Source organism: Cyclospora cayetanensis, unplaced genomic scaffold (genome assembly GCF_002999335.1).
Source record: "Cyclospora cayetanensis isolate NF1_C8 unplaced genomic scaffold, CcayRef3 CcayRef3_contig_133, whole genome shotgun sequence".
NCBI classification, from domain to species: Eukaryota; Apicomplexa; class Conoidasida; order Eucoccidiorida; family Eimeriidae; genus Cyclospora; species Cyclospora cayetanensis.
In genome coordinates, this window is record NW_020312074.1 from 1 (window position 1) to 67,357 (window position 67,357).

Sequence of the window (67,357 nt, forward strand, 5' to 3'; positions counted from 1 at the left end):
CTCTCTCTCTCTCTCTCTCTCTCTCTCTCTCTCTCTCTCTCTCTCTCTCTCTCTCTCTCTCTCTCTCTCTCTCTCTCTCTCTCTCTCTCTCTCTCTCTCTCTCTCTCTCTCTCTCTCTCTCTCTCTCACTTTGTCTCTCTCTTTATCTCTCTCCCCTTTCAATGTGATGTACCTGCCGTCCGTGATATGTATTCGCGAATTCTATGGCCTTACTGCTGCCTTGCAATTGTTTGGCGCGAATCTGCCAGGCTTGTCTCGACTGGCCTACGGGTGCTGCCTTTGGTGCTGCTGTTTGCTTGGCTTCCTTGAGTCTCAAGGTGTGGATGTTTTTATGTCCAGCTGCTTCTGCTGCCGCTAATAAGTGTCTGTATCTTGCGCCGCTTGCGGGGGCTGTAGGTACACTGGAGGCCTGCTGGCTGCGTCTGCAGCTGACGGGGTCGTGCGTCTTCTTTTTGACGCGAATTTTTCCGCGCGTTCAGAAGAAGAAGAGCAGTAGCAGTAGGAGGCTGCCTGCCTTGGGTATTTCGGCAGATCGCAGCCGCAGAGGGCAGCTGAGAGCTACCAGGCTGCCACTTACCTTTGCGTTTCTGCCAAACTCGCTGCACCGATTTGCTGGACAGTGGATAGCGCCGTGCGTCGGTAGCCTGCCAGAAATTCTCGGCTCGCCGAGTTCGCTTTTTTTTCTTGCATGCCTAAACCCCTAGACGCTTCCTTTCTGCCTCGCGAAGATTATCGTGTAAGGGCCCTTGTTTCGTGCGCTGGCGACTCGCTGCGGGCTCTGTCTTTCCCCGCTAGTTTCAAGGCTTTGATCCTTTGCGCTGACTGTAGCCTGTCACGTAGAGCCAGATGCTTCCGGTGGCAGCTTTCTTTTGGCAGTTGCGTGTTTGCGCGGCTGCCGCTCATTGGTCGGCAAGCTCTTACTTTAGGCTCCCTCCCCGCCTATCCATCGCCCTTGTGGAAACAAATGGGCTGTACCGGCACCTCTGCCTTGGGCAGTGTAGAAGCCTGCAGTTGCCCTGTCTATTGAGACTCCCTCCCTCCTTGTCACTGGCTGCAGCAACATGAAGGAAACACCATTCGGCTTTAGTGCCTGCTTCTTTAAAGGCTTCAATCCACCGCGTGTGTATTCTCCGCGGGAGCCGCAGGAGGTGGAAATTTGGAGGCATGGTCCTTCGAAGGCCACTGCACGCTCCCGCTGTGCAGCGAAAATGCAACACACGATGGCGCCTTGCTGCCTGAAGCCTTCGCCGCGGCTCCGCATCGGGGGGTTGCACAAAACGCTTACGGGGCAGACAGACACAGCTACTGCCCCTCCTGTCGCGAATGCCTCCTTCGCTCAGTTCAAGTGCGACGCCTCTAGCAGCTTTTGTAAGTAGCCCTCGGATGCCAAAGTGCCGGTCAGCATGTGTCCATATATATATATATATATATAAATACCTTCATGTATATATTAATAATTAATATTGGAGGTGCAACTGCGCAAGACACTCCTTGGTACCTTCGTATTTGGCGTGGATCAGCCTGTCACTAGCAGCTCGCATGAAGACCTATAGATGTATCTTGATCTGTGTCTCGATGTGGAAAATTCAAGTAGGCTAGGCCCCCCTTTTCACACACAGGAGGAGCAGCACGAAACGCATCCAACAGGGGCATGTACAGGGAGGCGGGATGGGGGGAGCGTGCCTCCAAAGCGATAGCTTTTACGCGCCTGGGTATATACATATATATATTATGTGCATTCATATTTACATATACACATAAGATCACTACAGTCTGCTGCATCCGTTTTGTCTGAAGCGGGCTAGCGGTGTTGGTCCGGGTAACGACTGTTTTGCCCGCGTAGTGGGGAAGACAGCACTTGCTAGCGGAGTGGATGTGCTCGGGCTGCAAGGCTTGAATCAGGCATTAAAGGAGCAGCTTTAGCAGGATTAAAAAAGAGGGCAAGCCGGCAGGCGCCCTCGCGAGAGCAGCCATTATCAGAACGCCGCCTCGAAGTCCTCGTCTGACTCTGCCGTGATGTCGGAAGTTTCCTCATCTCTTGCCCAATCAGAATCTCTGGGATCCTCTCCCTTTCGAATTCCGAACCTCCTGCGCTTCCGCCGACGACACGTCGGAGCAGAGGATTCTGCCTGGTGCAGCTGACGCCGTTTCTGCCAGCGTGGGCCCTTTCCTGCACCGCCCCCCCGCTGCTGCTGCACGTGCAGAGGTGCGGAGGCGAGGCGCTGCGCGTTGTCTTCCCAGAGACGCAACTCGCTCTCGAAGCAGACAGCTGCGTCCACCAGCTCCCGAATAAGGCGATCTCGCGTATCCTCCTGCGTGGGGGCAGCAGCCGCAGCAGCAGCTGCCGCGTCTGGAGCAGTTGAACTCGCCATGACAGCAGGATCGGTATCCAGAGCGACAATCGCAGCCCACAGGCTTCCGATCTTGGCGACAGCACGGCGCTGAGCTGCAGCTGCACTGTTGAAAAGGCTTTCCGCATTCGTCGCGTCATCGCCAAGTGCTCCGAGGAAACCAGCTGCACTGCTCTGCCAGGTTCGGCGCCGTGTAGCTGCTGCCATCCGCTTGCCTGAGGGTATTGCAGCAGCACATGCTGCTGCTGCTGCTGCTCGTGCTGCTGCTGCTGCACATCGGGAAGCCGCAACGGCCGTGCGCTTTGCGGATTCAGGAGCTGTCAGAATTTCTCCTCGCATCGGCGCTTCTTTGCAGCTCCTTTTTCCCCGGTTACTGCCGCTTCGAGGACTGGGCTGCTGCCGCTGCAATCCGCGAACGTGCTCCTGCTGCTCAGGGAATGCGCGACTTCCACTTCCTGCTAAATCGCCCGTGTCACTGGCACTGCTATCCAGCTCTTCGCGCGCAGCAGCAGCTGCCGATCCTGCGGAGTCGCTCTCCCCACCAGGCCTGTCGCTCACGCGGAAGCCTCGCAAAAGGGCAGCCCTCAACTGCGACGCAAAATATCCGCAGAAAGCAGCAGTCAGCGCAGCAACTTGCTGCTGGTGCTGCTGCTGGGCTGCATGCAGCAGCGCGTCGACTGCAGAGCCGCAGTCCACTGCAACCCCTCGCAGCGCTGCGGCTGCCGCTGCTGCTTCGGTAGGCCTCTTGATCGAGGCGAGCAGCACGTCTGCAGCAAGCCGCAGATGCAGCAGCGCTGCAAAGGCTGCTGGCAGCAGAGGCAGCAAGTGTGGCGAGGTTCGAGATAGCCACGGCGTCACAGCCGCGTCTGTGGCAATGCCAGCAAGCGAAGGGGGGAGGCCATCGATCCAGGCAGAAATGCATGCAGCCGTCGCCGCTGCGTCTGCTCCACTAGCTGCCGCATGCACTGCCCCCGAGCAAGAAGGCGGAAGACGCGCAGCCAGGCACGACAGGCCGTCTACGCTGATCAAGCGCCGCAGCGTTGCCACTATCCCGAGGTGCAACTCAGCGAAGGGAGACTGCGTAGCACACATCCAGGCAAAACAAAGTACAGAAAAAACGGATCTGCCCCTTGCCACGCACCGCCGCAGGTGTCCCTTGCAACAAAGAGCCAATAAAAAACCTCATCAATGTCGCTGGCAATACTGCAACAGCAGCACTGGCAGCAGCAAGAGCAGCATTGGCAGCAGCAACAGCAGCATTGGCAGCAGCAACAGCAGCATTGGCAGCAGCAACAGCAGCATTGGCAGCAGCAACATTGGCAGCAGCATATATATATATATATATTTATTTATTTATATACCCGTCGGGATGCCTTAGAGACACGCGTAAAAAGAGAAACGAAGGCTGTCACGGCTGCCGAGTCTGACTGCTCGAATGGCGCAAGCCTCAACGCGGCAAGTGGAGCTGTGCCCTCTTCTTGGAGCTGCAGGAGGTTGGGACTGCCGCTGCCGCATGTCGCATGCGCATGCGCCTCTCCTGCGTATGTGCTAGCTGCAACTCCGCGGTGTAAACACATCAGCGCTGCGCTGTCAAGGCATTCTTGCAGCCGGCCTGCAGCGGAGGGGGCAGCAGCGCTGCCGCTGAGAGTTTCTTTCAGCAGCAGAGAAGCAGCACGCGCCACCGTTTTGCTGCTGGAAAACAGGAGAGCAGCTGTCTGCGGCAGCATTTCGCTGTGATACACGAGACCCAGCCTGCAGAGCCAATAGCAGTCAGACGCAGAGACGCATGCGTGTGGCGGCTGCTGCAGCTGCTGCTAACGGGTGCATGCATGCGTTCCGTGATGCCTACGACTTGCTGCTGCCGCGGCAGTGTGCAAAAGCAGCGCCAGGAAGCGGCCTTACTGCTGCAACGTCCTCGTGAGAAGGAGGATGAGGGTAGCCGTGGTGCAGCTAACAGACGCCCACGCTGCCTGACGCCTCTGCCCCTGCAGCTGCTGCCTGGGAATGAGCACTTCCAGCAACGGTCCAACTTGTAATGCCAGTCCATGCAAGGCATCACACACACTAGACTGCGCCCCTGTTGCACTTGCAGTTGTGGCTGCACTTGCGTTCGCATTCGCAGTTGTAGCTGCTCCCGTTCCTGCCGCTTCGGTTGGTGCAGCCCAGGGAGTTCTTTCTTCGGAGGCTTTGCGGCGGCTTGGAGGCGTCTTATCTCGCGACAGCTGCTGATCCTCGTGTGCCTTCCGGTGGGGAAAAGGCCGCTGTAGGGAAGCGCTGGCGCTCGCGAAGCTGCGACGTCGACCAACGGTAGCCGCTTCCGCAGGGGCAGTAACGGCCGCTGCATGTCTTGCATCTGCAGATGATGCGTCCTCTCTTTGCAGCGCCTTGACGAGTCCATACAGCGCTTGAAGGGCAGCAGGCAAGTCTGTCGTGTCTACTCGCCCCACAGTCTTGTACGCCCTTCGCGGCTCGACTCTGGGCAGCTGGCTCGGACCTGCGGCAGTCGCGGCTGCTATTGCGGCAGTCAGACGCGCCGCTAGTCGGGGACTGCCAAGGAAGGAAGGAGCTGCCTGCAAGAAACAGCAAATGGACTGCCATGCCACAGCCGTCATTGCCCCTTTCTCTTGCAGCAGCGCCAACACGTCGCACAGCAAATGGAAGACACAGTGCTCGATGTCGAAGGTCTCCTTTGCGGCTGCGGCGGCTGCGGCAGCCGCAGCCGCGGATCTGCTATCCGTTGCATGCGCAGCCACACGCTGCATCAGCGAGGCGACGCAGGCCGTTGGCAGCAGTGCATCTCCGTCTACAGCAGCCGACCCTACACGTGCAAGCAAACACCAGCAGAGGCGGAAACAACGCAGTGAAAAAAGGCCACCCCACACAGGACAGACGTAAACAGGAGCAACAAAGAGCACCCTTCATCGATCCGCACACACAGACACATGTAGCACAGCACAGACACACATGGCACGACTAAAATCACCGGTGCAGCTCCAGTGGAAGGACGCTCCGTGAGAGGCACAAAGCTTCGCCTCACCCCTGGACGAAGTCAGCGTCGTTGGCGAAAGCTTCGGCTGCAGCGCGACTGCAGGAAAGGCAGACGCATGCTGCGGCTCTGCAGCCGCTGCTGCACCCCCCTGAGGCACCCTGTGCATGCGCAGGCCCGCAGCAAGACACGCAACTGCCCACGAAGCGAACTGAAGCGCTTGCAGCATCGAGACAAGGGGGGTCTTCTCAGCCTCGTGTTGCAGTTCACCGCGCTGCGAGGGATGATGGCGGTGCTGCTCCTGGTGCTGCAACTCGTGAATGCGATCCTTCATGGAATAGATGAGGGCCAGACTGACGGCGAACAAATCGAGAAGGCTATCACGCACGTCTTCCTGCTGCAGCTGTACAGACACTTGGCACAGCAGGCGGGTGCCTGCCTGCAGCAGCAGTGGGTCTGTCTCGAGGAGGACAAGCACAGCAGGCACGCACTGCAGCATCTCCTGCTGCATGGATTCGGAAGCGTTTCGGATGTGGTTGGCAGCAGCAGCGAGCAGTTCGATCTCCCCCAGGAGGCACGGACTGCTACTGCTGCTGCTGCTACTGCTGCTGCTGCTGGCGCTACTGCTGCTGCTGCTGCCGCTGTAGCAGCCGCCTTGCTGCAGCAGACTGGCGTGATTCCGGAGCATAACAGCGACATGGGGGACGAACTGCATGAGCCCACGTGGGCAGAAAGCCCCTAACTCCTCGGCTAGCTGCAACAAGGCGCTTCCTGGAGCGGCAGGCTTTAGCAGTGCATCGCCTTCCTGCTGCTGCCCCTTCCGTTGATCCTCTGTTTCCCCGAAGCAGCACTTCAGATACTCGTTGAGACACGCTTCCAGCAGCGTGGCTGCGAGGTCTTGTAGCGTCCGCTGCTGCAGCGCCTGCTGCTGCGACTGCAGCAAGTAGTGCACTCGCGGCAGCAGCAGCGGCACGAGTGAAGTCTCGAGGTGCTCCCTTGCCACTGCACATAATCCTGCAAGCAGTCGGACTGCCCTTCGCAAATTCAATGCGCTGAACGCACTGCATGCGCCTCGCGCTCGGGCAGCAGCAGAAGCAGCAAGAGGGGAGTTGCTGCAGTTCTCTGAGGACCTCCTGCCGGGGTGAGGAGGAGGTGTCTGCACGCGTGCAGCTACGCCTTCGTCGACGTCAGTATTAGGGGGCGCTTCTGCGTCGTGAGACTTGTTCACGAGGCAGGAGACAACGTCTGCAGCCAGAGCACCCGTTACAAAGGTCTTAGTTGCAGCGTGATCTGGTGTCGCACCAAGCGCCTCTATGAGAAGACTGCGGCAGCAGCGAGCTGTTTCCCCCAGAGGAGCAGCCGCTGCACAGCTGCGCGCAACCCGCAGCGCCTGTTGTCGCACCAAGGGAGCTGCATCCGACAGCACTGCATGTCGCAAGAAACGCAGCAAGCCGCCGACGCCTTCCAGCCAAGAAGCAAGCGCTGCTGCTGCTTCCGGCTGCTGCTGCACAGGCGCCTCGTGCTGATTGCCCTCTCTCCCCTGCAAGCCGCTGCAGGAGTCTCCAGCTGCTCCTTCCACTGCCGCTACTGTTGCTCTTGTTGCTGCTTTCTGCTGCTGCTGCAGCGCCGTGTCTAGCAATGCCAAAGCACGTTCGCGAACGCAGGGGGCAGAGTCTACAAGAGCCTGCGGCAGGAGGATCGAGATGCCATTGCCGCTGCTCAGTTGCAGCAATGAAGCTCTGCGCGTTGCGCATGCATGCAACACCCCAAGGGCTGCCCGCCTGCACCGCAGAAACAAATCACGAGCTGTTCGTCGAGCTGCAGCAAATGCGCTATCAGCGCGAGAAGCAAGGAGTTCAGACCAGCGCTGTGAGATGTCACCGTGCAGACTTTCGCCGCGCATGCAGCTGCACAGAAAGCCCCAAGAAATTACCTCACGGAAGCCCGCAAATCTCCCGACGCCACCTGCACGGCATGCAACAGCAACTCGCCAATCTGCTGCAACGCCGAGAGAGCAAAGGACCGCCATACAGTCATCACCAGCTTGTGCTGCTGCTGCTGCTGCTGCAGGAGGGAAGGGAGAAGCTCCTCTTGCCATGGTACGCTCAGATCGCTACCCATAACACCTGCAGCCGCACTGGCAATGCTCAGAGGGGTAATCAAACCAGCTGAGCCCGTCGCTGCAGCTTCCCACTCCAGATCTGTCACAACCTCCAACATGTCGCTGCTGGTGCTCCTGCTCGCATTGCTGCTGCTCCTGCTTGCATGGCTGCTGCTGCTCCTGCTTGCACTGCTGGTACCAGCGCCTCCAAGCAACCGCAAGAGACACGCCATCGCTGCTCGGCTGTGGAGAAGGAGCAAGCGTCCATGAGAGAGGCGCATCATGTCTGCTGCTGCAGCAGCAGCAGCTGAGCAAGTCACCTTGCAAGCCTCACCTCTATCGCGCCGTGCGTTGTTGCTGCGCTGCTCGACAGCCAGCTGTGCTGCAAGAGGCCCTCTGCTCGCGTCGGCTTGCATAAGGAGGAGACAGTGGGAGATGAGCGGCTCGTCTAAGACGTAGAGAAGCAGGGAACTATCGCCTGCGCAGCTCGCCGCTGCGACTGCCCCTGCTGCCATGGTAGGGGGGGGCAGAGCTGTTGCAGCCGAAAGCCATGCGGATGGCTTCATTCTGTCAAAAGCCTCTCCAAGGCACAGCGCAACTGTCCGTCGCAGTTCACAGCCTGCACAAATCCACGTTGTTGCTGCTGATGCTGATTTTGCTGCTGATGCTGATATTGCTGCTGATGCTGATATTGCTGCTGATGCTGATATTGCTGCTGATGCTGATGTTGCTGCTGATGTTGTTTTTGCTGCTGTTTTTGCCGCTTCGTGCAAATGCCTCAGCGTTTGAGGGCCGCACTTGGTGCTAAGCCCCTTGGACGTCGCGCAGTCGCAGCAGCAAATCTCCGGCTGTTGTTGTGTGCATGCAGCAGTTGGAGTCGCTTGAGGCATTTTCTGGAGAGCAGACGCATCAGCCGCCGAGCGCTGCTTAGCTCGCACCCCCCCTCGCTGCTGCTCTGCTTGCCGACAGCGATTACGACATCGTGGGGGGGGCACACTGCCCGCTGCTGCCGAATCGGACTGCAGGCTACTTAGCGGTTCTGTCTCCAGCTGTTGCATCTGCCGCAGTCGCAGCGGAAATAGCGGCGGCAGCTCTGGCATAGCCTCTGCAAAGACTGCAGGCACAACTTCCGAGAGCAGAGACAGCAGGACTGTCTGCTGATGCTGATGCATGCCGTCCGAAGCAGCAGACGCATCCTTTCCCAACAAGCGAGCCAACATCGCCAAACCACAAGCGCGAAGCAGCAGGAGAGAAGCAGGCAACGCCGGTGACAGAGTGAGCTGCGGATGACACACAACAGAAGCAGACTCATGTAGCTTCCCATATTCCTCCCACGAATTTGCAGGTACACTCTCTTTCTCCCTTTTTCTTCTCTTTCTTTCTTTTTCTCTCTCTCACTCTCTTTCTTTCTCCCTCAATCTATACCTTCCCTCTCTGTCTCTCTGTCCTCTCTCTCTCTCTCTCTTTCTTTCTCCCTCAATCTATACCTTTCCCTCTCTTTCTTTCTTTTTCTCTCTTTCGCTCTCTTTCTTTCTCCCTCAATCTATACCTTTCCCTCTCTGTCTTTCTTTCTTTCTTTTTCTCTCTCTCACTCTCTTTCTCTCTCCCTCAATCTATACCTTTCCCTCTCTGTCTTTCTGTCCTTCTTTTTCTCTCTCTCACTCTCTTTTTTTCTCCCTCAATCTATACCTTTCCCTCTCTCTCTCTATATATATAATTTCCTCCTTCTGCAGCCGTGAAGCATGGAGTGCAAGGGCAGCAACACCAAGGATTACACGCAGGCAACAGCCAGCGAGACTTACTCGCGCGAGATCGGCGATAATCCGCCGCACCGCACGTACGCAGCCTGCAGAAGGCCGCGTGGCGGAAAGCAGCACGAGCTGTTGCTGCTGCTGCTGTTGCTGCTGCTGCTGTTGCTGCTTACAGTGCAGCTCTTCGCCAAGTGCAATGGAGAGTAGCTGGCGAGCGATTTTCTTGGCTGCCGTGGACGCGGCAGCCGCTGCTGCAGCTACGCCGTGTGGCTGCTGTTTCTGCTGTTTCTCAGGAGGCTCTAAGTGTGGGGCTGTGTCGGGTGCCTCATACAGGTGTCTGTACACCGCGCCTGGCAGGCACATGGCTTGCAGCAGCCGCGGCAGCAGCAGAGCCAGAGGATGCATGCCAGCTGACGCGACAGCTTCCGCAGTGCAGAGAGGCTGCCGTCCCACAGCCTCTCCACCGTCGTGCTCAGTCGCTGCAGCCGCAGCGGCAGCAACCGCCCCTGCATGTCGGCTGCCTCCCCGCTGCACGCATGCGTCGCCACTGGCTGGTGACGCCAAGGAGTGCTGCAGCAGTCCCTCAATCACGCAGTCGTGAAGCTGCGGGACGAACTGAAACAGCTGCACCACACACCCCGCCCACAGCAGCAGCACACCGCCACACAGCAGTCCGATCGCAAACGCAAGAATTGACATAGGCAGACCAGCTGCACCCTACCTGCGATGAAAAGCCTCGCAGCTCGAGCAACACGCCAGATGCAGGAGGAGGGGGCAAGATGCCTCCGGCAGAAAACAGCCACAAGCCACCGTCCGGGAGCAGTTTGATCGTTTCAGATCGAAAAAAAAAAACGAGGCCTCACCAGCAGCAACAGATCTTCTGCCGAACGCCAGAGCAGCACGCATGCAGTCGCCTGTGCAGGCAAGGCTCGTACAGCCGAAATATAACACAGTCCAGCAGCAATGAGATGGAGATCTTCTAAACTAAAGAGCGCGGGTTTCTGAAATGCCACGGCAGCACTCCACAGACAGCGCAGTCCCTCAAGGAAGCGCTGCATCGCAGAAGCAGCAACTGCTGCTGCTGCTGCTCTTGCGGCAACGCTGCCACGCGCCTGCTTCTCCTCGACCCCACAATCTGCAGGCAGCAGCAACGCAGCAACACACGAGGCAGCTGCAAATCCCCACACCGCCAACGCATGCCACAGCCAAGGCAGCAGCACAACTCGCTGCTGCTTCTGACGCTGCCGACAGTCGTTAGTGGGAGGAGAGGGGAAGGGAAGAAGGGGGGTTCTTTTTGGCTACTATGGGTTTTCCGAGTAGGAACACTCAGCAAAGACAGCACCACCAGCATGCGCGCTGCAACAAGCGCGGGAAAAAGTCAACTCCCTTTGGAATTTCACACCTCGCAGCACAACAACGAGCCACTGGCAAAAGAAGAATCAATATACTGACCAAGCTGCTGAGATAGCAGGGGGACGAGCGTGTCTCTGCAGTGGCGCTTAACGCAGGCAGCTACTGTCGACGTCCAAGAGGCGTCACCGCCCTGCTGCCGCTGCTGAAACTGCTGCTGCTGAAACTGCTGAGGCTGCTGAAGCTGCTGCTGAAACTGCTGAGACTGCTGAAGCTCTATATCAGAAGCCGTATCCACTCCTAGCGTTATAAGGGCAGCCTCCACGTAAAGGGCTACGGCAGCGCAGCCGCACAGCGCAGCGAAAACGTCAACGCTGTGTCTGCTGCTGTCGGTGTGGCTGCTGCTCCTCCTATTGCTGGTGCTGCTTCTCCTCCTATTGCTGGTGCTGCATGCATGGACAAACAAAACGCCGCAGAAGCCATGCTGCACGGCAATTTCAAGTCACACAGCAGCATGCACAGGCAAGCCTCGCTCGCTGCAGCAATCACACAGGCGGCCTTATTGCATGCGCGCTGGAAAGCGGTTGCTCACCTTAGGGGCTTTAGAGGCGGCAGGGAGCGTCTACCGCGTTTGTCTTGGAGCTCGGGAGTTTTCATGGCCAAGACGAGCAACTGCTGCGGTGTCTGCGGCTGTTGTGTCTGCTGTTGCTGCTCCTTCTGCTGATGCAGTGTCTGCTGCTGCTGCTCGAAGCTCCAGGCAAGCAGCTGGTGTAGACGCGCCGTGGTCGCACTGCGCGTGCTAAGAAGAGCACTCACTGTTTCGCTGTAACCGTCACTTATCTGCAACAGGCAGCAGTTCTGCTGCTGCTGCTGCAGACGCAGCTGCTCCAACAGCGGCTGCGTCGCTGACAGCCTTCCAACGACTGCCGCAGAATCGTCGGCGGAAGGAGGTGTGAGGTCTGCAGCACGATGAGACCACTGCCTTAGAAGCGCAACCAGCTGCTGCATCTGCTGCTCGTCTGAATCAAACACTGCGGATGCAAGCTCACCGCTGCTGCCCTCTCCTTTGGCCTTGTTGCCAGCCGCTGCTGCTTCTGCTGCTCTGTTTGATGCTGCTGCGTTCCTCGCCTCCTGGGCAAGACGTGGCGCTACATCCTCTAAGGGCTCCTCTATGCCGTCATCTGCGTTTGCCACCACTGCAGCAGCAGCAGTAGCAACAAGTGGTGCGTCTCCATGGCCTCTTTCGTGTGGATGCAATTTCTTGCGTTGCTGGCTCTGGAGCCGTTGACAACCCTGCCGTCGCTGTTGCTGTTGCGGATATCTGTTCTCCTCATCATCGTCACTGCTATTACTGCTGCTGCTGCTATTATTACCGTTGCCTTTTTTCTTTTCGGTGGCTTTGCTTTCGCTGCGGCCAAGACACTCGACTGTCTGAGATCGCCCCTGCAATCGGCTGCTGCGCCTGCACCACTCCTGCGGAGGAGCTTCTGCCTCCGTCACTGCTGCTGGCGTTGCTGCCGCTAGCTCCGGCATAGTTCTGTGGCTATAAGGGGCCACTCTTCGTCTGCATTTCTTGGCAGGGAGGTGCTGCTTCTGATGCAGTTTGCGCGTCGTTCTGCAGCCTTGCTGCCGAGCTGTCTTGTCGGAGCAGACGTGGTTCTTCTTCTCAAGAACTGTCTCCTGCGGAGGGTGCTGGGGAGACGACTCCTGCTCTAAGCCCTTAACAGGGGTGTGGCGAGGAGCAGGCTGCACAGTCGCATGCATTTCCGCAGCAGCAACTACGCGCTGCGCCTGGCAGGAGGCCTCCTCGCTGTCTGCTGCTTCTGCTGCTGTCGCTAGCTGCGTTGCTCCGAGCTGCTCTCCCTCCTGCCCACCACAAGAGAAGTCTCCCTCATAGCACTGCTGCTGCGTGCGGGGAGGGCTGAGTGCCTGCTCCTGCAGAAACTGCGCCTGTGGGCATTTCTGCCGCTGCACCTGGCGCTTCACAAGGGACGTCAGCCTGCAGCGCTCTCTCTCGACCGCTGCGATCTGGTAATGCAGCAACGACTGCTCCTCGCGGATCTCCCTGCTGGCAGCTGCAAGCAACTTGGCGTAGACCTCTGAAGGTAGCAGAAGATGCTGCGTCGACTGGTGCGTCAGTTGTTGGCGCTGCTGCTTCTCGAGGAGCGCACTGAGCAGACGCTGCGGAAGCGGCCGCTGGTGAAGGTGCTGCTGCTGCAGCAGCTTCAACACGACTCCAGGATGAGTCTCGAGCAGCTGCATCAACTGCGAACTTTCCAGCAGTATCTGCCTTGTCGGCGGCTGCTGGTATAACAGCATGACCAACTGCTGCACATGCTGCAACTGCAACTTTTGCTCCTGCAACTGCCGTGCACCCCATGACATAATGGCAAGCGCGCTTAATTGCTGAACAGCAGGTTCTACCTGATTCTCTGCCTGCAGCTCTGTGAAGGAAGCAGCATCACCCCACAGCCCCTCCGCTGGAGGTGTACCTGCTGCAGCTGAGGCTTCGGCAGCAGCTCCCGAAACGGCAGGAAGTAGAGCAGAAGCTACCGCTGCAAGGTACGACGCTGCGTGCTGCTTCGCGATGCGCGAGGCTTCCGAGGGAGCAACAACACACCCTGCTGAATCTTGTGTAGAGCTTTCTCTGCCCTTGTTTGCTGCCTGTTTGAAAGAATCAGGGGCACCCGGCAACGCTGTCGCTGTTGCCAAGGATGTTAGTGTTTCAGAGGCAGCGAACCCCTGAAGCAGCAGCTGCCGCTGTACCAAGTGCAAGGCGAGATCCACTTGCTGCTGGCAACCGATGTTGCGGAGCTGCAATTGTAGAAACTGCTGCTCTCGGAGGCGCTGCTGCTCTACATGCTGCTGTTGCCTCTTCGTGGCTAGGTTCCCGTCATGCTGACTCCCTGGTGACTGTACACTTGCAGCTACAGTGGACCAACACTGGGGAGGCAGCTGCAGCTGCTGCCCCGGCTGGTGCTGTACGGACTGCTCATGATGCTTCTGCTTCAAGGTGTCCGCCCTTGTTTCCTGCTGCATCTCTTGGAGCTGGGAAAGAGCCAGTTGAGGTAAAGAATCGGATTTCTTATGCTCGTTGGGTGGCTGCTGCTCCTGCTGTTGCTGCAAGTGAAGCGCATGCTGCAGCTGTTGATAGTGTGGTTCAACTTCCTGCGAAGGGATGACGGGCTGAAAGAGCAGGTCATGCTTCAGCCGCTGCAGCAGCCGCAGGCGCTGCTGCAGCTGCTGCAGCGGAGCGCGCTGCCTTTCGTGATTCTTCATGACATCCGGAAAGAAAAAAAAGGGTGAACGAGCCCTTACGGACACTAGAGGTGCTCTGGAATTCCTTGGGGTTTGTGCAGAACCTGAAGGACCCGAGGGTGTGGTGCGTCATCGGAGAGGCCACAAAGCCTCTGGAATCAAGCAAAGTAGCTGAGTAAAAGACACAAAGCGTTGCTAACAGAAGGTAGAGCTGCCCTCATCCCCGAGGAGGTCACTTCGGGGTAGAACTATGGCTGCTGGACGCTGCACACAAATGAAGACGCCAAATAGGACAAGACAGGAGTGTGGACTAGAACTTTATCTATACAATACTGAAATAATGAAATAAGCAACACTCGAGGAACACACAGCCACAACCCACTTTAGGCCCCAGTACACAACCCCTCTGTAACACCCACCCACCACTCCTTGGCGCCAGTGGGCTAAGAGGGCCGGTGCGCATGTCCCAGTCCCCCGGATTCTATTCACTACCTGATGCCGTTTGCCATAATTTCATTTCTCCCGCAGTTTGAGCGTTCCATAGCGACCCTCCACGAGGGCTACAACAGGCGCCTTTGGGCGAACACTAGAGAGCCAGGACTATGGAGCTGCATCCAGGAAAACGAAGCGCTGATGAAGGGTGGAGCTCTCAAAGAGAGTGAGGAGGTCGTAAACAAACAATGCATGGAAGGTCCCTTAAAACAACAGAACCTGCATGCAGACACACTTGAGACAAGGACGGTCCTTACCCCATGAAGGCTGTAGATCCCAATCCTACTAGATCAAGCCTATGGAAAGCTGTCGCATAAACCGCTTCTGCTGCTTCCCCCATAGGTCTCTCTATTTGGGCCTGCGGCCGTGAAGCATGCACCAAAATTCATGATGGCCGTGCATGAACGTGGACTGGCTGCAAGGTAGATATGTGCATTATGAAAGTATGCGAAGGACGGATGCACAATACAGATATGCTGTACTAATGCTAACAAGGGCACTAGTACGCCGCGCTCGTTATTAAAAAAATTTGGGGAGTAATTTGAAGCTTCACTGCAGGCTTGGCATCCGATGAAGCGGTGCAGCTAAGGCAGTACCCATGGGGCTTCCTAAAGCACGCTGGTTCTCACAAGCTCCTACATGCCAGCTGGCAAATGGGTAACGGATAACTCTGAAGGAAATCCTAAATCCCCACAGGTTTTCGTATGGCGATCGCTGCTGTTTCAACAGGCACTGGAGCCTGATGCTGGTGCCGCTGTTCAAAAGCACACAATGAGGGCAAGGCATGTGCACATCACCCGTGATGCTTTTTGTTAGCTTGCGCTGGTCTATTTATCCAGTATAGGCTGATATAGGTTGCATTGAGACTATATGAGAGAGCAATTTTACATTAAAAGCAGAATAGTAAGGCCGGCGTTGCGAGCTCAGCTACATGTAGACACTTTCCACTATAATAATTAGGTTTAATTGAGAACTGGTGAAGGTTTAACCGTATGGCCTGTGTCTTCTTGTATCATTTGTATTGCGGACTAGCGTGGACCCAAAACAATGAGAAACAACTTTGTATGCATGTGCACTATACTGTGCAGCTAGCTCTAAAATCACTGACTCCATAGAGGGTGCTACTACGCTTACTTTCGCTGTCTCGCTTCCTTCATGTTGGGATCCTAAGGGTCGCGGGCAGGGGAAGGGAGTAGCTCTTCTGGGACTGCTGAATAACAGTTTATTCTTTATATTGAGAATGGAGCGTAATTTCCCCTTGTGAAGACTTTGGATGGGGCATTACATATGAAACAACTTGTATGCTGGTTGTTCCTGCTAGAATAGTGTTCATTCATTTTCCCACCTAGATCTTTCACCTTGCTGGCGCAACGAGAGCAAGTGCGCCCACCCAGCAAAAGACGTAAACTGCTGCCTTGAGATTTACTTCCACAGCTTGTGAATATATTCGTGATTCAGTGAGGCGAAGAATTCTTATTTAGATACATCTCTGGCTCCTAACTTCGCACAGAGGCAGCACCAAGTGCACGTTACAACTCTCTCAGCCGGGAACACTACTTTCTAAGTGAAGGGGTTGAGCCACTGCAGTCAGGCTCTGAGAATCCTTTGGGTTTCGCCACCCCCTCCATGCAGTAGAAGGAATTTGCAGCCCCTACAGCATCAAGAACCATATTGTCTGTTGATCCATAACACCGATTACCCCTTTCCCCTGCTATAGAGACACTGGATGCCTCAAGGATTCAGGCTAAGATTTTTTGTCCGCAGTTTACCAGACGCAAGAAAAATTTCAGTATCTATTCAATTGGAGGCGAGACCCAACTGACCTCTCTGGGAACTGGGCATCGTAACGTGCCCCTCCCTGTTTCGTTTGCCCTTCTTTTTCCCCCCTTCTTCTTCCTTTCTGTATCTCTGACTCGGCACCTGAAGCTTCTCTTTGGTGCTTTCTCTGTACCACTCTGTAAGGTCGCGAGCGGCAGCAGGCCGCCTTTGTAATCTTTCACTTAGGTAGGGCTCGTCCTGAAGATTAGCCTATAGCTTGGTGGATGCCCGTGTTGTTAGTGACGCCTGCCTTTCCACATCACAGGGTGCGCAGGCAAAGGCGGAAGTAAGGAGGAAGATGCAGAAACGCGCTAGTGGTAAAGCAGTCATGAAGAAGCAGAAACGTCTTTTAATCACGTTCTCGTTGGTCCCGCTTTGCCCGGCACTTTATCCGATTCTATTCCGATTCCACGCCACAACCAGTGCCTGCCGCGCGTGTCAGGAAAAACTATCCGCAGAGAGAAAGAGCAATGGTTTGTGGTAAGCAGGGTAATGATCGAAATTGCTTATGCTTCTGCTGCTGCCACAGCTGCAGCGATACGCTCACGTATCATTTGGACTTACAAGTTTGATGCAGTGACGCCTCGTAAAATCTCCTCGTGAAGACTTCTGGTTCAGCTGGGGAGCCGTTGTACCCTATTCTACGAAAGATGTGACTCCATAAAACTCAGCTCTTTCCCTCGCTCTTTGAAATTTAAATGCTCTGTATATGCATCACTCCTCCAGCCACAAAAGGCAGGAGCGTGCTGTAGCTTCGTTTCCGGTGCTGCCGTTTCCCTGGGGCGGACCGCCGGACACTCTCCAGTCCGCTAACACATGCTGATTTCCAACAAGTTTGTTTGTGCGCTCACAGTGACACACTGTGCTCTTGTGAAGGTTGGATTTAATTCCTACTTCTTTCCATCCATCCACTCTTACTCAGCATTAGATCATGGAAGGTATAATCTCCTGCAGTTCAGTGCCAAGCTGATAATGTTTGTTTTGATTCCTAGAATGATTGTATGTGGCTCTACGAAACAGTACGATTCTGGGGTTCTAGAACTGGCTACATCGATTTCGATATTGGCTATTTTAGGACGTTCTATTTTCGTTGTGAACATCTTTGCTTGCCATCTGTCGCCACACACCACCTGCATGGCTTGGTTTAGCCTGGTGAAGCGTTGTTCTTTCTGTACGCCGCAGATGGAAGACTGACCTTCTGGCTTACGTGTTCTTTCTGATAAACATTATAGTTGCAAAATACTTTAGATACGCGGACTCAGCAAACCCTTCTAAACTCCCGCAAAGTTGGTCCCTTGTCACCCCTTTGCTAGCTTAAACCCTTCAGTTCTGCTTTCAATACAGACGGCTTTGTAGGTATATTAAAGCCTCTTTTTTGGTTGGGTAGGGACACCTAAATGAGTATACGAGCTTCTCTTTTATAAGGCAAAGGAAGGAAGCAACCCTTACACATAAGGTCCATAAAGGCCCCATGCTGAACGTTTCTATGCAATACACCGTCCCCCTGAGAGAGGCTTTACACGATTCGGTGCACGCCAAGCGCTAAAACCATCCGCCGTGGAGGTAGTGCAAAGCACAGAGTATCCGCACATACTGTTTCCTTGCCATCACATTCCAGGCTGTCCTTGCGGCTACCCCAGGACGCCATCTGAATGCTTTCTATCAAAAAAATCTGAATGCGCGAGCTTTTCTCCACCGAAAAGATGCCACCGGAGAATCTAGAACAGCTTCGTGGCTGAAATATCCTCCTTGCCTACAGTACGTATTCTTCACTGGCCTAGGAGTGATTGTTTAGAATTGCAGCGGCTCAGGCACCAGTCATTACTGCGAATTGTGCCTGAAGGGTGCGAGCTCACAGGTAAAGCAGCTCTTGCTCCACAAACCAGTTTCGCGGCTCGCAAAACTTGCAGGTAGCGCTAGCAACCCATCGTTTTGACTGTAGCAGTCTCCGGAGGCACACAGCTAGAAGATAGTGAGCCCCAATGCATTCAACCACTGGGTAAAGGGGAGAAATAGCAAAGCTCCGAAGAAGTAATAAGAATGTTCTGTAGGGTCGTGACCTAAAGGGAACAAAGACAGCTGGGGTGCATTGAGGTGTAGGGTCGTGGACTCAGCTACAAGTAAACACTATCTAATATGCTACAAACTTTAGAAGTAAGAGTTGGCGAAGAACGGGCCAGCATGCTTTGTCTGTTCGTTTATCTGGCTTATTGCAGAGCACTGCTCGCTCGATACAATAAGACGCACAGTTGTGTGCGTGCACAATGTTCGTTGCGTGCAACTAGCTCTGAGTGCGCGACATCTTTTCAGGGTAAGGCTATGCATACCGTGGCTCTTACTCTCTCCTCATGTAGGAATCCTGAGGATCGAGGGCAGGGCACGGTTTGCCTCTACGTAGACCGTAGATGTGGAGTTCTACGTGCAGCCTTTGAGCACTCTAGACAATTGCGCGCGTTCGTGAATACGCAACTAAGTGGGTTTGCACTGACCCCTGAAGGTATGTTTTCCTCAGTGAAGTCTGGACGAAAGGGAAAGGATAAGGCGAACAGCCAGAGCGTAGCAAGGAGCTGCTTAAGTAGTGTACCGATGGATCTCCTATAAAGCAAAGATCCGAATGATTGATCACGCTAAAATCCAATTTACACAGGTCATTGACCAAGTGCCTTCACCGTGCAGACTCGAATTCCCACAGGCAACCGCCGGAGAGAGCCACATAGAAATGGAAAAGACCTGGGTGGCTCTTGACCCGTTACATTAGGAGGAGAAAAAGTCCGTGGGAGCCGATTTACTGAGTATGATACATCGAGCTCACGAATGTTTGTGTTTACGAGAAAGCGTGAAGAAGACCAGCCCCGAGTAACGGAGGAACGCATGCAACGCGTGGTGTACGTGCTATGAAACTTCCACTGTCTCCTACGTACCCCTTAATGGGTATTTGAATCCAAAAGCACTGGGTTCAGACATACGGATTTCGCAGCACAGAGTAAACAGCAGGCTATTCTTGGAAGCGGCCCATCCATTGACGACCCCAGAGGTTCAAAAACACTATCCACCTGCATGCCCAGGCCGTTCTACTCGGCAGTCCCATCTCCGTTCTAAGCGCTTCTGCCCTTGTCACGTGAGCTGCGCCTCCGTGCATTTTATATTCGACAACCGAGCGGTGATGCTCCAGTAAGGACTATTTCAACTAAGGGCCATCCTGGTACGGCGCCTGGCTCTGGAGAGAGCCCTTTGCCCCTCCCCTGCGCTATGCGAGCTTAAAGAGCTAAATTACCATTTATTTCATAGGCCTCAGCTACGGAGAGGGAAGAGAATCGAGCATTTCCGCAAAAACGCCATGGCGGGGTTGGAGGCCACTTTGAGTGCCTGTGGTCGTTGGAGACAGAGGGGCTCCCGAGGACCCCCCGTGCTCCGCTTTTTCTCAGGTTTGCCGAAGCAGCCTCTATCAACAAGAGGAAGAAAAGCCATGCAGGCGCCGCGGCAGCACACGTTTCCGCTGCAGCAGCAGCAGCAGCAACTAAGAAGCACGGGGTTGCCTGCCCATTCGACGCCTCTGCACAGGCTTTGGTTCGAAACTGCATCGCGCGCTCGATACAGCTCAAGTGTAGCTCCGGCAGCAGGCGCAGTGGAAGAGACTTCAGCAGCAGCAACGGCCGCAGAGGTCCCCCCGACAGAAGCTTCAGGAGCACCAACGGAAGCAGATCCCCCGTATACGTTCAAATCCGCCGCGCACAGAGACATGGTCGTCCTAATGACGCGGTTACACCTTCAGGATTTGCTGCTACAGCGTTTTGGGCGCCTGCGAACGGCAGAGTGCGAGCTGTTGCGCAAAGTCACAGGCACTCCCCGGCTGCTACTGCTGTGGGCAGAGTTGCTGGTGCAGGAGAACCCCGCGAATCCACCAGCCAACGCCTACTTTGTTCCTCCTCAGCTGTACGCCCTCCCAGAAGTCAAGGTAAGCCTTGGAAGGGGGCGTAACAAAATAGTCGCGTTCCCAGCACAAGCGGCAGGGACTAGCCCGTCTGCAGGTGGAGAACTGTCCGTTGCTCCTCACAGTATTTCGAGTTGCCTTGTGCCGATGTTGTTCGCACAGGCTTTGCTGCGAAAAGACAAGGCTTTGCGGTGGTTGATGCAACGTATTGATCCAAAGGGGCGAGGAGGGCCGTGTGACGCTACTAAGGACTGTGTCCCCTCCCCGCATTTCCCCTCTGTACTCTTACAGCAGGTTCCACAGTTCCCCTACGAACCACAGCAATTGGAGATGATGAGAGACTCGTATGGCTTGCTCAAGTGGCCCTTCAAGCCGGTGAAGGGAGCAGCAGAGGCAGCAGCTGCTGCTGCTGCCAGCACTGCTGCACCCCCGCCAATATCAGAGGCTGAGCCAACGCCCGAAGGCGTTGCTGCTGCTGTAGCGGCTGTAGCTGCTGCAGTCGATAGGGGAGACGTCCAGCGCGCGAAGAGCAAGGTGCTCACACACTGCAGCTCCGACGTTCTCTACGCTCCAGATGAAACCGAAACAGGCGCTTACGTGTGGCACTGAGGGCACCGCGGTGCATCTTCGCATCCCCCAGCAACTTCATTCTCGTGATAAGTGACCACGGGATTTGTTGCTGCACGCTCGTCCTTGCAAAGGGACCTCGGAGCCTCGCAATCTCCCGCTAGAAGGGTTCCTTGCTCATTGCGGCTGCACTCGCTCTCCCCGTGACCGCTAGTTTCGAGTTTTTTCATTTCATTCTGTACCGCGCGCAGTGCGGCGCCTCGGCTGTGATGCCGCTTTGCAATAAATCCCCGGCACCCCCTGCCAGTGGGCGAGCAGGTAGCAGGAACAGGAGTAGCTGCACCAAAATCCGCTGTACACGCAACCAACCCCGCAGCTGTCGATACACCCAACTGCAGTATGTAGCTTTAGTAGCACAAGAGCAAGGGGCGGCGCCTCTGATATAAGGCCGCGCGGCTCTGACGTCTCCACGTGGACTCGAGAGCGTAACAAAGGCGGCCCACCGAGCTATTCCCCCCCCAAGCCACATGCAACTCCCGACTCGAACGCAATCTATCTAGCATTCCATTAGCAATCGCCGAAAAGGGGGCACCTCCGCCTCGACGCCCTCCACATTGAGGCTTCGCGGACCCCAGTATAGCCTATTTGAATTAGCTCTGTAGACTGCGGTGAAGTGTAGGTCGTGCCACGCGACTAGGGTTGCCTGACTGCCTTGGTCCTTCCGAGCAGGGTTGTATTCTAACGTACACCTTGGGGAAGCACAGCTATGATTCTCTGCTTGCTCTTTGTTGCTCTCTCCACAAGGAACTGCCTGTACGCTCAACCTTGTTCCTTCAACGAAAACTATGGGAAACGCCTCTTCACCTCCGAGAGGCCCCTGAGTCTCTGTCAGCTGCCTGAGACTCCCACGGCATACCATTGCCCTAACTCAGGCATAGACAAGCGCCACGAGCTGCTGCTCTCCTTTCGCAGCCAGTTGCTCCCCCCGCAACACCCCCCCTCCTCCGCCCTTTTCATTTGTGAAATTTTTCAAAGACGCGACACTGCACGCAGCTCCCACCAGACGCGCCGCAGCGGACTCCCGGAGCCTGAGCTCTCTGCTGTTTGGCCTAAGGAATCTGCCGAGAAATCCAAGTGCAAATAACCTGCGACCCAAGAGAGCGCGTACGCTCAGTCCTGAGAGCAACAGGAACATGCACACACGGAAACAGACGACAAAGGAGAGTGTGTGCCTGCCTGCCTGTCTGTCTGTCTGTCTGTCTCGCTCGCTTGCACCACGTGGCTGCGCAGCCTCCTCGAGCTGCGTTAATGTTCTTTTGCCGGGGGCCCCCCTCCCCGCGCGCTGCGCTGCAACGACCGGCCTCATTCCTGCCCTCCAGCTTCCCTTTAAAGAGGGCGCATGCGTTGAGTGGCTACAGCGAGACCGACCATGAAAGCTGAAGCTGTAAGCGGGGAAATCTTCTGCGTCTCAAGGCCACGTTGGGGTCCTCCCTTGGAGCTTCCTCGACCTCCCCTGAAGTTGAAACCTCCAGTGACGACGTTCTGTCCAGCAGGCCCTCTGTAAAAGCCCTCACGACCTCCTTCCCCGACTCCACGAATCCACCCTCGTCCACGACCACGCCCCCTACCGCCTGCGTGAGCAGCGAAGCGCACAAGACACAAGCAAGGCTTGCGAGAGCTCCGCGCGTCTACAAACGGGCGCCGATACAGCCGGGGCCTCTCCTCACGCGCATGCGCTAAGCGCTACCCTTGCCGAATGCGAAGGGACAGACACAGGCGGGTGACTCTGCAGAGCGACACGGATCGCAGAGGTTTTCTGGGGGCAGCACCCGGGGAGCGCGACGCACTGCGAGAAGCGTTCGGCTCGTCGTCTCGACTGTATCCAGGTCGTCCCAAGTTTTGAATGAGAAGACTCGTGCGCATGCAAAGGTTCCGAGTCTTGTCCGTCACTAGTTGGTACAGACTAGGGGGGCTTCCCGCCATCTGCACACGATTTTTCTCGCTGTCAATGCGTGCCTCTGCAGACACCACGCACGCAGCGTGCGCCACAACACCGCGAAAACATCACGCAGGGGGCGCAGCAGCTCATCTCTGTAGCAACGGCAGCAACAGCGAGGACACAAGTCACCCCACTAAGGCCCCACCCAGTCGAGCATGCAAGATGAGGTTGACAATCCACCGCTCCGCGGCTTCGGGGACCATGTTGACTTTCTTGGCGATCATCCTGCAGCGCGACAACAGGTCAAAAAAGCGCAACAGAGATGGGGGGTCTTCATGCCTCCAAAATCATCACCTTACAAACTTGGCAGCGAGACACCCTGGCGCCGTCACAATGTGGACAGAGCTTGTTTCTTTGCAAAGGCGTTTATGCCTCCGCAAAAAAACAGATCCTGAGAACCCCCAGGAACGCCAAGAGACTCCGGCGCACAGGCATGGCAGGCAACTCAACGGACGCACTCTACGTTGATCCGCTTGTGGATGCGGCAGTATGTCTCGAAGATGAGAAGCCTTGCGTGCTCGTTGACTGCCCCCCTCAGTGGTTCCAGGAAGAAGTCCGTCTCGCACAGCTGTGCGCAGCAAGGGACACGAATATTCTTGCATGCGCGTGAAATTCCGCACATCTAAAGCCTAGAAATGCAAGCCAGACACCCTCCATGCACGAGAAATTCTGCCCATCTAAAGCCTGGAAAGGCAAGGCCGACACCCTCCATGCACGAGAAATTCTGCCCATCTAAAGCCTAGAAATGCCAGGCAGACATCCTCCATGCACGAGAAATTCTGCCCATCTAAATCCTAGAAAGGCCATGCAGACATCCTCCATGCACGAGAAATTCTGCCCATTTAAAGCCTAGAAATGCAAGCCAGACACCCTCCATGCACGAGAAATTCTGCCCATCTAAAGCCTAGAAATGCCAGGCAGACACCCTCCATGCACGAGAAATTCCGCACATCTAAAGCCTAGAAATGCAAGCCAGACACCCTCCATGCACGAGAAATTCTAAGCCTAGAAATGCCAGGCAGACATCCTCCATGCACGAGAAATTCCGCACATCTAAAGCCTAGAAATGCCAGGCAGACACCCTCCATGCACGAGAAATTCTGCACATCTAAATCCTAGAAATGCAAGCCAGACACCCTCCATGCACGAGAAATTCCGCACATCTAAATCCTGGAAATGCAAGCCAGACACCCTCCATGCACGCGCAGAGACGTGCCCTAGCAACTCAATCGAGCAAGACCACCCCTTGGCACCCCAATAAATCCTCGGAAGAAGGCATCGCGCGGCACGAACCTCCGAAATGCTGGTGATGTGCTTCTGAGCCTCGTCAAAGTTGAACTCCAAGAAGAGCGCCTCCAGAAGAGATGTAAATGCGTCGGTGTACTTGTTTTTCGTATGTCCAATGGCCTAAGATCACGCATACGCACTCCTGTTGCCGCAGAAGCTTGTAAGCCTGCGACTGCGCAAAAAAGTCGAATTCAAGTGCCTAATACCCCCCCTTCTCCACACACACACAGGCCTTAGGACGATTTCGTCCGCGTGCACAGGCGCGAGAATAGTCAGCAGCAAAAACGGCAACACAACCCGCGCAAGCGCCCTCTGTTCTCGCAATTTCCTGCTCTAAAACGCTGCCTCCTGTGATCTGCCTGCGTCTTCTTCTGTGCCTCGCCCGGAAAGTCGCGAGTTGTACCGAGGACGCTTAACACGCGACTCTTCGGCTTTTGGAGGCAGACCTCGTGTGTCGCCGCAGTTCGCATCGCACAGACGCGCTTACCCCGACGATGGCTTGGAAGTGATCCTTTCTCTTGCGATTCATAGTCGCGTAGACAGCGTAGTAGCGCAGCAAGTGAGGACACAGCAGGTGCACGCACGTTAGATTGCTGCAATCGCAAGTCTCAAGAAGAAGAAAAAGGCGAGAGTCAAACCCTCACACCTGCGCAGCCTGCCCTGGAGAGAAAAGCCGCCGCTGTTCCCCAAGCACTTCGCCTCTTCGACAGCCAGCTGGCAGTCTATGCGGCGTTGACAAAAGTGCTGCCCCTTCCACGCACAGAAGAGAGAGAGAGAAATAGAGAGACAAAGACAGAGAGAGAGATAGAGAGACAAAGACAGAGAGAGAGATAGAGAGACAAAGAGACGGAGAGAGAAATAGAGAGACAAAGACCGAGAGAGAGATAGAGAGACAAAGAGAGGAAGAGAGAAATAGAGAGACAAAGAGAGGGAGAGAGAGATAGAGAGACAAAGAGAGGGAGAGAGAAATAGAGAGACAAAGAGAGGGAGAGAGAAATAGAGAGACAAAGACAGAGAGAGAGATAGAGAGACAAAGAGAGGGAGAGAGAAATAGAGAGACAAAGACAGAGAGAGAGATAGAGAGACAAAGAGAGGGAGAGAGAAATAGAGAGACAAAGACAGAGAGAGATAGAGAGACAAAGAGAGGGAGAGAGAAATAGAGAGACAAAGACAGAGAGAGAGAAATAGAGAGACAAAGAGAGGGAGAGAGAAATAGAGAGACAAACACAGAGAGAGACAGACAGACAGAGAGAGAGCTTGCAGCGTGCCTAGCATGCGTCTCCTCGCGCAGAGTGGCGTGTATCCAGAGCACCCTGCTGACGCTATATGTGAAGCCGAGAGGCAACAACAGCAACGGCAATAGCAATAGCAACAGCAACAGCAGCACCTCACCGTTCCTGCACAACCCAATCCAGCAATGCCGACCAGGCTTGATTTCTGCAAGACTGTCCCTTGGCGTATGTGAGGAGCAGATAGTACCGCAAAAGGAGCCACATAGCCCAGTGAAGCAGCCACGCCCTCTGCTGAAGTTGTTGCTCGCGCGAGAAGATCTTGCTCATAGGCGTCGCAGGTCCAATGCCTGCGGCTGCCTTCGAGGCTGCAGCCTGTGAGTGATCCAGAATATCCGCCAGACGCAGAATACACCGAGCTGCCTGCGGAGCGCAGCAAGGGAAGCGCAACCATTCACAGTAAATCAGCAGTCTCTGTGCTGTGGCTCCCCCTACGCGACTGGATTGAATCGCAGCAGGGGGTGGGCACCCGCTGCAATTCAATAAAGCGCTTCACAAAATACAACGGAGCTGTCGAACGCACTCCATGAGCCTCGATGGCTCCAAGGGCCTTCTCCTTGCCGTCCTCCCCCTCCTGCAGCTGCTGCAAAAGCGCTTCCTCGCTTTCCGCCGTCGTTGGCTGCCCCTTCGAGATGTCGCCTGCAGGGTCCGACACTGTCAGCAACAAAATGCAGCAGCAAATACCCCACACGCATGACACGGGGGTTTGCATGTCTCCACCTGCGAAAGACGCAAGCACGCAGAACCGCAGAAGCAAGCGCCTTTTTTCACGAGAGTTCTCCTAGGAGCGGGGGAAGGGGGGAAGAAGCCCGTGCCTCATTTTGTTGACGGCGGCTAGGCATTAGCCCGCAGTCACGCTACACGCCACGCATGCAGCTAGGCTTTCATTCAGTGCGTCGAAAAGCACAGCGGAATTTCCGGCTGCAGAGGCGCTTTTTGGCGCAAGCCGCCTTTTTTCGCAACACGCCGTTTCGACACAGGGAAGGTGCGAGCTGCCTAGCAGGAAGGAAGCAGCCGCTCGCAGAAGCAGAAAGCGGGGAGTGACGGCCTCACTGTCGCTCGTGAGCTCTGAAAGCGTATTCAGGTAGAAATCCAAATGATGCAGCGCCTTCTTGTAGTCTCCCAAAGAAAAAGCCACGCGGGCCAGACGCACCGGCACCATCTCTACCCGAGGAATCTCCGCCAAGTTCGGAGCCATACTGCCCTCTTCGCGATTCTGCGGAAGGCAGGTGACAGCGCAAAAATCGAGGGCAAGAAACACACACGCACTGTAGCTACAGCATCTGCAGTAAGAAACCGAAGATTAGGCTGCCTCTGCATGCCCTAGAAAGCAGTAATAGGCGGAAAGGGGGGGGCGCAGGCATGGTATCGGACCTGGTAGTGCCACTGCAGAATATCCCTCAGTCGTTTCCTTTCGAGCTGGTTTCCAATCCTCCTTTGTTGCTCGCCCTTGAAAGCCTGGAGCGCTTCCTCTAGAGCTGCAGCCTGCTGCTCCCACTGCTGAATCTGTGCCTCCGGCTCTTCAGACTTTCCGCCTTGCTCCTCCACCAGCTCCCGCAACCGCTGGGCAATGCCCTCGGGTGTCTTGGGAAGAATAGACTCCAGCAGATCATCGCAGCTCTTCTCCTCTAGCAGCTGCAGTCGCACAAGTGCAGCAGCAGCAGCACACAGCAATGAACAGGCTGCCTACCAAAGGATTCTGACGGACGGGCAATCGCGCCACCTGAAGACTCGGGTACGCCAGAGCCGTGCAGGTACACCCCCCCATTCCCGTCATCATCGTGTTGCAGCGCTGAGTACATGCTGCTGCCAGCTAAGAATACAGCAGAGGCCCCTGTGCCTTGAAGACCTTCTGGCACGCTGTCGGCTGCTGTATAGGCAGTGCCCGTCATGGACGAAGTGGTGAAGCATTTAGGGGGTTTTCCGATCCGCAGGTGTCGCGACAGGGTGCCTCCTGCACAGCACAGGGAGGTCCTATCAGGAAGGCTCACTTGTTGCGAGCGCAGCCACTGAATGACAGGAACTGCCATATGCGGCTCCCAGAAGGGTGCCATGCGGCGCACAAGCGCCAAATTCTCCTGAGTAGGTCCCATCTTCGCTCGTCAGTATTTGACAGCCAGGTGTATGTACACCTGGCCACGGCTGCTGCTTCCTCCTGTCGTAGATGCGCTGGCTGTTTTCTCGACGAAAGCAACCACAGGCTCGGCGGACAGGGGATCCTCGCGGGCGCAGACCGTGAAGAGCGCCGAGAGAAAAAGCAGCAAATACCCTGTATATCGAAAATGAGAGGGAGAGATCTCAATGGTGGCCGCTCCTTGGTGCTGCTGCTCACGCGCCAGAACAGTTGATGCGCGTGTGTGGGGTAGAGGGCTGAGTCGGGAGGAAGCAGCAGACGGCTATAAAACACATTCAGCAAGCTCGTCTTCAAGCCAAGAACTCTCCTACTGGAAGTACAACATCCACGAGGCCCCGATAGACAACGGCCGCTTCCCCGCGGAGTCGCAGTTTACTCTCACAGGACCCCGGTGCATGCGGCAGCAGCCACCACTGTATAGGGCTGTCTTTTAGCGTTGCTGCTTCGATATTTTGCTTGGGTACAAGTTGTCATCCCCTTTTCACATTTTTTCGGGAACAGGCATACAAGTCTCTTGGACAGGAGCGATGGAGTGGACACATGCTTGGCCGCTGCCTAGTGACTCTTCCACCCAAAATAAGGTCGCTGCCACCTTACAGCACCACGACTGCAGAATGGTGTGTCTAAAGCGTATTGGCAAGAAAGGCACCTCAGGTTTTTAATCGTTGATGCCCCTTCAAATAATTAGGGGAAGCATGAGAAGCTGTTCCCTAATTTGCAAAAGATTCGCGGAGCGTTCCTCCTGCACCATACTTCGCTGCCCGCACTACAACACTGATATACGCTTATGCAACGAACATCTAGTACTGCTGCTGAATGCATTAAAATACCTGCTGGTCCGGCTACAAAACGTCTGGATGCGACTAATTCCCTGCATTGAACGACAGCCGGACGCTCTACACCGAGAGCTTACAAAAACCTTGATTTAGTTGGATGCCATCTCTTCCCAAACATGTGCTTGGCTTCAACCAATTCATTGATAGTTTGATTGTATTTGAGAACACCTAGGTCATCAGCCAATGTGAACCCATTACTCCCACGCTTGGTGAAAGGGTGGAACGATGTATCGAAGCACTCGGCAAGGAGACATCAATACCAGACTCAGTGCGAGCCGAATAGAATGTTATTGAGTGGTTTCCAAGATATCTCCCTCCCTCCCCTGCCTGAACCCATCAGATTCACGACTTCCGGGAAGAAGGACGGCTACGTTGCGCAACGCTGCACCCCGTCAGCACTTCGATAAATCGCACCTAGTGGCACATAGCCCTCTAGACCACATGCACGTAAACATTGCGCCTTTTTGTATCCAACTATCAGCACTGCGATTAATAATGAATGCGAAGAGAGAGGCTAGTTAATTCCTCACGAATTATTAGTGGAAAATAAATGGTGTAGTACAACGTGCTTTATTTAGTGTAGCTTGTCCTTGTTCGCTTTGTGGCCCTCTCCGTTGTAAACACATGCCCTCAAGTTCCGTCGCTGTATATTGAGGTGGTTCGCATCCGAAAAGCGCCAGAGCTCTTGCCGTGTAGCTACTTCTCAGAATTTCAGAGACGCAAAAACAGTGCAAATGAGGCTACCTGTGTGCATCAACCACCAAAGTGGAATAGTCAGGAAGAAAGACACTCGCAAAGCCAACGAAGAATGCATGACCAGACCAACAGGTCCGGGAATACCCGATGGCTCTTGCTCGTAGGAGCGCCGAAAGTTGTGAGCTTCCCGCTACGAAAAAACAGAGGACATGTGAAATAAAATCGAACGAAGCAAAGTACAAACTACTCAAACAGTGCCTTCGAGCCTCGGAGAGCAGCCACCGCATGCAAAGAGGTCCGGATTCATGCAGTGTATTCTATTCCAAAACCCCAGAAAGGCTTAAGAGGAAACGCAGAGAGAACATACCTGAGAGTACCTGCGCATTTATCTGAGTATGTAGAGAACACACAGTGATAACCGGCAACTTTGCAAGCAGTACCCACACAGGAAGGTGGCTATTAGGCAGAGCATGCGCTGACAAAGACAACTACCGGGTAGAATGAGAAAACTGGGAATACAGCCTTTGTCGAATAGCACTTATCAGAGCCACAAATTGTCCCGCAAGCAATGAAGCCCCTACCCCTCCCCCGTCAACCACTAAGGTTGACTTTTCCCAGCCCTGTTCACTAGAAACTGCCATTGCGTGCGTCTTCCGAGTTTATTCGTCCTGGAATACAGCAGTTTGATGGCTCCCTGTGACACCTCCACCGCCAAACAGGTCACTTGCCTGCGCTGCAGAGACCATCGGTAGTCAGAGGGTTGTGCAGCTTCTCGAGGAAGTCAAGATTGAGGGCTGCCCAACTATTATGGAAACCATGGAGTACGAAAAAAGCAATAGCTTATAAGGAAATGGCACACAGTTCTAGCCGCATAGCCGCAATCTCTTTCGCGTGATGTCCTGATACACCTTGTAAAGCCTGCACACTCACCATGACCACACTTCCAGCCTCGAAACACACAACCGACCACCGCTTATCCTAATTCCGTTCTTGATTCTTCTTCGGTCTTCCGCGTACAGTTGGGTGGACCGACCCACTGTTTTCTCAATTTCCTTGGTGCGAAGGGTGGTTGCGGGCCCCATACTAGTTCAAGCCCGGATCGAAGGTTGTTTCTCAGTATAGGTCGGGGATATGGGATAGCAACAGGTAGACAAATATACTAGCGTATCATGGGCACACGAAGGATAAGGACTAAACTCGAGCAGGCTAACTGGTGGCTTTTAGCACAGAGTAGCGAATCATGCAGAAGGGTATGGCCGATGAGCTCTCTCTGCCCAAGTTCTTCAAGGTGCTTCTTGGTGGTAATCGTATGTTAATGTGCTGGCGGATCACACAGGCAGGCCCGAACGCGCTGACAGTCGTTCTATCCTGAATCACAATAATAATTCTGAGGGAGGGGCCGTTAAGGTTGTCGACACGAGTTGAAATTAAGTGTGCGACTTCCTGAGCCATGACAGAGCTCGAGCAAAGAGTGACGTAGGCATATTTGCTAAGCCTGTCGACAGTAACGTAGATGCTATCCTGACGCTTAACCCCCAGCATTCGGGCGAAACGGTCCATAGGCGCAAAGTTTCAATTCCTTTCAAAAGGAAAATGCCTTTCAAGATGCCGGGGTTGGGAGAATTGCATGGCGTCAGCTGCTGAGGATCTGTGCCACCGGACGCATTCCACGGCACCAGAAACGGTAAGAGCGCTTTCACACGGGTTTCAGACCTACCATGACTCAAATTAACAGGATCACGTGCTTTGTATAGACCGGAAAAAGAAGAGGAAGTCGAAATGTACAATTGACGGGAACTCGGCCTTGTTTTACTCCGCAATAGGCCATCCTTCACTTGACATTGCTCCACCTATTGGACATTCAGAAATTTGGCCGTTGTACCTGATACATGGGTGTCTGTGGACCATCACAGTCAAGAACGGTGACGCTACGCAATAATGAATTACTGGCGTATCGCAAGAGCTGATCGGTCCCCATGTTGGTGATCCCTGAAAAGGGTTCACTGCAAAGTTGTACTACAAGGGGCGACCAAGCTAGTGAACAACCCTAGAGTTCAAAGATATCCTCAAAGCTCTCTCTAAGGTTTAAAAATGACTGATTGTTGGTTTTAGGACAGTAGGATGATACGGCTTTGAGCACTTACTTCACACCCTATAACGCCACATGGACCTCCTTTTCTCAAACTGAACAGCTCTGCTCGATTACGGTGAGAAGATGGAAACAAAAGCAGTAGTTTAGTGCTTTGGAAGACCCGTACCGTGCTAGGAGAGAAGCTTACCCCCCGCTACATCAAAGTAGTGACTGTTAGGGAGGTAACGCTCAAAATCCAGCAACGTAAGTACTGGTGGGGCTGTAAGGTGGCCGAATAGCGTCCTTGCTGCATTATCAGCCTCCGATATTTAGGCTCTTACCTGCGGCTTCTTAAGTAGACCGGTCAATTAGCCTCGGTTCAAGCAAAGTCGGGAATCAAAATTCAGTAGTACTGTGCACGTCCTGAGGACCTCCCGCCGTCTTTGCAGAGCCGAATCTGGCCTAGTCCATACAGCCAAAGCTTGAGAACCCACAACAACAATTGTGTATATGAACGCGAAGCACATGAATGCCTTCACATGACACTGCTTCTCCCTCAACAGCTGAGGCTCACCCCGTAGGTGCTGTAAACTTGCTCTCGAACGCTTTGGTTGGAGGAGACGACGCCGTCTTTGTAGACAGCCATCCATCCCCTCTTTAGAAATTCATAGAATTACCGTCAAGCGTGACAATGAAAATCAGCTGTAGTATTAGCAAGTCCAAAATGGCATGGATGCGTGCTCGAGCTTGCGAGTACAACTGTGGCCTGCCGTTTTGTGCCTGCCCTCACGGCGAATAAGGATTTATAAAGCAGTTGCTTGGACGTCATTTGTCGAATAGACTATGCACGTGTGTGATTTGTCGAAATTCGCCAGTGTGAGGAATTGGAAGCGTTTGCTTCACAGTGCTCTTGTTCAGTGGGAGCTAATGCATATGTACTATTTCCCATCCCTTCTAGGCAACAACACCCGGTAATGCCCCCAAATCACTGGTCTACTCCTGTGCTTCTTCATTTCCGAGGAAAATCATCCACGTGCCGCTTAATGTCCTCTTCATACTGTGGGGGCATTTGATGCCGCGGAACATACCATGCGACACGCCAACGGTTGGCGCAGTATGGTGGGCTGGACGACTAGCAAACGGCCAGCCAAATGTGTAAGGTGTAGTGCCCTCGTCCACCGGTTGCCAAAATTCGCAATCACTCAAAGATTCCATCAGCCGCTGGAATATGTACCCGATCCTTCATTACTCATAGGAAGAAAAACGAGAGCTTAGTGAGCCATGTCTACAAAAAGGAGAATTATTTAAGTGGTCACTATTTTATGCAGATAAAAACGCTTACTCGCAAAGATTGATACGGCGCAAGCCTTCCTACAAGCCCCGACTGAACGAATTCTGACGAGATCTGTCTAACAGCATGCTTCGGAGGAATTGGGAAAGCTAGTTGAGGGGGCTGTACCAACAAATTGTCATGTCGAGATATCTTGAGTTGTGGTCCTGAATAGCCACAGCCTAGACAAAATGCTGCGCCATCATTGGATTATCACAAGTCCACTCAAAGTGTCACTGCAGGCGATTTCAGGACGTACAGCGGATCAGCTATTAAACAAGCGGCCGGTGGGCCTTCCGCAAAATGATGGACTGCATAAGATATTAAAAAAGAAACAGCGCAATCTTTGTGTGTGCCCCCAAGAAGGAGCGCAATGGGGAAGTATAACCTATGCACGTGAAGGCTGTGTCAACCGGCCCTAGCCTGCACTAAAGTCAGCTAGAAAAGCTAGCAAGAGGGAGCCCCTGATCCTAAGCAGTTCCAGACAGCCCCCCGACAACGTATCTGCCGGTATTGTGCGCGGTATATCCATATATTATGGAACTCCGAGTACATGAAAATCCATAGCGCTCAAATTAGCGGACTTGGTCTGGCGAAGGCAGGCTGTTTGGCGAGCAGATAGAACGCATCAGGGAAACGGGAAGCCTTCACATAGGCTATGGCTCAGCGAAGGGGGCGAGAGAGGAGCTACAACTGGGGACCCACCACAGGTCAATTATGCGCTGATACAGGCTCACATTAATGGTGAAGGATTATTAGCGTCATTTGACCCTGGATGTCAAGTGGATCGCTGGAATTATCATTAAAATTCTGCCACGCTTGTTTTGAGGCAGAGGTAAGCTTCTACATGCGGAGACCATAGATTCAGGTTTTCACATTGAAGGATGCTCGTTTGGGAAAGTGCTTAATGATTTTCTATCAGGAATCGCCTCAAGTTCAATGCGAAGTGCCTTATTCGTGTAGACACACTGTGGCGTGTTCCCGATACATGCGCTCTGCGATCTGGCCGTTTGTACAGAGCCTCATGAGGCAAATGAACGAAATAGGACGCATCCTGCAGCCTCGTGTAAGAGCTAACCTACTTCCACAGTAGTATGAGGTCGTCTCGACCCCATTCTGCATGCTCATTTTGATCCCACTAGGCGCCAACTAGTCAAGTGATATATGCTTGCGTGTAACATAGCCACCCATAATTACAGATTCAAGCAGCTACGCCCTTGCATATTTAGAGCTCTGTAGCTCAATAATTGCGGACGCAGCACAAAAAGCAAAGTGTACAGTGTAAAAGTCACAGTGTGCCTGGTCAGTTAGGTTCAGTGTGCAAGAGGGACGACAGTGCCTAAGGTGTAGCTGTGTTGTGCAGCGGAGTTGGCTCGAACTAAGAGATCGCAAAGTTGAGAAAGAACTCTCACGGCAGTCTTCCGTTAAGTACAGAAATTGTAAAACGGGTGTTCATAAGAGTCTGCGGGACTAGGCGAACCCTTCTATTTTTGTGTTTGAGCGACGAATGTCTACGAAGGCCCACTCAAGTGTTTAGAGTGAATGCCAAAGCTTCGGAGGCGTGTGTAGGACGCCCATCGTCTCAAGTTCACAAAAACACGAACAACTGTTGTTTGTTACCGGCGCTCAAGGCGATGTTTGGCTAATACAGAAGGACGTTCATCATAGCGTTCCCATGTGGGGCTGGAGGGAGTCGGCAGCACTGGTCGAGGGCTGTGTGTTGGTCTGGCTGGCCAGGCGACGTCGGCGTAGCACGCTGGACGATAGCGGAATTTAGTCATTCAGAAATTATTGATGCTGCGAGTTTTCCAGGTATTGGGCTACCCAGAGTTACGGCAGTAACTGAGGCTCAGGCAACGCAGCCCAGCCACATCCCCTGTTTTACAGCTTCCCAAGTTCCCGCCTGCGAGTGCTCTGCTCCCTCCTTTCACTGCCTGGGGGAGCAACGGCCACGACAGCTGCAGCACTCACGCTACATCTGCGGATCACCGACAAGCTCTGCCCTTCTCGCTGGCTGCCGCATGCACTTCAGACGGCACTCCAGCCGAGACCTCGAGAACAGCCCGTGTAGTGGAGAAGGAAAGGCGTAAAAGTGGCTCCCTGTAAGGCTTGGGCTATCAGTAGGAGGGGGGAAGGACGGACTTGCTGTCTGTGGTCCCCTATCAACGCATGCAACACAGCGCAGGTGCTGCGCTTCGAGCGTCCATCGGCAGCACGCGTCAGCACCCTCCCACCCATGCAAATATCTCTCCAAATCTTGAAACCGGCTGCGTAGGCGACAGTCGCCGCAAGTCTTTGCAGTTATCGTGTGGTGTGTCCGCCTCCCCCCGGTGCTCCTCAGATCTTCGAGGCCCCTCCTGTGTTGCGTCATTGAACGTGCGGCAAGGAGCCGATTTGATTCTTACGGCGTGAGCGGCCTGACGTTCTGAAAATGGCTGGTGAAAGCTATGACAGAGAGGTGAGTTTCTCCTTGTGACGCTTCGTCGAGCGCGCTTCTTCTCTGGGATTTGGTTCGATATGTGTTCCTGAGTTTCTCCTTTCTCTGAAGATTCTAGCCACTGCAACTTCGCTATCTCACGCCTCAGGCCGTCAAGGTGGCGGTCCCGTCGAAGGATCCAAAGAAAAACATAAAGAAAAGCAAGAGTGGCGATGAGATGGTGCGTCGGATGCCCTTTCTTCTCCCGTTCTGTCTCACCCGCAGTGTGTAGTTCCAGTGTCTCTGCGTTGACGCTTTGGCCATTACTTTGCTTTCCTGGTGACGACCAGCTTTTGATAAGCACTTGTTTGCTCATTGATGTCGGCTGAATGAATAAGACCATGCTTCGGGGTCGTCACTTATGGTGCTCTTGGTATTTGCGCTGTTCACACGTCCTGGTGCTGTTGCGAATTGTGAGCAGACGGAAGATGACAAGAAGATTCGAGACAACATCGATCTTTTGGTTGAGAGAACTTGCGACAGCGATCTTGGTGCGTTGGCGCGCTTCTGTATTCCTTGGTATACGAGGGGGAAGGCTTGAGGCCTCTTGCTCCAGTCAGGTGTATCGGAGACTGCCTTCTGCACCACCTGTGTGGAACGTTCAGGGATCGTCGCTCTCGCGTTGGAGACGCTTTCCAGGGAGCTGAAAGCTGCCACTTCCTCTATGACCAGCGTTCCCAAGCCGCTCAAGTTCTTAAGGCCCCATGTAGATGGACTCGTCGATCGCTACAAGGAGCTTCCAGCAGGAACAGATCTTAAGGTGCTGCCTGAAGTCAGGCAGAGCGTAGCTTGGCGTTGCCTACGCTCCGCTACCTTCGCATCGGGGCCGAGAGGCAGACTAAGAAAGCTGCGCTTTCCTGGGAAAAATCTGCAGTCCTACTTAGCTTGCAGCACAAAGCTGCATTTCGAGCCGCCGTATGCATACGGCGGCTCGAAATCGCTGCCTGCTCGCGATTTGTGGTTTGTAGAACGATCTGAACCATTGTGTATGTCCCCGCGAGGGACTGAATGATTATGCTCTGAGAGACTTCGTTGTGCTTCCTGCAGCGAGACTTTGCAATGGTGCTCTCGGTGATTTGCACAACGTGCGGGGATGCCCGGCGCTTGTCTCTGCACTTTTGTCTGGAGGTTCGTGATGAGATGGAAAACTGATAAGGCTACAGCGCTGGCAGCATCTGACGTAGAGATGCATGCGCATGCGCATGCATCTCTACGTCAGATGCTGCTTTCCTTCTGCTGGCCACCCACGCTAGCGAGCGAGGGAGGCCTTAAGTGCAGCATGCATCATCAAACGTTCCGCATGTCGTTTTTCTGCGGCTTCGCCTTCGAAGGCTGCGCGGCGGGAAAGCGATCCGAGGCGTGTTGCTAGGGATGGCTGCCTGGGTGTTTGTACTGTGCAGGCAGAGTGCAAGGACGTGACATCTTGGGGGTATGAGTTTCTCCGGAACCTCTCGGGGCAGATCGCCAGCGCCTTCGCGGAGCTGCAGCAGCAGGATGCCTCGCCAGCTGCCCAGCAGCAAGAGGAAGTGGCTGCTGATGGCGCTAGGGGCAAAGAAGCGCCTGCCGTTGAGGAGGATCGCGACGCAGTTGCACCCCAGACGTCCAACAGAGATGCAAAGGCACTGGAAACTCCGAAGCCTACCGCAGGCCTTGCCTCTATAGAGGTGACGCTTCCGACGACAGAGCAGCTGCTGCAGCTGGTGGAGGAGATCGTGCCTTACTACATGCAGCACAATGCTGAGGTTGACGCGATTGATTTGTTGACGGAAGTGGAAAGGCCGCAGTCTCTCTTGTCCCTCCTAGACGCAAACAATTATCAGCGCGTTGTTGCCTATCTCCTGAGTCTGTCGAACTACGCGGCTAGTGCCGAGGAGTCTCTGAAGGTGCAGATGGTCGCCTTCGACGCCCTGATGCAGCAGCAGCAGCATTTCGACGCCATGCGTGTGGCGCTGCGGCTGGGAGATCGTGGGCTTGTTGACAAGGTCCTTGCGGATTGCAAGGATCCGCTGATGCGACAGCAGCTGGCGTTGCTGTTGTGCCGGCAGCGCGTCGATGTAGAGTTCGAGGACGAAAAGCTGCAACGTCTGGCGAGTGGCAGCAAAACTTCTCCCTTCTTCCGAATCCTAGCCAAAGAACTCGACGTGCTCGAACCAAAAGAGCCCGAAGATGTTTTCAAGAGGCATCTAGAGGATCCCCATGGTCGTCGTGCACGCCTTGCTGGCCTTGAAAGCGCTCAGCAGAATCTCGCTTCTTCCTTTGTGAACGCCTTCGTCAACTGCGGCTTTGGGACGGACAAATTGATGACGGCGGATGGTAAGCCGGCCTTCCACACACATGTGCATGTATCTACGTATATACCTATATATGTATATGTATGTGTACAAGTACGACACGCACAGATGCAGACCGTTTGCTCTGATTTTCGCCCCTTCCATGCATGCGACGGGGCCGCACAATCAAAGCGCTCGACTGGAGGATCCGAGACACCCGAGGGGCCTCTTGTTGCTGCGGATCGCACGTGTGGCGATTCCAGAGAGAGCAAGCCTGTTCAGCGCCGAGGCGTCTACGTTTGAACGGATGCTGAGGGGTCGTCTGCCTGCTCCTTTTGCCCCCGGAATCGTGCTATGACAAACGCAGGAGCACTCTCGAGCAGACGCCCACGTAGATGGAATTTGTGTGTGTCACCATGCGTGGACTGCTATCTTCCGTGCTTCTTGCATTCAGAAACTGCGAGCGTCTAAGGTGGGGCATGGCCGTTCAGTGGTGCTTTTTATGCAGGAAACAGCTGGCTGTATAAGAACAAGGATCGAGGACTGCTCTCGACCACCGCTTCCTTGGGTGCCCTTAGCCTATGGAACGTCGACGAAGCGCTACAGCATCTCGACAAGCATCAATACAGCAACGACGCCAACGTCAAAGCAGGCGCACTTCTTGGTGCGAAGCATATAGAAATACACACAGTCATACATGCCCACCCCGCCCTTCTTCAGAACCCTGAGAAATAACACGCAGCACGCCTCCCGAGGTCGCAGCTCCCTTCTTTGCTTGATATCTGTCCATCGAAAGAGCCAACTATCTAGCTAGGGAACTAAACGTGGCTGTACACGTTGGCGAGCGAATTGGACCCCTTAATGGCCTGTATGCGGGGTTACGTTCTCGAAGAGTGAATGTCTGTCTCCTCTGTCTGCAATCGGCGAGGCTTGCGGTTTGCATTTGAGTGGACCGTAGATGCCGACGTTTTGCGCGAGCTTCACTTGCGGCTGCACTCGGCGAGTAGCGCGTGGTATCCCGGGGTGATGCGTTTTTCAGGATTTGGAGTCTCCAGCTGCAATGTTCGGCACGAGTGCGACGCCGCACTGGCGCTGCTAAAGGACCAGCTTGAGGCAACTGAAATGACAGCGGATACGCCTCTATTCAAAGCCGCGGCTGCCATCGGCCTAGGGTGCGCGTATGCGGGGAGCTGCCGAGAGGACGTTCTGGAGCTCTTGACGCTTGTAATCGTGAGTGCTCCCTGTTTCTCCCCTAAAACTTTCAGTACTGGGGGCTTTGGCAGACGCACCCATCGGCCGCGCTAGTTGACGGCGGGATGTATTTTTGTAGCTGCTGCAGCAGAGGCAGGACTGGTCTGGAAGCTTTACTGCTTTCGAGTCAGTCAGTGCTGCAAAGAGGCGGGGATTTGCCAAGGCTGGGCTGGTTGTAATTTTTCCGTGTTTTCCATGTTGGCTGGCGCCTTTTTGTGCGCTGCGCATGCGCGCTACAGCTGGATGGCTCCCTGCCTCTGGAGTGTTCGTCCTTTGCGTCGCTCTCCTTGGGTCTGTGTTTCGTGGGGAGTGCTTCGGCGGATGCAGCCGAGGCGATCCTCACGGCTCTCATGGATCGTTGCTCTGCAGCAAGTGAGGCTTGGGGGCACTTGGCGGCCTTTTCGAGGGCAGTTTGCGTCCTTTCGTATAATGCTGGAGAGGCTGTGAAAATCCCCTTCGGGAGTAGGGGACCACGCTTGTCTGGGGGTTGCATCACGTGCATGCTGCTGCCAGGCAGGCATGCACCGAATGGCATTTTCTGCTTGCTGGCATGGAGACGAGGCGCTCTTTGCAGCTAGCTGGGTGCAGGAGGTCGCTTTTTGCAGCTAGCTGGATGCAAGGGGTCGCTCTCTGCAGCTAGCTAAGTGCAAGGGGTCGCTCTTTGCAGCTAGCTAAGTGCAAGAGGTCGCTCTCTGCAGCTAGCTAAGTGCCAGGGGTCGCTTTTTGCAGCTAGCTGGGTGCAGGAGGTCGCCTTTTGCAGCTAGCTGGGTGCAAGAGGTCGCTCTCTGCAGCTAGCTAAGTGCAAGAGGTCGCTTTTTGCAGCTAGCTGGGTGCAGGAGGTCGCTCTCTGCAGCTAGCTAAGTGCCAGGGGTCGCTTTTTGCAGCTAGCTGGGTGCAGGAGGTCGCTCTTTGCAGAAAGGTGAGAAAGCCTTTTTGTCCTGCGGGTGCGCATCGCAGAAGCAATGGATTCTCCCTTAGGCCATTTTCTATCGGTGGGGTTGGGGCTCGTGTTTCTTGGCACGCGCGATGCAGCGGAGGGGGTGCTGTGTGCGGTCGCTGCGCTGCCGCATGCGGCGTTCTCTGCGGCTGCGACTCGCATCATTGAGGGGCTTGCATGCGCGGGCAGCGGAGACGTCTTGAAGGTGCAGCGGATGCTTGGCGTGTGCGCCGAGTCTCGACCTGAGGGTTACTGGAAGCAGAAGCAAAAGGAACTTAACAGCGAGCAGCAGGAGGAGGAAGCGGCTGTAGAGGACGGCCCTTCTTCAGGCAGTGCCACTGCGTCCACAAGAAATCGAGGCGTTGCCGGCAGCTCATCGAGCGGCTCCTCCTCGGGAGCAACCAACACGGCGAGCACCATGACGCTCGATGACGACGATGACCACGTGGAAGACATTGATCAAGCTGCTGCGGTCTTGAATATTGCGCTTATTGCATTTGCGGAGGAGACAGGGGCCGAGATGGCACTGAGACTCTATGTACGTCGCACCCACGCGCTCTGCAGTTCTGAAAGTCGGCGTTCTCGTGCAACTTGCTCGCCGCTGGCTCTCCCGAAACGCCGTGTCGTCGGCTTGCCCCAATAAAAGTCCTGCATAACAAGAGGCGTGCTGTGTATGTGTGTATGTGTATATATGTGTATATATGTGTGTATGTGTGTATGTATGTATGTATGTATGGATGTACGTGTGTATGTGTGTATGTACGGGTGTATGTGTGTATGTACGTGTATATGTGTATGTGGGTATGTATGTACATGTATATGTGTGTATGTGTGTATGTATGTATGTATGTATGGATGTACGTGTGTATAAGTATGTACGGGTGTATGTGTGTATGTACGTGTATATGTGTATGTGTGTATGTGTATGTGTGTATGTACGTATGTATGGATGTACGTGTGTATAAGTATGTACGGGTGTATGTGTGTATGTACGTGTATATGTGTATGTGTGTATAAGTATGTACATGTATATGTGTGTATGTGTGTATAAGTATGTATGTACGTGTGTATAAGTATGTACAGGTGTATGTGTGTATGTACATGCATATGTGTGTATGTGTGTATGTGTATATGTGTATATGTGTGTATGTACGTGTATGTATGTATGGATGTACGTGTGTATAAGTATGTACAGGTGTATGTGTGTATGTACATGTATATGTGTATGTGTATATGTGTATATGTGTGTATGTACGTATGTACGTATGTACGTGTGTATAAGTATGTACGGGTGTATGTGTGTATGTACGTGTATATGTGTATGTGGGTATGTATGTACATGTATATGTGTATATGTGTGTATGTACGTATGTATGGATGTACGGGTGTATAAGTATGTACAGGTGTATGTGTGTATGTACGTGTATATGTGTATGTGGGTATGTATGTACATGTATATGTGTGTATGTGTGTATAAGTATGTACATGTATATGTGTGTATGTGTGTGTGTATATGTGTATGTACGTACATGTATATGTGTGTCTGTATGCATGTATGTACATGTGTATGTGTATGTGTGTATGTGCACGAATATGTGTATGCACATGTACATGTGTATGTACATGTATGTGTGTGTGCACATGTATAGGTGGGTATGTGTGTGTACATGTACGTACATGTATATGTGTGTCTGTATGCACGTACGTACATGTGTATGTGCAATGTACATACGTATATCTTTGTATATGTGCGTATTCGAGTTGACTCTGCAGGACCACATTCTTCAGTATGCCGATGTACATATGAAACGCGCCGTACCCCTGGCTGTAGCGCTGCAGCACCCAAGCAACCCTAAGCCCCAACTCATTGACCTCATGAGCAAACTCTCCCACGACGCTGATCCGGATACCGCTCTCAATGCGATTTTTGCGATGGGAATCCTTGGTGCTGGTAGGTATCTGCTGCAGGCTGGGTTATACCGCCCTTTGCGAGGCGCAGCAGGAGATAGCCAACTGCTGGGCTGCTTGAAAAAACACAGCTTGCCCCCCTGTGTGGCTTTTTGACGCATGCTGAATGGCGCTTGTTCATGTAAATACTCTGTGGCTTGGCTTTCTAGGAACTAACCATTCGCGCATCGCTTCGCTCCTCCGTCAGCTTGCCTCTTACTATGGAAAGGACCCCAGTGCGCTGTTCGTGGTACGCCTACACACACTCCATGAAAGGCAGAGGCAAAGCCTGCTGCTCCTAGGGTTGCCGGTTTGACCACTTGGCTGGGTGCCTGAGACTCTGCACTGCTGCACTGCTGTACTGTTGCACTGCTGCACCGCAGGTTCGCCTTTCACAAGGCTTGCTCTACTTGGGGAAGGGCCTGCTGCACATCGGCACGTTGCACTCAGACCGCCAGGTCGTCTGCCGTGTTGCTCTGGGGGCGTTGGCGATTATTTCGTACTCAGCTCTCCTGATGCGCCATACTATCCTCGGGTGAGCGCAGCCTGTGTTGTGCATACATTCTCATCGAGCGACGCATGAGGCTGCACCGTGCACCGCAGTCTACAGTCACACACTACAGTCAAAGAGCATCCTGAAGGAAGCGGAGGAGCACCTCTTGACGTAGTGCTCACGGGCATAAGTGCTGGGCGTGTTTGCTTATCACAAAGGGTGCTGTTGGGCTGCGGTCTATCCAGGAGGCTTCCACGCAGAGCCTGGGGTTCTTGTTAGCTTGGTTGGTTTGCGATGCACTGCTGATGCTTGTTGTCTCAGAAAATTCCACTTTATACTCTATTACTTGTTCCCCGCGGTACAACCTCGGTGGCTGGTAACTGTTGCTGAGCGAGTTGAGGGGGTGACAGTGGAGGAAGAAAGCGACGTTAGGGACAAGACTAAAGAAGAAGCTACAGTGCAGAACGATGCGGAAGTAGCAGGTGCTGATGCTGCCATGGAGACAGACGAGGCCCCACGTGAGAAGGCTCCCGTTCTCGAGAGTGATGAAGACCTCAAGATGCTTTCCATCCCTGTCCGCGTGGGAGAGGCCGTTGATGTCGTAGCGCAGGTTGGCAGACAACCGAAGACGATCACTGGTTTCCAGACGCACACGTCGCCGGTTCTGCTCAACTTCAGTGAACGCGCCGAGTTGGCGACTGATGAGTGTAAGTCCACTAGAAAGGCCCTTCAAAGTCTCGTGCAGTCCCTTGCCTGCCGAACAATCCCTGCTGCTACATGGCAGAGCCCTAGTCACGTGACTAGCTAGCCTTTGCTTTTTCGACTGCGTCTGCGGCTCCAGTTTTACATCGGAGGTTGGAGTCTGGGACGGGGGCGCCTAAGGCTGTAAAATGTCTGTGTGTGTGTGTGTGTGTGTGTGTGTGTGTGTGTGTGTGTGTGTGTGTGTGTGTGTGTGTGTGTGTGTGTGTGTGTGTGTCTATGTGTCTATGTGTCTTATGTGACAGATTTGCCAGTTGGCCGTGTCCTAGAAGGCATCGTCTTGCTCCGTAAGAACCCAGAATACCAGCCGCCAAAGGCCCCGTAACTTGCAGCAAGTAATTCCCTCAGCTTTTGGCCGTCCTTTGCTGGCACCTAGGCGAGCAGATACTTTCTGCTTCTGCCTCCTACCACTTTCATATGTCCTTCCACTAGCAGATGCGCCACCCTGAGAGCTGTGTCGTTGCATCATATGCTGCGAAACATCCACGCATTAGTTATTGATACTCGTGCAAGGAAGCGGCAAACATGGCACCCGTAGGCCTAGTTCCCAGCCACTTTCCAGCAGCACCTCTGCACTTGCGTCGCTGAGGGGCACTTGCCGCCTCATACAATCTATCGCTATCTAGATGCTGTTGAACTCCCAACAATTAGTTTCAGGTGGTAGATTCACAATGGTGTTATATTGTGACTTGTACTGCGAATGTTTTGGGGACCTGTGGACGAGTCAAGCGCCTACAATACTTGGTCCGTTATTCGCCCATAAATATTAGCAGTGCCGTCGTATCGTTCTAATCAATGGCAAATGCGAATAGAACCATATAAGCAATCCAGCCCCGTAGGGATGATCTTTACTAATCCATATAGCTGGGCTTTCCATCATTATCAGAGACCCTTTTCAGTAGACCTGATGCTCTGCCACAAAATTTCGACTCAGAGCAACACCACTCTGGGCAGCAAAGGCGCTAAGCTATGTAATAGGCAAGAAAGCATAGCGCGCTGGCTATCGAGGGCACGGACTATAAAAGCAGAGCTATAATCCCCTGATGACAGAGTATGTTTTGGGGTGCGGAGCAGCATAACCAAGCAGTGCTCACACTAAAAGATCGAACGTGAGGAACAGAGAATCTTGCTTATTCGCATCAATCATCTTCGCCAAGCGCTTTCAGTGCAAGCCACTTGCCCTCTTTCCTATGCTAAGCATGAGTGCGCGAGTGGATAATTGGCATGGACTCCCAAAGGCTATCATTGTAAAGCCTCTACAAATTCAGGGAAAACGGGCACATGCAAAGCGACGTTGACGGGCGAGGAAGCTGCAAATACCAGGTGCCTGAGGCCTCATGCCTGATAACATGGCTATATACTGTTAGGATTGAGCGAAAACAATAATGACATTGTCAGCATGCGGATTCCTACTGAAGTTAGCCACTTACAGCTTAGGCTTAAGAGTGTTGCTTTTTGTATTAATGTGGACGGAATCGGACAGGTGCAACTGCCAAAATCTGAAAGGTTTTCATACTTCACTTATGGCACATACGGCGGATATTCCCAGCGATATACTATGATCCACAGCAAAATTGACTAGCTGGTTCGACTTTTTAGAAAGATCAACTGTAGATTGCCTTTGTATAGCCACAATATGATGCAATGCTGTATGCGTGTGCGCTAGCTGCTTAGTTTAGCTAGCTCTGTATGCTCGGGGTGCACGGGGAGTACAGCTCTGCTCACTCTGGCTGTCCCTTTTTCCTAAGATCGGGAACTCGAAGGCAAATGGGCCAGGGGAGGACGGGGATGTTTATAACGACACTCAACAACAATACCAGCCAAATAGAAGTGTAAAGCTAAGTGCTGCCTCGTGCGGCTTCTAGCGTGCATCAGATCGCCCCATTAGACTGAACAGTGCGTCATTGCTCAGCGATTTTCCTGATACCGCACAAAACTATGGGTCTCGCTCAGTGCGAGCTAGGCGCGGCTGGTTGTTACAGATGTGCAAGCTTTGTGGCTGGTTTCGGTGAAAAGAGATTGGAGGCGCTCAAGCCAGATTTCTTGGATTAGGAGTACTTCGCTGCAGTTCTTTGAAGTGTCCAACGGGAAAGAACAGGATATGCGGTTCGCTGCACAAGCGCTGGAGGGCTGACCTTGTACACAGCCAATCTAACAAGGAATCATCGTGGGTTTTAACAAAATTTACATTGTTGTGTGCTGCTTTAGCGATAGTAAGTCCGCTGCGGTGGGACAAAGGATGCAGCAGCACGTACTGCATCATATTTATGTTGTTGACCTGAGCCTCCCACAGCCGGTCTTTCTCCATCACACAGATTAGTCGGTTCCCTAATTCTAGGTCTAATTAACATGCACAAAGTGACTTAAAGTGTTCAGAGTGGTGTGATCGCCAAAGTTTCCCACATGTGAGTCTTCTTTGCTTCCTGTGTTAATGCATGTCATGGGTGATTTGGTGTGGCTGTGAATGGCTCTTCGCCTGCTGCTAAAAAATAAGGCGCATCAGAAATTATTCATAGTCACGCTCTACTTGAGAGCCTTTAAAATAACATGATAGTATTGCCTGCAAATCATTTTCTTTTCGCGTCCGCATGCTTTATTCCTTCCGATCGACAGAAAGCCCAGTACCAATGAGTGTCTAGCGTAGCCTACAAAGCTGCGGGCTAAACGGGGCCCCAATACAGAGCTAATTCCACGTGACAATTGAAATGTTTTTGATATAGTACAGCGAGAAAATACTTTGGGGAAAAACTGTCGTGGGGGCCGTTGCTGTATGCTGGTTCCTGGGTCACCTGGTTAGGCCTTGTTTTCGACAAGCAGTCGGCAGCGCAGAGCTTTGCAAGCGACGCGTGATTGTGCTGCATGAATCCCGCGGAGAATGTATCTTTTATTGTCATGCATGACATTTCGCTCTTTCTATTGAAAGGGGTCGGTGTTTTCAGGTGTTCGGACCAACGCTCTGATGGTCACGGAGCGCCAAAAGTCCTTCACCAGCATCGAAGCTGCGGCTCTGAAACAAACACAGCTTCTATTGACATGATTAAATGATTTTTGCTACATTGCAGTTCCAAAATACTGCTGACACGAGTTTGATCTCTGCCGCCTAAGCTGTTCCCGTGTGTGCGCCCACCGGACTCCAATATTGCATTATCATATTTTGGAAAGTGGAGTGGCAGCCTCGCAGCAAGACAATGCGAAATAAGGCTCCGATTAGAAGCCTCCTACGTGGAGTGCCACTGTGCATCGCCATCATGGGGCTTTTATTAGTCCGCAGTGAAGTCTATGCATCAACAGGGGCATTGAAGAGCATGCCCATGATTAGGCCTCATCTTTTGAGAGCGGACGAGCAAACCATTGGTCCAGGTGAGATGAAGCATACACACTAGCAGCGCTCCTCTGAGCCATGTATGATTCCTTTTGTAGCCCGCTGCAATCCAGGAAAATTTCTTGCTCCAGTTGTACATCCACGTCTAAACTCAATGCTTGCACAAATGTGCTTCTCTGTACTACTCAACTATATACATGGTCAACTCCCATTGCGATCCAGTGTCGTAGATACATACCATTGGGTGATACGCAGATATCCCGATTTCCAACTTCACTGCGAATGGTAGTGGGTCGTACGAGCATGAAAATAATAGTGGTAATAAAGAACATGCTTTCATGGAGACAAAACACCAGCGAGAAAGGCTAGTGGGGATTTTGGAACACGATCAAATCATGGCCTATACTCAAAACCTTCAACACGCATTCAAGAGATGTGAGGAAACACCAAGAAGTTTTCGGCTCCAATGAACTTTATTTCTGGTCGCTTGCTGCAATCGTATACATGCCCGCTAACTTAGTCTAGCCAAGACGAGCTTTTAGAGAGGATATGCTAATGCCTAGCCCTCGCGGTTTCGCCGCGTAGAATTTGAAACACCAAATGAGCAGTGCTGTGTTTCTCCTGTTGTCTATCTTGCGTGCAGCGAGCAAATTTACGCATTCCGTGCTTTTCTTAAAGCAGCTCTTCTCAAAAAATCCCTTCCTTAAATACTTTGCTCTCCGCTACAGCCAAAGAATAAAGATTGTTGACCACCTTGAAAAGTCTGCTACGAGGTGGAACCTGCTACGAAAAGGTTCGTGGCGTAAATATGCGCTTTTTCTGAAATAACTGCCGGCATGAAAGGCGTTGTTAGAGCTCGCACGTGTGTGGACGTGCTCCTCGATATTTTCAGACAAGGCGATGGCTGCAGAGGAAGCTATGGCGACAATTGCATTAGGGCACGTTTACAGCATGGGGCGGTCCCTGAAGAATCGTGGGGAATACAACCAACAAAAACAGGATCTACTGCAGGAACTTCGTGCGGTAAACGCTGGTGGTCACGCCTTGGACCTAATTCTGGGAAACAGAAGCAAGTCGTTATATACCAAGCATCATAGTAGATCGCTACCATCCCCGCTGTAGCTTCTACATCGACCATACCTTCCTTTTGTGAATCCACATTCGGGAACACACTAACTATAATATTTCTTTGCAGGCAAGCCAATTTTTACATGGACAAGCTCTCTGTGGAAGAATCCTTTGGCAACGCTTTCTAATGTTGTAAAAGGCGCGCTCAACGAATCCTTTGAAGGTGTTTTTGGCATTCCACAAAGAGAGGTCAAAAATGCCTGCTTCTCATTTGGATACCGCTTCAATAGCATTGCTCCGTACACGAGCATTCTTCCAGGTGGTATTTTCGGATCCGTGCTAAAAAGCCTCGCCCGTTCTTTCATGCTCGTCTACTACCCAGTTTATTCAAGCTTCAAAGGCATCTTTGCGCTTATGATTAGTGTCATCTGTAAAACTGGTGTACTCGCGGCCACAAAAAAGCTGTTCGGGACCATAGCGAACGTTACACGTTTGGGTCTACGTGGACTGCACATATTATTTCGGCGGTTTGGTAAGCCATCTACCATTCGAAGCTTTAGGAATAGACGGAATGGAGAATTAAAATACTCATTACCAAAACGCCACAGTTACTGCTACATCAAGGCTGTCAGGAACAGTATTAACTTGCGCCATCGAGGTGGCTTTTTGCATTCATTCAGCTCTACGTGGCGACCCAGTCGCATGGCCAATCATGCAAGATCTGCTTCGAAATACCGCTCCCGCAATGATTACTCTCCTATTCCAGCTTTATGCAATCAACATCGAAGATATCACAAAAAGAGGCAAGCGAGTTTCGCACGCCCTGAGTGCTGGAAATGCGTCATGGAACTACGCAGATGGTCTCTGGATAGGAGCTTTCGACTTTGGCCGTGCTTTCATCAACGTCATCCAGACTTATCTGCGTCGTGCAGAATCGTTCGTGGATTACTGTAGCAATAAGGTAAGTGCAGTCTTCTACGTCTAGCTTCACGGAAGACTAAATTTCGATGAGCTGTAGTTAGACGCTGGAAACATCAATCGCACATCCTATTTAATGATAGTCATATTTTTTTGTGCACTATATGTTGTGGCAGAATGCAGAATCTCAAAAATTTGCGGAGACGGCGTCGATGACAGACACACAGACAATAAGCGCCGAAAGCTTGGAAGAGCCCGAGGCGTCTGGCCAGTTCGCGGAGCCACTGGTCGACGAAGATCTACTGAAGGCCTTCGAAGCCATAGTTAGTCCAAGCTCCATGACAAGCTCGAGGGACGAAGTAGAAAGAAGCAGTACGCGCACATTTATTCCTAGTTCAGATCCTTTTCATTGCCTGGTTGCACAGTGTTTCGTCGTATTTTACTGCAGGCCCCAGAATCAGACGTGCGCGATATAGACGTGTCAAAGCGAGTGAATGTAGCCGTAAGCTCACACAATCTAAAGAACTGCGGTGAAAGTCATAGACTAAATACCGTACAGCTCGACACGTGGGTATGCCTGAGTGCTTCGTGCTATAACTCTTTCCACTTTTTTGTACAGTGTCAAAAATACAAGAAGTTTGTTTCTTCATTCTCGCGAAACCGCCTAAGCCACGTGGAACGGTTTGTGATCCAAACAATCAAAGTTCTCAAGTATGATTACAAGTTCTTCCAGCGCTATATTGGGGAAATGATGTCCATTTTCTACGAGATGGCGTATGGCCTGCTAAATGCGGATGTAGCCAACGTGTTGAGCGATAAAATGTCCTTAGACACTATGCGAGAACGCATTCATACGGCCTTGGCTAAATTTCAAGTATACAGGGAAGTCAGTTCCGAAATACAAAGCAGCTCGCTCCCACGGACACTATTTAGAGAGCCGTGGTTCACCCGCTCGGCTAGAGATTTGGCACATGGCTTCTTTGAGAGTGGTAAGAAGTTCCCTGCCTGACGCAGAAATTAGTGGCGCTATTAAACCAGAGACGCCTAGGAATAGCCTACTGCTCGCTCGAGTTTTTACATGCTTATAAGCATTTGCCTGCTATGCATACGCTCAAGTGAACTGTTCGCTTTTCTTCAGCTGGCGGACTATCAATTTTTTTAATCTTCGAAGAGGATAGCAAAACATCCACTGCCGCTCGTGATAGGGCTGCCTTTAAGCTCCTTACCGCAGGAGCCAACAACCTGCACAAGTCTGTTAATTCTCTCTTCCGAGAGTTCCTGACAGCTCGTCTCATGATCGCTCGCTTGGAAGGCCACAGCTCAGTGAAGACAATACAAGACTTTATCGCATTGTGCAACCCACAACTAGGAATTCCAGATATAAACCTGTGTGGAAAGGTAGTAACATCTGAGGTTGATCCAGCTGCCTTCGTGAAAGAAGCACTGTTTGCTTTGCACGCACCTATGACGACCTCTGCTGATGATATAGCATTCCACAACGACTCTAAGCTTGGCAATGTATTCACGAGTTGGAGCGGTACAGGACTTTCCGAGCAAAACCGCGCTGTGGCTGAGGGGGCCAGTGACAGAGGTAACATTGCGTACAGACCAAGTGCACGCAAAGACCTTTGTTTAAGAAACTTTTATATCAGTATTCTTGCTGAGGCGAGATGACTTTGTTCCTGAAGGTTTTACATGCACAGCATTGTCCTGTATTGCTTTGCAGCTGCAATGGAAAACTTTATTCTGCATCTTCGTGAAGCCGTCCAAAGTCGAGTAGGCCACGTACTATGAAGCGAACGATTTTGACCAGCTGAATGAGGCTCACCCTTTGGGGCCTTTAGAAGACTACATATACGCGAGCGCACTTATACAGAAGCCAAGAGACTTCATTGTGGTAATTGTGCTACTCAGCTGACATTCTCACGCTTCGAGTTTGCCGACAATTTCACGCGCCTGGTGCTGCATGACACCAACGGACGGAGCGTTAATTTTATTCGTAAGGCCTTTACCCCTGTGCACTAGAGAGCAACCCACCATGCCATTATATCTAAAAACTGACTTCCAGCTTTTTTGAAGCGAGAATATTTGAGAACAACCTGCGTCATGTGTTGTACTTTTGCGTGACAGCTGATAATGAAGACGATGTAAAGGGTAAGCAAGATACTTCCATGGGATCCTCTGGCAGAGTTACGAGAGCAGCGAAGTTTATCCATTCTCGCAGCATTCATTCCAAGTCGTACATATAAGTATAATAAGTCGTACTCGTGCTTTTGTGCTCCTCTATCAGCTCTCGCAGGTCAGAAGACAACTCCACAGAGAAGCTCCCGACCGTCGCCACTAGATACGAATTGTTGGTTCAGCGTTACAGAAGCCAATAAGGGAACCTTGAAGTTTGTAACAATGGATGCTAAAGAATTAGAAACCTCTATAGAGGGGCTTGCAGTGCCAGCCGAAGGGATTCCAACATATGAGATCCCCGGGCAGGTTATGTACCGTGATCGGCGAGAAGAGCTTAGATCGATTATCAATGAACCGTCGGCAGTGCGCGATGTAATAGTTGCGAAATTCGTCGATCAAAGCGGAAGAGCAGCAGCTGAAATGGTGAGCCTCTCTCGAGCGCAGAGGCGCAATTCATGTAGTTGTTATGATGAGCTAAGTTCACCGTAACTGGCACGGTAAAAGGCAAAAGGTTCCTCCAGGAGATATGGCGTTATTGCTAGGTATGTCAGTGCTTTGGGGTTGTGGTGAGCAGATGGCAAATCTTCTCTACATTCTCCATTCCAGGACACCCTCCTTCTCAAGCCATAGCCCTTCGGTTTTCTTGCAAAACATTATGCCAAAGATGTTCTTCGATTCCTTCCAAGCTCTGAGTGTTGCGTCGAAAAGCCGGAAATCTGCAAGCGTGGTGCTGGAGGGCCGCCTCTACAGCTTTGCCTTGTCGTTTGACAATTTAAAGAGTATCTTTTTGGGAGCTGTGAACAGACTTATTCTCCGCATGCACAGTCTTGACTCGAGAGACATGGTGTCAGTCTTCATGATGACGGTCGCAGTGATGGCCTACCAGAGAGTACAAAAGCATCGCACTGGAAAGACACTAGTCATGAATATGTTTTTAAGAGATGTTCTGCATCTACAGCGGGCTAATCAACTTGGTCGGCTGCTTGAGGAAGCACCCCACTGCGCGTGGTTGGAGAAGCAGGAGGGGCTGCCTCAGGAAGAGTTTGTCATCAAATGTGCAGCGCTTCGGTTCCTCAAAATTGGCAGCCTGAAGATAGAGGACGCTGAAGTTGTAAGCGGTCTTGGCTTCTACAGCACGTGCTGCACTTAGCAGGTATAAGGGGTAGCGACAAATACACGAAGCTCGGGGGGCTATTCTGTTTTCCATGGTGCATAATTGGTGTACATCTACAGGTGAATGTCCGCAACTACCTTGCGGAATTCTTCAATATTCTCAATGGACTGCGTGGGAAAACACGCTGGATGGATTTCCTAAATATTCGCACTTTTTCTGCAGAAGCTGACTTGTATGCTGAGACAGCTGCTCAATATTCTTATGAAAAGCTAGAGGGGCAGCTAAGAGATGAAGAAACGCATGAGCAGATAGGAGGTGTGTTAGGCTCCACAAATTCGAATCTTCATATGGCACTCGGTGGGGCTAGGAAGTATCTCCATGACAAGCGGGACACTTTGACAGCTCTGCGGAGCTATGCTGAGAACATCAAGAAACTGCCTCCCAGCTTGCGCAAATCACTGGAGGATTTCTTCAGCAGTTGTTATGGCAAGCTCAGAAGATTCCTCGGCGCGAAGCAATTTACATGGTTTAAATCAATGTGGGCACAGCGAGCAAGTTCTTATTTGCTTCCGAACGACTCCTGAGCAGTTTATACCTCGTCTTATGCTCCAAGCATTATCTGATAGAGCAGCAATTCTAGTCTCCATGCGGACAATCGTTTTTGTCATAGCGGCGACAGCCCACTGTTCTGTTAGTATGTTATGTTGTTTTTGATGCAGCCGTCCACATGTGCTGCATGCCAGCTCTTTTTTTGCGGCAGTAGCAGGAGCAGAGGGACTTGTCTTTCCGAATCCAGCTGTTTTGCGTGGGAATTTTATTAGCGCAAGTGATTTAACAGAATACGGGCAACTACAGCTTGCATTTGAAGAACTGGCGCTGATACTTTCCGACGCTCGTTCAATGCAGAATGTTATAAGCGAGCTCAGGTCAATTCCTGTCCAAACCGTCGAAGCAAAAGGTATGTGGAAGCACTGCATACTAAAGTCTTCCCAAAATGTGACCTACACGTGTTGCTTTATGTCTTGGCTACATGCTGCGTTTTCACGCTTTTGCAGAGGAGTATGATAAACTCAAGGCCAGGGTTGATGAACTGCCACCAGAGACTGTAGAGACAGCTACAGGGTGGTCCTTACGTTACATGAATGACGGGAAAGGAGGCTTGGAGATTGCCATTGGACTACTGGCTCTAAAGAGTGGTAATGAGGGACAACTCAACAAAGCGCTACATTTGTCGCTGGCGAATGTCGAGGTACTCCGATTCTTGAACAGTGCACTCGATGTTGCGCAAGTACTTGAGTATCTACCCAGTGCCACGCCTGAGGAGCTGCAAAAGCTGAGACTATGTAAGGACTCCCTGTTTCACTCTCTCAAACAGTTTTACTTTAGTGGATCTTCACAAAAACAGATGTATGATCACGTACGAGCAAGTGTGTTTATCGCTAGGCAGAGTTGTGAACCTACTTGTATTCCTGCTTGTCGCGTGCTTGCAGCGCTAGGTGAATTTAAAGCAACTGTTCACGCGGAACCGCAGACCACAGCTTTGAATACGAAAGCACAGTATTCCGTCAGGCAGGGCGTGGACAATTTGGTTAGCTTCTTCTCTTCGTCAGGGTCGGTACGTTGTATACTAAAGAAAGCCAGATGATGCTCACGCAATTGAAAGAGTTACGCTTCGCTCTGAGTCGTTAATTGAGCTTATTGTATTCATTAGAAGCACGACGTTCCTGTCGAATTCAGCGACGGTATCAAAGATTCATGCTGTGTGTGCAGAGCAACGAAGAAACATTATCCACACATTGTAGAAACCTACTGAAGCCACCACATATATTAGCAGATGAGTCACTATGTTCTAAGACTGTGGACGACTGGGTCATTTTGTGCTTCATCTTGATTAAACTTGAAAAAAGAGGGCCAATACCGGAAGAAATAGCCCCAATGGAGCTTGTGAAAGCGGCATTCGTAGACGGAAAATCAGTAGAATCGCACCTTCATGACCTTGTCAATTCTGGGCTGCCAAGCGATTTCCGCCTCCAAGTCGCCAATAGCATAAATCCCTTCCTACGCGGCCTATTGATTTTCTTCATGGGCCACCAACTCGGGGACGTCGGAGCTGCACAACTTCTATCCGTAGACTTGCCTACGGGCGTCATCAGCTTTAGCTTCACCCATGTGTACGAATTCACAAGTGCCGAGCCAGAACATGGTGGCACACCTGCCTATGTCTTTAGAAAGCTTGCCCGCATCGCGTTTGGAGCGGAGTCTCTAGAAGAGTCAAAGCCCATCAAGATCGCCAACACAAGCATTTCATGTGTGTCTCTTCATCAGCCCACCGTTTCTGAGTTCCTGCGCTGCTCGAGACTGGCTTGCAGTATTAAATAAGCATGCTTGCTGCATTTTAACTTTGCTTAGTGTGAGTCTGACCGGAGTTTCCGCTTACCTGCTCCAGATCCCCAATCTCTCGACGACTGGTATGCGTTCGTCGATCTCGAGAAGCTTGAAGCGCTCACATCTCAAAAGATTAAGGCAGATGCGTTGGCCGAAATCAGCGCATGGAGCCGCTTTATGGATCTAGTAGACTTCTTCTTCGCCATGCGTCAGTCGTCTTTGATCGCTCCGCAAACGATGGTGGCAAGTGCCAGTGACGCCTTGCTCAAGGATGATAGTATTACTTTTCTGGAAAGAGTTGGGATGATTGTATTTATCTCCGATTTCCACAAGCTTGCCGAGACGGCAAAGATTGATTGTCTCCAAGACGCTATGAAAAACATTGTAACATACGTCCCTCTTCAGATACGAGAGAAGCACTTGTACAAATATGATTGTTTTGAAACTAAGCTTTCCGAAGATATGGCAGCCTCAAATGCAGCAAAGACAGCAACGGACGAGTTTGTTGCCCGCGCAATTGAAGCAATTGAAGCCGGTGAGATAAATGGGTAGTAAAAAAAAATAGCAAGGCCCTGCGCAGCTCGTTTCCTTAGAGAAAGTGTGCTTACTCAGTTTCTGTACGTGCTGGCTTTTCAGCTTACATCGTGAAAGCCAAAGAACTATTCAATAAGGTTATGTCAAAGCCCGATCAGTCCGAACTCGCCATCAAGAGGGCAATGCAGTTTTCGCAGCATGTTCCTGTTTCGGAATTTGGGGGCAAGGTGGCCAAGGAGATCGTGGAAATTGTTTTCCGCCACGGCACTTGGGATAATTTACTCGCTGGGCTGCAGCGGCTAAGGGACATTGAGTGGCAGTTCCACACGCCTCTGCGCAAAAGAGTGATAAACGAGAAGACCCGGCCGAAGTTCTTCAATCCCATTATCCTTGCAACGGATTGTCTCTCCTTCATGTTAGCTGGTAGGCTTCAGTATTCTGCCTTTCGCCTTGTCTTTTAGTGGAACCACTGGGTCGCTGTAGTATCGGTCTACAATATAATTGGCGCATAGAGTGGTCCTTGAGGCGATGCATTATACTGCGTTCAGGACGTTACACCAGGCTGAGACTTCCCAAGCCATTGCTGCTCAAGCGTGGAGCAGCATGGGCCAAGTTGTTTGTAAAGGGGCCCAAAGCCCCTGTCTCCAAAGCATATTAGCTATCATGGCATGCATCCATGGATCGCATTTGTACTCGAATTATTCCTGGTCCCCCAGAATCGGTTGAACGTCAAGACCAATCTGGGGAAGATGCTTTACACCCCGATGCACAAATATTCGAAGACAGCGGTAGTGACGAGGCAGGCAGGCTTCAGGAGGTGCCTCAGTCACTCACCATGCAAGGTGTGCCTTCTGACAAGGGAGGTGGACTTTCCTCTAGCGATGAAAATCAGAACAAGTCCGCGCCTTCTATGGAGGACGCTCTCTCGAAGTACCCACCCAAGTCAACGGTGGACACTGATGGTAGAGACGAAGTTTTCCCCACTTTGCCAGATTCGTAATCTTGTGCCACACAGCCTGAAGAAAAGCAGATTTTTCTTGAGGCTTCGATCGGGACAGGTGGTTTAACTGGTCGCTAATGAACCATGTTTTTTTCACAAGCATCATACTCTGCATCTCTCGGTACTTCTCAGCGCAGTAACGGCTTTGTTAGAAGTTGCGTGGTGTAACAACAAAGTCGCGTTTTGTATGTGACTTTCCTTGAGCTCCTCTATCTAGGGGAGTGGGATGCAATTGAGGTGTGCACTCAAAAGGTGCAGTTTTTCCGTCTCCGCATAGCCCGGGACACCTTGGCGACCTGTGTGGGTTTGAGCATACTAGCTACGGGCATGTCGTCGAACGTTTTTATGATGCGTTTACATTCAGTGTCGGCAACACGGATCCTGGCATGCTTTCGCGCTTCAGTTCATGAGCACTGATCCTGCTGTTGGTTCTGTGGTCTCCTTGCTGTTCCACTCCTGCAAGGGATGGTTTCCTCTATAGATTGCACTTTGGTGGGATTTGCAGCTACTAGTGTGCACCAAGCCCGTGACCTGGCTGGTGATTTCACTGTGTGTTGACACAGGTCTTTTCGTTTGGCCATTGATTCGTTTTATGATTCTAAGGGGGGCTGCTTCATGCCAGGTCCTGAAATGTGGGGTCCCGCCATGTACAGTTGGTATGAAACGCTTCTTCGGGTCGTTGCGATATCGCTTACGTCCTGGCTCTGTGCGAATATTTAAAAAAAGGCTGCTGCTGCCTTACGATTTTCTCCATTTTTGTTGAATTCAAGTATGGTGATGGTCTGAAGCCGATCAACCAGCGTAGTGCAGGCAACTGCACTCTGGGGTGTTTTCGGTACTCCTCACACCGATGCATATCGTGTTTTGCCTCATGTGGATTCCGGCTTTAATTTCCTTTAAAGCTGGTTTACTGTGCAGCATACGAAATGCCGCACAGACCCAACCGAGAAATGGCCAAGTGCACTTTGTTGGGTATACGTGGGGCGCCTCCTGGCGGGTGTATTTACGCCTTTGGTCGCTGCGACAATTGTATTCGCAGTGGCCTATATTACATACTTTCCAGCTTCAATGCGTTCTCTATTGCATTAGTAAGGCCATTGGCAGTGCGCATATCTAGCAGCCACGAACAGCTAACTGCTCAGGCAAGCATGAACACGGAAATTGGTCACCGAACGTATCAGGATGTTCCTTTCCTTTAGACAAGTGGTGTTCCCGATCAGAATATTCACCTTCGTGTTTAAATCCATACCTTCATATGGAATCTAGTTACGGTAGTAAACACAGCTCAGGCTACTCCTAAGCCTCCAGGATCCTTGGGACTAGATATAGAACGGTCTATCCGTTGGAAAGATTTAGGCGCTGCGATGGTTCACGTTATTTTCCAGTGCTTGGGACTGTGCATTGGGCACAGTCGTAGTATATGGGATTTTTTCGGGGCGTTGACATTTAAGCCAACGGGAGTATGTATTGGGGTGTCCTACTATTGCTTACTGGGCAAAGGGGAACGGCGGTGCCCAAGAATAGCAAACCGTCGTCTCTTCGCATGCCATGGCGCCTGCACAGGGGAATAATTGGACCATCAAAGGCCTTTTGGCTGCATCGCATGGGACATCTGCAGGAGCTCAGAAGGCCGTTTCTTTGTGTTTGGTTGCAGATTACCTCCGGCACGTTCTCATACTCGGTACTGTACGAAAGCCTGCTAGGGGGTCGCGCTGCCGCCAGACGTGGCGCATGAGCACTGCCTCGATGGTTCGTTATTCGTGCTTCCTAAATTACGCAAAAGTCTTGGAGGGATAGTGCATACGTGTTTGTGCCTACACTGGAGCACTGCACGTACCCTGGAGGGGCAGGCCTCCAAAAACCAACGCGTTATGCATGGGATGGCTGTGATCCATGCGGTAGTGTTCACTTGTGTCACACAGGCTAGGTAATTGATAGTGCTGTGCCGCAAGTCTAGTCTCGTATACTGTCACATCATCCTCCCCGTGGTCGTGCTATTATCTGAGAGCTTTGTCTAGCCACTGATCGGCGTTCTCCGTTGGCATCCGGCACCAATATCTTCAGGGTCCAGAGCAGAGTGTCAGGACTTGATACATGCATTGTCATATCCTGTGTCTGCTGTGGGCGGGATGCCATGTGCTCCGCTCCAAAGAGCAAGTGGCTAAGGGCAACATCCAGAGTGCAATGTGGCAGTGACAAGTGCATCCAGTCTCTTCAGAAAACAATTTTATTACATCAAGAATCGGTGTTCGAGTCATTGAGGAGGGGCTTCAGCAGCAGCCAGGACTTTACCTCAAGGCAGCAGCCGTGGAGGCGGCTTGCTGCTTCAGCGGCAGCAGCCCGAACAGGTAAAAAGGGCAAGAACGGGGCCCCCTGCACACGAAGGAAGGCAAATTTCTGCATCCAAACAACTAGTTGTCTCTAATTTGCCGCTCGTGTGTCTGCTCGGCTCTTCGTGTAGCCCGCGCCACTCGTGGGGCGTTGCTTACCACGGACTCCGCCAAGGAGGTGTTATCGCTTGCTACGCAATAGCAGCACAAGCGACACCATCGACGAGCCAGGAACAGCAGTGCAGACACACCTCTGTATCCACACCAGCCCCCGCGCAGGCACTGCCGTTAAGAATTTCTCGGCGGGGGAGCCTCACGTGCTCGAAGAACGCCTGCATGCCGTCCCCCTGCAGGCTATTTGTGGTGGTCCTGAGTCCTCCGTTTTTGCAGCGATTTCATTGACTTAAAGCAGCTCTACGGAGAGGAAACTGGCGGCGCCACTGCCTGCCTCTCGAGTCAGACGGCCGCTGCTGCAACGCTTCCTCGTGGCGGCGAGGTCTTCCGCTTGCTCCCTGGCAGCCCCTTCTGGCTACACGCACGTGCATGCGAGGCTGTGCGTTTCTGGCTATGTCAGCAGAGGATCCTGGTGGGCAGATCAGCTCCGCAAGCCCTCTGTGACTAAGCGGCTCCAATGCGCAGTGAAGCCACAGGGCACGCGAAGGGGCATCCTGCGTGAGGAACTTTCTTGCAGCGTAGGCGCAGAGAGGTGATATACGAGGCAGCACACCAACTGCCTGCCCTGTTTAGACGACTGGCAAGCTGGGGATGAGCATTCCAGCAGGCATTCGTCCCTGATTTGTTCGGCTTGCTCAGTGCCACCACGACGGCGCAGCAGCAGGAGTTGGGAGCAGCACAGTAGCCGGGCCTTACTGCAGCATAAAACAGCTCTGCATGTCGTGTGACAGCCACGCTGCTTTCACCCTACTGACGATTCACATTGAAAAGCCTTTCGCTTTGTTCGAAGACGCCCAGGACCAACAAAGCCTTTCGAAAGGAAGGGCAAAAACAACAACGTCAGTCCACTAGCGGCGACCACGCCGTTGCTTCAGCATCAGCTCCAAAGGCATCGCTTTCACCGACCATTAGACGCACTGCAGCGTTCCTTGGTGGACCTCCTGATGCATGTGTGTGGACTGGACCGCGGCAATCCTGAAGAGAGCAGCGTGGCACCCCCCTTTCTCACGCCCTTTGATCGCGGCAACCACGCGCACATCGTCCCTTAATTCAGCGAATTCGAGCGCTGCAATGCCAACACATGAAGGGCCCCCCGCCGCTCCAGCGGTAGGAGGGGGGGGCACCGCTGGAGTTATCATGTTGCCATCGCATCCTCTCTACTACTTCTCCACACACAACGCCCTAAGGGGGGCTGACGGGGAAGACTTGCACTTCCGAGTTTGCTTCGAGGAACTCCATGGCTCGAGGTCTTGCGAATTAGACATTTACCCCTTCTACGATGTGCAGATGGTCAAGCGATTGCTCATTAAGAAGCTGAGACTCCCTGCATCCATGCAGGTTCGTCAGTCAGTCGGCCGTGCATGTGTAGCATATATATATATATATATATATATATATATATATATATATATATATATTGGCCTCTTGTATCTGTAGGAGAACCTGTGTGCATGCATGTCTCCGACTGCCTGTCTTCCCCGCTCCTCTAACTCTTCCAGACCGCAAGTTCGCTCGTTTTACTGGGAATCGCTTAAGGCTGGTGGCGTGCACTGTGTGGCTGCCCTGCAGCGCAGTGTTCTCCAGATGCGTGTCTGTGTGTGTGTGTGTGTCTGTCTGTCTGTGTGTGTGTGTGTGTCTGTCTGTCTGTGTGTGTGTGTGTGTGTGTCTGTGTGTGTGTGTGTGTGTCTGTGTGTGTGTCTGTGTGTGTGTCTGTCTGTCTGTGTGTGCCTGTCTTTGTCAATGCATATATATGGCGAGGAGGTTCGCGCTAGTGGATACAGGCCTGCAAGTCTGTATCTACACATAAGCCGTAGGAGCGCTTGTGCCACGGGATGCCTGCGCAGGTGAAAGATGTAAGACTGATCTTTAGAGGCAGCGAGTTGCCGAACTGGAGGCCTATGACCGTTTTCTTTGAGAATCCTGTCAAGCGGCTTCTATGGGCTGTACGAGGTGGCAGTGCCACGTCTTCCATAAGGCCTTTCGCGCGTAGCCAAACTTTTAGGAGCAAGGAGCTCTTGCGGATCTTGGAAGAGGTGCGTGTGCGTTTAAGGCCTAGAATCGTGCGTAGGCTGCTGCCCTCGTGTCTCTGGCTCTCAGACGTGCCTCTGGCGACGTCTCTTCGGAGTGACGTGTTGGGGTGGGGGGCTGTTGGGTAGTTGTTGGTTCGAGAGCAGGTGCGTGTGTATGTGGAATTGTGAGGCGAAGCGGACTGCTACTACGCAGCTTAGTATATGTCGGTGTGAAGGGTTACTACGTCGTGCTTGAAATCGCCCTTCCCCATTTTTCCTTGCAACACGAACCGGTCTAGCCTACCTACCTCTCAGAAAGGGGGTCCCTGCTTCGCCTGCTGTGGGAGTTGGGGTGTGTATTTGTAGTAGTACGTGTTTATGCACAGCGGTTCTGCCGCATCTGGGGTTCACGTCTTCTGCTTGCTCTCCACAGGTTCGCCTCGGCTTTCGCAGGAACGTTGCTCCTAAGCTGACAATGGACGGCACTGGCGGCACATACATTTTGTTTGATGGGCGTCGTCGTCCTGTGGCAGTCTTTAAGCCTGAGGTATTGCAGTGCGTGCAGCAGAACGGCGTGGCACTGAGACTGAGTAGATCGTGCTGAGGTTCCGCATTTATTGCGGATGCCAGATCATGGTCCCCTAGACTGCCTGCCTGCCTGCCTGCCTGCCTGCCACCAGCAGAATCTCCTTCCCTCTCCTTTTCTTCTCTGCCCCCGCCTCTTCTTTCCTCCATCGCCCCTCCCAGCCCGCCCGTGTGGTTCATTCAGTCTGTCGAGGAAGGGGGGAGCTGGCGACACGACTTCTGCGCTGCTATTTGGGGGGAAGGGGGTGTCTCGACGGCGTAGGCCTCGCATGTGGCGCTGGCTCCGTGTCGCTCCGCAATGGCTACGGCTTCTGAAAGCGGTTGTGTGCTGATCCTCTGCGGCTGTAGGACGAAGAGGCCTTTGCACCATGCAATCCTCGCGGATACGAGGGGCGACTTGGCCAGCAGGGGTTGCGTGGGGGCGTTCTTAGTGGAGAGGGAGCTGGTCGTGAGTTTGCTGCGTATCTGCTCGATGCGAGTTACGGAGGCTTCGCTGGCGTCCCCGCCACGATGATGGTGGAAGCGTGTCATCCGGCTTTCTGCAGCAAAGGACAAATCGAGGTTCGTGCATGCTGCCATCGCCGCTGCCTCCGAACGGCTCCCTGTTTTCCTCGTGGTTAGGGGTGTGCCTCGTCTCAGGAGCCTTTTAGGTTCGAGGTGCCGCCAACCTCTTGCCTGCCCTGCGCAGGACTGGACTGCCTTCTTTGTAGAGAGCTACGCGGGGATGTGGTGGCTCTTGGGGTTGGTGAAGTCGTTCTCGTTCGTGTTTCGGATGCACTTTCTAGGTTCGAATTTTCATACGAGGGGGGGTGCGTTTTGTGCAAATCTGTAGCCAAAGGATACGGAGTTTTCGAGTTGGATGTCTTGAATCCCTGCCTCCTTAGGTTGACGGCGACGTCATGATGAGCACTTTTGTCAGCAACGAGTCTTCTCCCAACGTCTCCTGGAAAGTTGGCAGCTTCCAGGCATTTGTTGAAGCCAAGGTGTGTTTGTTTGCATGTTTTGGGGGGCCCATGTGTGGGGCCCTCCAAAACGTACAAAGATCGCATTGGCGGATATATTTGTATGCGCAGCATGTGGAGTAGCAGCACTTTATGGCCTATTAGTGTGGGGCTGTGAGTGCCTGAGTAAAATGGTCGAGAATGCGCTTCCCTGTGTGTTGTGGGTGGGCACCTCTGGCGCACAGCAGCCGATCTGTCGAAGTGCAAGTCGGAGGCGTATCGTGTTACCCAGCACCTTAATGACGCATGCGAATGCTCTACTCTACTTGCGGTGCGATGCATCTTCTTTTGCTCCGTCGTGTGTGCGGGGGCCTGCAGGAATGCGTGGGCAACTTTGATGCGCGCCTCTTTTCTGTCGGTGACGTGCACCGAATCGCCATCTTTGATTTGCGGGTGATGAATCTTGATCGGAACGACAGCAATATTCTTGTGGCTCCTTTGATGGGCTACCAGAAGGATCCACAGGCTCATCCCAGCTCTCGAAGCCTCCGCGGATCCAGCGGGGTTGTCAAACAGATTCAAGGCAAACTGCTGCGCAGTGTTTCCTCTGTTGGATCCTGTGGGGCACAACTTTGCCTTGCTGATCAGGCAGCAGTTGTGGGAGCGGAGACGGCAGCGTCTGCTGCCTCGTCAGTGCTAACGCCTGATGGAAAGCCGACGAAGTAAGGAGGCAAAGGACAGAAGCTGCCTCCTGGAATTCCCGAGGCGGTCCTGTAGGGCCTCTTTTTTTCCCGGAAAATCGTATCTCACTTGCTGCATGATTTTCCACCCGCGATTGACGCACTGGACACCTCGCCACTTGTAGGCGTGCGTGCAAGTGTATGAATCTGCGGCGTCTCAGGTTCCGTCTGATTCCGATTGACCATGGCATGATCCTGACAGACGTCCTTGACGTTGCCACGCTTGACCTCGTGTGGTTTGACTGGCCTCAGAGCAAGGTGCGCCCGTGCATCCTACAGAAGACTTGCTTTTTAAAATTACTGCTCTTGTACATTTTGCGGTTGGTGCGCGAGTTCGCAGTGGCGGGTGTGCAGCAGACGTCTGCATGCAGCGGGCAGGGGAAGGGGGCCTATCTATATCGTTATTTGGCACTGAAAAACTCCGATGAACCGTGTGCCTGACGCGTAGGCGTCGATCGTCTGGGGCCATCATGGCTAGGAGTTTGAATGAGTTTTTTTAGGCATTGGATTGGCAGGCTTCATCGTCAGTGAAGGGGGAGACTTGCTTGCTGCGGGTGGGGTGTTGTCGGAGTGGGAGTGGCGGTGGTTTGTGTGTGTTGTTGATGTGCATCATTTCTCCAGGAACCATACACTGAAAGCGAGCTGCGTCTTATCTATTCGTTCGACGTCGATAAGGACTTGGAGCGCCTGTCCAGGCGGGTGGTTCTGAGGGATAACTGCTTGCGAACACTTCGCTTAGCCACTAAACTCCTGCAGATCTGCGCTCGGCATCACTTGACGGTTAGGGAGACTGCGACGATTGCTGTGCGTGACAACTTCGATATACCGTCCCCGCTCGAGCATCTTGTGAGTTTTTTAAAAAATGAGGCCGTTTTCTTCTAGCACAGCTTGGAAGACACAGTGTGGTGTGTTTTCTCCTGTGCTCGACGGGAGTCAGAAGAGGCGATGGTTCAGTGGAGGCGGGATAGTGGGGGGGGTGAGGGTAAGGGAAGGGGCATCCAGGGAGTGGCGGTCTGTATGGGCAAAGGGGCTGAGGGTTAACCTTGCATGCCTTTGAACGTGTGCACTTGCTTTCGTAAGCCTGTGTGTGTGTGTGTATGAACCTCTATGTGTGTGTGTGTGTATATGAACATCTATGTGCCACTATGTGCCCTTGTGCTGCAGATCCGGCGGAGTTTGGAGATATCGTATCTCGCCTTGGACTCGACATCGCTGATGAGCACCAACCGCTTAGGTTTTGGCATAATGGATCTTGCGGAGTTGCAGGGCGATCCCAGCAAGCAGTCGGGGCAGCGTCGGGGATCTTTTGAAGCGAAGCTGAAGAAGGCGCTGAAGAAGAAGCGAAGGAACGAAGAGAATGCAGGCCATGGGTGGGGAGAGATAACGGCAGATGGGCATAAGTTGTGTGGGCGCTGTGGGGGCGTCACTGGTCTGGATAAGGAAACGGTGCCGGAGAGCTTTCACGCCGTCAGTCGGTGGAGCCGCTCACCTTCTCCTCTTGACCAGGAGACGATCGCGGATGGCGACGACTTCGATGACAGCCCGCTATCCAGATCCTGCACGACGCTTGACGATTGGGAGCAGGCGCGGTCGAAGGCAGCGTTCCTCGCGGGGGAGAGTGCTGCTGCAAGGCGGCGGACTGTGGGTGTGACTCCTGGGTCGAGTCTTCCCTCCGCAGCGGACTCATCAGCGAACTCAGCAAGTGCATGCCGCTTCGAAGATACCGAGCAGCTGTCGTTGCGCGGTGCAGACGGGTGTGGGGCAGCAGGAGGGGGCGTCGTTGCTGCTGCTTTTGCCCTTCCCCCTTGCCGTTGCGCAGACATCCGAGAATCCAGCAGCAGCAGCAGCATGGCAGACTCGGCGGACGACAGCAGTGGCTCAGACAGCGACACCAGCAGCAGCAGCAGCAACAGCCTCAGCACGAGCAGCAATGAAATGATTTTTAGCAGCTGGCCTAGCAGTGAGGCGGACTGCGACAGCAGCAAATCCGCGTCTGAAGCAGAAATCCAGTCTCATCCATCTGGTGCCTTCGGGAGTTTCCAGGCTCCTGGAGCTGCTGGGGGTCCTATGCGCTCACTTCCCAGTGCAGCCTTGTTTCGATATCCATCTAGGGAGTCTCGCTGGGCAAGGCGGCAAAGGCGGAGAACGTCTCGCTCTGCCCGGAGGCGCAAGTCTGAGGCGGTGGCGGAGGCTAAGACAGACGAGGTGGCCACTGCTAGTCAGGCCCTGATGCGGGGCGAGTCGGGTGTATTTGCAAACACGCACACCAAGGGAACGGTGCGGCGGTAAGTTGTTGCCCCCACATGACATGCAGGTCCCTAGTGCATATAATGTGGCGAGTGGTGCAGAGGACCAACCGCCGATCAAGGATGGATCAGCAGTCTTCATGAACGTGTGCTTCTTGGCTCGACAAGCGAGGCTGCGGTTCGTTTTAGCTCCTGCCTTGCATCTCCTGGTCCGTTTGCTGCGTGTGCAGGCTCAATGGCACAGCTAGAGGCACTGGCTGCAGGCCGAAGCAGCAGCCCTCCGCAACGACCAGCACGTGGAGTCTGACAGATTCAAGCGGCCGCGTCATTCTTCTGGATTGGCGAGACGGCAGGATGGACAAGTAAGGAGAGCAGCAGCGCACGAAGTATTTGGAGGTCGCTTTATTCTCTGCCTGCCCACGGCGGGTATGGGGCTCTAGGGGAGAGGAACAGGGGGGTGCTGCGTACAGGGCTTTGTGTGTTTTCTGTTTAGGCTTTTTTTCGAAGTGTATGAGTCCTTGCTAAGACAGCACATCTTACATAACCATCCTCAGTGGCACACTTATCCGTATAACGGGGAGACCATTGAGCGCAGCGAGCGCCGCCAACAGATTCTTCGGCACGAAGGGTGCTCTTTGACGGCCACATCTCGTGTTTCGACGCCTTTACTTCACGTGCATCAGTCCCCACGGACCACGAATTCTCACCGCAGGCTGAGCTCTGAGGCCAGTGACGATGCAACTGCCGCAGAGCGCCATGTTGTGCGTAAAGACTCCAAGGCGCAGGCCCAACAGTTACAGCGGCAATACGATGACAAGCCCCAAGCTGCTTCCCGGCAGACCCGATTCAACATTGCGTCCGGCGCATGAGGGAGGTGAAGTTTTAGCCGCTGAAAACATGCATGCACACCCAGACAATTGCATGCACAGCACTGCAGTGAGCGCCCTTGGCTGAGCAGGCCAGCTTGCTGTATGGACTCCTCGCATGCGCAAGCAGGCGAAACGTCCTCTCCTAAACCCTTCCCGAGAAACTTTGCTAGAGGCGTAGCTCTTTTCGCGGGCTGCTTCGACGCTGCACTGCCGTTTGGGTCCCACGAGGATGTGCTTAGAGGTCCAAGGCAAGGCAGCTGCAACGAGAATGCAGATTTCCATCATGGTACGGGCCGATAGTCAAGTGCACATTGCATATGTGGCTGCGATTTTGATCATTGACTTCCCGTTATCACCCACTGTTCACACTCAAGAACGAGGGAGTGCGGCAGGTGACCCGCGATCTGCTTAGTGGGATGTATGCTCGTCCCATATTTCCACCGGAGTTCTACAGGGCACTAAGGCGGAGGTATTAAGATGCTTTCCTACCTACTAGGGCAGCGCCTCGTTCACATGTCATCTGGGAGCCACGCAGCTGTCAAACGCCTGCAGGATAACCGTCTTTTTTTCTAATCCTCGCATTGGCTGTCCGCTCTATGTGCTTGATACCCGGGTTGTTCCGCATAAATGACCCGCATATTGTGTGCGTGGACAGTGTGTCGTAAACATTCACTGTCCTATTATGCCACCATGAAGGCAGTAGGTATATCCTTGTAATAAACATCACTTTGCCTACTCTGGATTTAACTACTCCCATTATGATCGGAGACCGGGTACTGTACATCTTAGACTGACGGAACCGTGTAATTTTTGAAAACACCGCTAGGTCAGGCTACATCAGCTGCAGTATTTCTGCTACAGTCTCAGTCAAAGAGGATCACCTACTTCAACTTCTCTACAATAGTGCGTTCTCCTCACAGTTCGGGAGCTCCTCACCATGATTACCCTCAGCCCAAAAGACACCCAGGCTACAATTCTGAGCTTGAGTGCACGTAGCTGCGTACTCTGTTTGATTACACAGTCACCTATAGAGTAATTTTGCTTACAGGTAGGGGTATGGGGCTGTTGTGCTGAGTTAGGCATGTCCTACCACGATTGGGGTGTAAAACAGCCAAAACAGCTAGAAAATTTGTTTGAAAAGACCTTACAAGTAACTGAGCGGCAACTGCTTGCAAGTTCGTTTTTTGGTGAAGTAATAGAATTCCAGAAGCAGTAGAAAAAGTGGCTGTGACGATTCATCTAATGCACCCGTTGGTAGACACTTCACTGCATGAAGCAAATTTGATGGAAGTTTGAGTTTTGCTCCAAACAGTCCCTTTTTTCCCTGCCTGCACCCTTTAGGGCTCCCGATATACCGGGAGAGGGATATGTAGGGTGCGTGTAGCTGCAATCGTTAAGCCCTTTCCCATTCACAGCGTCTAGCGCACGTGCGCGCAAGCTTGCATCTTCGTGAATCGAGCGTACAGTACACTGCAGCAAAAATAACCCTACAAAACGGCAAGCCAATAGGCGATTATTCAATGATTATTAGTCAAATATAACTAGTGTAATAGAATCTGCCTACGTGTAGCTCTGCCTGCTACAGTAGGTTTCCTGCCCCCAACATCGACGTAGAACGAACCAACGAGAGCTACTTCTAGCCAGCACTTCTCCCAAAGCAAAGTTCAAGGGCTTGGACGAACAGGACCAGGCTAGAGCTCCGATTTGTGCAGTCCTCCTCCATATCGCTAAGAATACCAAGTGGAAAGTCTTCCCAACCTGTTGAGATCAATATATACACTTTTTGATGTTATCCGGCCAGCAATCCTCCTGAATCTAATCGTTCAGACCCTTTCTCTTACCATTATTGTGTCGACTTTTGAGTGACGAACAGGTACTAGAACTAGCGAATGAGCTATAGATGCAGATGCTTTGTGCTCTGCTCTGATACATTCCCTCACAAGCATAAGCGGAGGTTTCGCGAGTAGTTCCAGCCTATTCAGAAATAAGTTGAAACCGTATTCAAGCCAGAGGAATGCAGGGCGTTTAGGAGCTTTTACCGCCAAAATGTGCAGCATGTGTAGCACGACGCGCATGTTATTTTTGGAATCCCCGATCCCGCACCTAACATGTACATTTCGGCTGTGACTTCCGATCGGATGTGTGCTTTTAGTAGCCTTCTCGCTATTAAAAGAAAATTTACTCATGAAAAATTAGCATTGACTTCGACAGTAGTCGAAGGTCCTTCGTAAACGGCACGGTGGTGGGCTGACGTTTGCAACCCCACCCACCAGAGTGCTCGTCTTCCTCGAGTACCCCAGCCGTCCGTCTGAAGAAGGCTCTGCTTGAAGCTGTTAAGGGCTTACCATTTTTTCATCAAGCTAATTCGAAGAACGTGTTGTGGTGTTCGTGGAGGCCTCTGTACTGGAGTGAACCGCACCACCGTGTTGCAGAGCGGAGCAAGACCTGACAAGATGGAAACTCTCCAAGCTGACCCGGCAAGCAACCTCCCTCTGCCTTCTGTAGTTTATGCTCCCCAGATCTGCCCAGAGAACCTTTTTCTTTAGGACTCGTGGCTACTT

General features: G+C 52.8%; 5 protein-coding genes across 5 annotated transcripts; 3 read left to right on the top strand and 2 right to left on the bottom strand.

Annotated features, from left to right (window-relative positions):
• Positions 1–1,976: 1,976 nt before the first annotated feature.
• On the bottom strand, positions 1,977–14,629 carry LOC34618710. Its single transcript, XM_026336547.1, has 14 exons — positions 14,547–14,629; positions 14,290–14,357; positions 12,479–13,466; positions 11,132–12,082; positions 10,592–10,913; positions 10,053–10,271; positions 9,241–9,813; positions 8,510–8,718; positions 7,271–8,092; positions 5,466–7,118; positions 4,254–5,267; positions 3,713–4,103; positions 2,607–3,428; positions 1,977–2,525 (listed from the first exon to the last, which is right to left on the bottom strand). Exons 1-14 carry the CDS (start codon positions 14,627–14,629, stop codon positions 1,977–1,979), a joined length of 8,664 nt encoding a protein of 2,887 aa, XP_026192332.1.
• Positions 14,630–19,819: 5,190 nt separating this feature from the next.
• On the top strand, positions 19,820–20,647 carry LOC34617921. Its single transcript, XM_026336544.1, has 2 exons — positions 19,820–20,062; positions 20,201–20,647. The coding sequence occupies exons 1-2, from the start codon at positions 19,847–19,849 to the stop codon at positions 20,645–20,647; spliced, it is 663 nt and encodes a 220-aa protein (XP_026192329.1). The 5' UTR covers positions 19,820–19,846.
• A 1,344-nt stretch (positions 20,648–21,991) lies between these two features.
• LOC34617920 (eukaryotic translation initiation factor 3 subunit E) lies at positions 21,992–27,273 on the bottom strand. Its single transcript, XM_026336548.1, has 11 exons — positions 27,172–27,273; positions 26,555–26,815; positions 26,234–26,396; positions 25,704–25,900; positions 25,284–25,543; positions 24,379–24,484; positions 23,889–24,011; positions 23,063–23,199; positions 22,750–22,829; positions 22,435–22,623; positions 21,992–22,236 (listed from the first exon to the last, which is right to left on the bottom strand). Exons 1-11 carry the CDS (start codon positions 27,271–27,273, stop codon positions 21,992–21,994), a joined length of 1,863 nt encoding a protein of 620 aa, XP_026192333.1.
• Positions 27,274–34,678: 7,405 nt separating this feature from the next.
• Positions 34,679–42,705, top strand: LOC34622829 (26S proteasome non-ATPase regulatory subunit 2). Its single transcript, XM_026336545.1, has 15 exons — positions 34,679–34,705; positions 34,833–34,904; positions 35,145–35,214; positions 35,329–35,483; positions 35,771–35,851; positions 36,124–37,036; positions 37,502–37,657; positions 38,033–38,223; positions 38,484–38,616; positions 39,202–39,719; positions 40,955–41,132; positions 41,299–41,378; positions 41,512–41,663; positions 41,943–42,328; positions 42,626–42,705. Exons 1-15 carry the CDS (start codon positions 34,679–34,681, stop codon positions 42,703–42,705), a joined length of 3,192 nt encoding a protein of 1,063 aa, XP_026192330.1.
• A 2,923-nt stretch (positions 42,706–45,628) lies between these two features.
• LOC34622828 lies at positions 45,629–59,562 on the top strand. The gene is made up of 23 exons (XM_026336549.1): positions 45,629–45,740; positions 45,958–46,137; positions 46,346–46,495; positions 46,595–46,771; positions 46,898–47,302; positions 47,451–47,731; positions 47,865–48,060; positions 48,150–48,674; positions 48,860–49,279; positions 49,415–49,464; positions 49,603–49,687; positions 49,819–49,842; positions 49,979–50,292; positions 50,444–50,980; positions 51,103–51,521; positions 51,703–51,941; positions 52,039–52,326; positions 52,474–52,588; positions 52,735–53,291; positions 53,430–53,903; positions 54,005–54,325; positions 54,451–54,517; positions 59,463–59,562. Exons 1-23 carry the CDS (start codon positions 45,629–45,631, stop codon positions 59,560–59,562), a joined length of 6,036 nt encoding a protein of 2,011 aa, XP_026192334.1.
• Positions 59,563–67,357: the final 7,795 nt, after the last annotated feature.

What these genes read in the sequence shown, in the direction of transcription:
- LOC34618710 (XM_026336547.1), bottom strand. Translation starts at nt 14,629, where the DNA reads ATGGGGGAAGCAGCAGAAGCGGTTTATGCGACAGCTTTCCATAGGCTT. An exon ending in GATTTGCGGGCTTCCGTGAG is followed by an intron (nt 7,119 to 7,270) that starts GTAATTTCTTGG and finishes TCTGCGGTGCAG; the next exon opens with GCGGGCAGCCCTTGGGGTGT. An exon ending in GGTGCAGCAGCGGCTGCAGA is followed by an intron (nt 5,268 to 5,465) that starts GCCGCAGCATGC and finishes GGATCGATGAAG; the next exon opens with GGTGCTCTTTGTTGCTCCTG.
- LOC34617920 (XM_026336548.1), bottom strand. Translation starts at nt 27,273, where the DNA reads ATGGGACCTACTCAGGAGAATTTGGCGCTTGTGCGCCGCATGGCACCC. An exon ending in TTCAGAGCTCACGAGCGACA is followed by an intron (nt 25,901 to 26,233) that starts GTGAGGCCGTCA and finishes CGTCTTTCGCAG; the next exon opens with GTGGAGACATGCAAACCCCC. An exon ending in GAGCCATCGAGGCTCATGGA is followed by an intron (nt 25,544 to 25,703) that starts GTGCGTTCGACA and finishes TGCGCTCCGCAG; the next exon opens with GCAGCTCGGTGTATTCTGCG.
- LOC34622829 (XM_026336545.1), top strand. Translation starts at nt 34,679, where the DNA reads ATGGCTGGTGAAAGCTATGACAGAGAG. An exon ending in GCAAGAGTGGCGATGAGATG is followed by an intron (nt 34,905 to 35,144) that starts GTGCGTCGGATG and finishes AATTGTGAGCAG; the next exon opens with ACGGAAGATGACAAGAAGAT. An exon ending in AACTTGCGACAGCGATCTTG is followed by an intron (nt 35,215 to 35,328) that starts GTGCGTTGGCGC and finishes TGGAACGTTCAG; the next exon opens with GGATCGTCGCTCTCGCGTTG.
- LOC34622828 (XM_026336549.1), top strand. Translation starts at nt 45,629, where the DNA reads ATGGGGCTTTTATTAGTCCGCAGTGAAGTCTATGCATCAACAGGGGCA. An exon ending in TCAACACGCATTCAAGAGAT is followed by an intron (nt 46,138 to 46,345) that starts GTGAGGAAACAC and finishes TCTTGCGTGCAG; the next exon opens with CGAGCAAATTTACGCATTCC. An exon ending in GGAGCAGCATGGGCCAAGTT is followed by an intron (nt 54,518 to 59,462) that starts GTTTGTAAAGGG and finishes TTTAAGGCCTAG; the next exon opens with AATCGTGCGTAGGCTGCTGC.
- LOC34617921 (XM_026336544.1), top strand. Translation starts at nt 19,847, where the DNA reads ATGGTCGTCCTAATGACGCGGTTACACCTTCAGGATTTGCTGCTACAG. An exon ending in ACGCCCTCCCAGAAGTCAAG is followed by an intron (nt 20,063 to 20,200) that starts GTAAGCCTTGGA and finishes TTGTTCGCACAG; the next exon opens with GCTTTGCTGCGAAAAGACAA.